The sequence below is a fragment of the Ictalurus furcatus genome, chromosome 16 (genome assembly GCF_023375685.1).
Source record: "Ictalurus furcatus strain D&B chromosome 16, Billie_1.0, whole genome shotgun sequence".
In the NCBI taxonomy this organism is placed as follows: Eukaryota; Metazoa; Chordata; class Actinopteri; order Siluriformes; family Ictaluridae; genus Ictalurus; species Ictalurus furcatus.
Window position 1 is genome coordinate 9,644,003 of NC_071270.1, and position 59,652 is coordinate 9,703,654.

General features: G+C 38.6%; 3 protein-coding genes across 6 annotated transcripts; all 3 read left to right on the top strand.

The window, feature by feature from the left end:
* Positions 1–6,216: 6,216 nt before the first annotated feature.
* On the top strand, positions 6,217–18,615 carry prr11 (proline rich 11). Of its 3 annotated transcripts, XM_053645261.1 has the most exons (10): positions 6,217–7,491; positions 7,712–7,821; positions 9,026–9,176; positions 9,273–9,395; positions 12,055–12,234; positions 12,384–12,470; positions 12,555–12,667; positions 14,005–14,064; positions 15,421–15,517; positions 15,614–18,615. In XM_053645261.1, the coding sequence occupies exons 1-10, from the start codon at positions 7,477–7,479 to the stop codon at positions 15,635–15,637; spliced, it is 960 nt and encodes a 319-aa protein (XP_053501236.1). In that variant the 5' UTR covers positions 6,217–7,476; the 3' UTR covers positions 15,638–18,615. The 3 variants fall into 3 exon arrangements, with proteins under 3 accessions (XP_053501236.1, XP_053501235.1, XP_053501237.1); XM_053645260.1 differs by having other exon boundaries at positions 15,421–18,615; XM_053645262.1 differs by lacking the exon at positions 12,384–12,470 and having other exon boundaries at positions 15,421–18,615.
* Positions 18,616–19,818: 1,203 nt separating this feature from the next.
* On the top strand, positions 19,819–28,259 carry smg8 (SMG8 nonsense mediated mRNA decay factor). The gene is made up of 4 exons (XM_053645243.1): positions 19,819–21,628; positions 25,675–25,820; positions 26,149–27,006; positions 27,842–28,259. Exons 1-4 carry the CDS (start codon positions 20,098–20,100, stop codon positions 28,052–28,054), a joined length of 2,748 nt encoding a protein of 915 aa, XP_053501218.1. The 5' UTR covers positions 19,819–20,097; the 3' UTR covers positions 28,055–28,259.
* A 98-nt stretch (positions 28,260–28,357) lies between these two features.
* On the top strand, positions 28,358–52,812 carry ypel2a (yippee-like 2a). Of its 2 annotated transcripts, XM_053645274.1 has the most exons (5): positions 28,358–28,906; positions 38,251–38,489; positions 49,222–49,265; positions 49,431–49,539; positions 52,154–52,812. In XM_053645274.1, the coding sequence occupies exons 2-5, from the start codon at positions 38,382–38,384 to the stop codon at positions 52,241–52,243; spliced, it is 351 nt and encodes a 116-aa protein (XP_053501249.1). In that variant the 5' UTR covers positions 28,358–28,906; positions 38,251–38,381; the 3' UTR covers positions 52,244–52,812. The 2 variants fall into 2 exon arrangements, with proteins under 2 accessions (XP_053501249.1, XP_053501250.1); XM_053645275.1 differs by lacking the exon at positions 28,358–28,906 and having other exon boundaries at positions 38,239–38,489.
* Positions 52,813–59,652: the final 6,840 nt, after the last annotated feature.

The following is a 59,652-nucleotide window of genomic DNA, read 5'->3' on the forward strand; positions in this document are numbered from 1 at the left end:
ATTATGAACGTCGTGTGAGAGTTTTCACTGCATTTTGCGACAGGACACGATCATACACGGCAGTTTTTCGTTTTACGGCAAACAAGAGAGTTCAGCTGCATCCCAAATCGGATACTTGCCTTCTATAGGCCTGTAGTGGGGAAAAATACATGTATCTCGGCTACTATTTAGATGGTAACTACGCGATTTAGGACGCAGCCCACGGCTTCAAGCAGTTTATTAGCACGTATAGCATGACAAATAATTAACTGCACTTAAAGCGTTTGTAAAAAAAATTTAATAAAAACACCCAAACTGTATATGGTACCATAACGAAGATGAACTGTACATTGATACGTGAAATTCTGGAAGGACGTCGGATGGCGTGGCGCGGTGACGTAATGACACGGCTGTTAATCTAATTATGTTCTAAAACATGTAAAACGGGAACATGACAGGAGTATTCTAAAAGCGACTCATGTAAACACCTTAATCACATTATTATCTTACTCAGATTAAGGTCAATAATTAGATTACTGCTGTCCATGTAAACGTAGTCATAGACAGTTCCCCATCCTGAACATTCACATCTGTCACGACTTGAGGGTTGAGACGGATGCAGGTGCAGAATTTAAGGTTTTATTAAATAAGCAAACAAAATACAAGAGGCAGGAAGGCAGAACTTGACTGTCTGTGTCAGCAGACTCAGGCACGATATCCCCGGCCTGGCTTGAATGCAGAGCGATGGCTACTGCATAGCCAGCGGGAGGAACAAGGCTCAAGGCGAAGCCTGAGAGGGAAGCGCCAAGATTTCCGCGAGGCCAGAGAGGGGAGCGAGGTTCTCCTCGAGGCCAGAGGGAGGGACAATGCTCTCCGTGAAGCAAAGAAAAGGAGCGACGTCTTCAGCGAAACATGGAGGCAGAGCGACATCCCCAGCGAAGCAGGATGGCACAGCAACGACCTCAGCCAAGCAGGAAAGCGGAGCGACGTCCTCAGCGGAGCCGGAAAGCGGAGCGAAGTCCTCAGCCGAGCAGGAAAGCGGAGCGACGTCCTCAGCGGAGCCGGAAAGTGGAGCAGGAAAACGGAGTGACGTCCTCAGCCGAGCAGGAAAGCGGAGCGACGTCCTCAGCGGAGCCGGAAAGTGGAGCAGGAAAACGGAGTGACGTCCTCAGCGGAGCAGGAAAGCGGAGCGACGTCCTCAGCGGAGTGAGAATAACTTAATTAAATGCGTGTTTGCAAGATAAAAAAAAAAATACTGATTTAATTAAACCTTTTAAGTTGCAAACATTATTAAATGAGAAATATAGAAAAAAGAAACACTCCCTCTCACAGAACTATGCACAAAGGCTGCTAATTTTCGTCAAACAGCAAATTGACTAAACGGAGCTAGAAGGCTATCTTTGTAAATGACAAAAGATTTTTAAAAATGTCTCAGTGCATGAAATTAGATTACACAATATAGTTGACGGGTACACGAAAAAGCCCTCGCTAGATGAGCAGATTTGTCAAATGAAACTTTATTATTCTCATCCACTGCTATGGTAAACTAAAGGGTAGATATTCAAATTACACTGCTAAATATGACTAGCATTAGCTACGTATAGTAGTACAACATAGTCCATCAACTGTATTAGCAGGTGTAGCCAAAACTTTACACGGGTCCACTATTGGTCATATCACAACTGAGAATATGCCCAAATGTATTGCTTTAGTAGAATATACTTGTAAATGAAATGATACTCACCTTGAAATGTCCTTTGTATAGTATTTGTTCCGTCTACAGGTCCTCTAACACAGTCTTAACTGTCTGAATTTGTCCAGGCATGTTAAGTTGGTAGGGGAGGGGACTTGCAATCCTGACCTCAAGTTGGAGAAAAATTAAGTTATCAAGCCAATTTCATTGTTACTACAACTTACAATTTGTTTTAATTCAATTAATGCATAAATTTCAGTTTAAATTACACACAAGTTTAAGTTGATGTAATTATCAACATTATTATGTCAACACAACCCATCAAAATAATGTTTGCAACTTAAAAGGTTTAATTAAATCAGGAATTTTTTTTTTATCTTGCAAACACGCATTTAATTAAGTTATTGTAATAGGTCCCCTGGATTACTTTTTAGAGTGTACCTCATCAGACAATGATTTATCAGACAATTTACCTGTGGCACAACAAAATTTTACTGGGGCTTGTGCAAAGGGTCTAACAACGCCCATGAACCAGACTCAATGTCTCACCTATCCCTCCATTCCTCCCTGTTCAGGATTGGATGCCATTTTAAATTTTCCCTTACATTCTCAGGGCTCTATAGTGCAACCATTTCACTCGCATTTGCGACTGAAAAGTACTTTGTGCGACAAATATATAGGAGCACCAGTGCGGGTGACCTGTTCGGAGATGTATAATACAATTGGAATACAAATTACAGGAAGTCCGAAATGCATATACACCTCACAACAGTTACTTTCACACTGCATTCATCACCTCAGTCGACTGAACAAGTGTGTAAATACTGCAAAAAAAAAAAAGCCATTATGATGACAAGAGTAACACTGTAATCATCTGCTTCTCTCAGCTCTCCGATCTCACAAAGTGCCATCTTTTATTGATCCAGCAAAATGCCCTGAACCTGCGACTGTGACCTGCTCGTGTAGCCACAGCGGCGTCAGGCGCCAGTAAATTAATAATAATTCTAATGCTATAAGGTGGGTGTAATTCAAACTTCTTAATTAAATAATTCCTCAGCAATCATAATCAAGAGTAGCAACTGTTTAATCTGTAAACATACAGCACGCTGCTGCTCTCCCTTCACTCTCTTCACCAACTCTAATAGCGCATTCACTTCATTTAAACTCAGGGTTGCCAGATATCACTAGGTAAGTCAACTCCAGTTTTCATGTTTTGATTTAATCCTCCAAAAAACACAATATTATCAGCAGACATGGCAACGCTGTACTGGGGGCCCCCATCTAAAATTGATAAACAAAAAAACGAATAAAATGTAAAGACAGAAAATGTGCTTAATTATAAATAAGTCATTTAATATAAAAAATAGATATTAAAATAAATTTATAAAATATAAATAAAATGTGAAATTAAATAATGTTTAATTACTATGGGTTGCATTTAATATCAATTTGACATTAAGCTTAGTAGGTAGAGATGCACCGATGTAAAGGATATTTTTCCCGCTAATAATTTCAGCCGATAATTTAAAAACATACAATGATCAGGGCCGATTATTTCCTGTCAATCAAAAGAGGGCAGGAAAACACATCGATTTCGTCCTGTGTGTAAAGACGATGTCTCTTGTGTGGAATGACAACAAAACACCAGAAGTGAGCAGTAGTGAATCAGTAGTGTTGAGTCTAATCCCCCCACCCCCACCCCCCACGCTATTCGCACGCTGCTCCCGCACTGCATTAATGCGCCAGTGAACCGTTCCAATGATTTAAATGAAGATGAGTGACAAAAAATAGTATATATTGCACAGAAAAATATTGGTAGAGTAGTATGTTTCATATGCAGTTAATGTTAATATGAGTTAATATCATCAAAAAAAGGTTTATATTAGGCCTATATATTACCAGTTTGATGTCAGTGATGAAGCAGGAATGCTTTTGTTTGTGGTGAGTGAATGTGAACCTAACAGGAGGTTTTTTAGAATTCAGTCAATGACTATGTTTACATGGACAGCGATAATCTAATCATTGACCTTATTCTGAATAAGACAGTATTGTGATTAAGGTGTTTACATGAGTCGCTTTTAGAATATTCCTTTCATGTTCAGGTTTTACATGTTATAGAACACAGATTGATTAACGGCACAAGTCATTACGTGTACATTAGTATCGGTGCGTCTCTATTAGAAGGCTATTTCCTTAGAAGGCTATTAGCCTTCTTTTTCCTAATATGGATCATGCTTATGTTAGTCTACTTTTAATTAGGACTCTTTATTGTTTAAGAGATTTAAAAATAAATATTTTATGCTTGTTTATTTATCAATTAACAAACAGTATTTCTCATTGCTATTATTTTAATTCAATTAACAGTGACCATGAGCAGAGAGCTTACATTTACAGTATCTCACAAAAGTGAGTACAACCCTCACATTTTTGTAAATATTTGATTATATCTTTTCATGTGACAACACTGAAGAAATGACACTTTGCTACAATGTAAAGTAGTGAGTGTACAGCTTGGGTAACAGTGTAAATTTGCTGTCCCCTCAAAATAACTCAACACACAGCCATTAATATCTAAATCGCTGGCAACAAAAGTGAGTACACCCCTAAGTGAAAATGTCCAAATTGGGCCCAATTAGCCATTTTCCCACCCTGGTGTCATGTGACTTGTTAGTGTTACAAGGTCTCAGGTGTGAATGGGGAGCAGGTGTGTTAAATTTGGTGTCATTACTCTCACACTCCCTCATACTGGTCACTGGATGTTCAACATGGCACCTCATGGCAAAGAACTCTCTGAGGATCTGAAAAAAAGAATTGTTGCTCTACATAAAGATGGCCTAGGCTATAAGAAGACTGCCAAGACCCTGACACTGAGCTGCAGCACGGTGGCCAAGACCATACAATGGCTTAACAGGACAGGTTCCACTCAGAACAGGCCTCGCCATGGTCGACCAAAGAAGTTGAGTGCACGTGCTCAGCGTTATATCCAGAGGTTGTCTTTGGGAAATATACGTACGAGTGCTGCCAGCATTGCTGCAGAGGTTGAAGGGGTAGGGTGTCAGTCTGTCAGTGCTCAGACCATACACCGCACAATGCATCAAATTGCTCTGCATGGCTGTCATCCCAGAAGGAAGCCTCTTCTAAAGATGATGCACAAGAAAGCTTGAAAACAGTTTGCTGGAGACAAGCAGACTCAGGACATGGATTACTGGAACCATGTCCTGTGGTCTGATGAGACCAAGATAAACTTATTTGGTTCAGATGGTGTCAAGCGTGTGTGGTGGCAACCAGGTGAGGAGTACAAAGACAAGTGTGCCTTGGCTACAGTCAAGCATGGTGGTGGGAGTGTCATGGTCTGGGGCTGCATGAGTGCTGCCGGCACTGGGGAGCTACAGTTCATTGAGGGAACCATGAATGCCAACATGTACTGTGACATAGTGAGGCAGAGCATGGCCGCAGGGCAGTATTCCAGCATGATAACGATCCCAAACACACCTCCAAGACGCCCACGCCTACTAAAGAAGCTGAGGGTGAAGGTGATGGACTGGTCAAGCATGTCTCCAGACCTAAACCCTATTGAGCATCTGTGGGGCATCCTCAAACGGAAGGTGGAGGAGCACAAGGTCTCTAACATCCACCAGCTCCGTGATGTCATCATGGAGGAGTGGAACAGGACTCCAGTGGCAACCTGTGAAGCTCTGGTGAACTCCATGCCCAAGAGGGTTAAGGCAGTGCTGGAAAATAATGGTGGCCACACAAAATATTGACACTTTGGGCCCAATTTGGACATTTTCACTTTGGGGTGTACTCACTTTTGTTGCCAGCGGTTTAGACATTAATGGCTGTGTGTTGAGTTGTTTTGAGGGGACAGCAAATTTACACTGTTATACAAGCTGTACACTCACTACTTTACATTGTAGCAAAGTGTCATTTCTTCAGTTTGTCACATGAAAAGATATAATCAAATATTTATAAAAATGTGAGGGGTGTACTCACTTTTGTGATATACTGTAACTGTTTACGATAGACCTCCTGATTAAAGCTTAAACAAAAAAAAAAGATTGGTATCTGGATCGGTTTCGGTCGGTCAAGATGACAAGATATCGGTATCGGCTGTAAAAATCCTGATCGGTGCATAAGTAATGAACACCATTAAACTAAAACGCTTTGCATCTGACAGGTAAACCCAATCACATCCAATATGAGATTATTCGGATATATACACAATATACGCAGAGTGGTTCGGGAACCGGCTCCAGTCCAGAACCATTACAGTGGAATATGTCTAATAGTGTAGCTTTAAATATATTTAAGAGGAGCAGACTTCAAAGACTGAACACTAGGTTTATTGTATTTGTTTACAAAGTGGAAAAGGTTAACAGTTGTTGCTTTTTGCATACAGCCTGTAAAATTAACTGAAAATATTAAATTTAGTTTATCAGAAGTTAAATTAATTTGCCATGGCTCACACTATGTTCTGTCATAACTGACAAACTCAGTTTTTCTCATGCCTACTTGTGCATTATATTGTGGCACATTAATGTTACCATATCTAAAAAACTAAAAAACTAAACTTCAACTGTACTCCAAAATTTTTGTAATTAGGAGCACAAGAAAGAAATTGTTACCATAGAGCCCTGATTCGACTTGAGTAATTGCTAATGCATATGACACTTTAATGTCAATAAAAAAAAAATAGTAAACTGGACAAAATCCGAGCAGACTGGATAAAGGAATTAGGGGTGCACATATTAGAAGAAACCTGGAATAGTGCACTAACTAGAGTAAATGGAACAACCACTTGTACTCACCTATGTATAATTCAGTGTACGGTCCTTAACAGACTCTACTACAGAAAGGCAAGGCTGTTCAAGATATAGTCACATGTGACTGATACATGTGACCAATGTCACTCTACAAAAGCAGACTTTGTCTGAGGCATTTAGTAAGGAAATCAGGCCTTGTTTTGAAATGTCTGTTTTTGGAGTACAAGAGTATTGTCATGTCCAAAATGTGTCAGGACACTTATGATTTTGCTGGTCTCTTGGTCCAAAAAAGAATACTACTTGAATTAAATATTCACCCAAAGGATCAAAGGATGCTTTTCATAGCAAGCCAGTCTGCCAGGAAATGCAACCTTAGTTACAAAAGGTTGAGAACCTCTGGTTTAGTACAGTACAATAACGAAAGTGTGCCATTTGAAAGGATACTACACAGCAAAATCGCCAGTGTTGATTTGGACTCTAATGACCACTCTGGGTGTTAATTCAACACTAGGGATTTTACTGTGTACCCTAAAATTCACACCCTAGACGACAGAGTGTATAGTGCATAGTTTAAGTAGTGTATAGTATATCATTTGGGACACACTAACTGTTTAACGCAGGTATAATGTAGGTGAGAACAGGAACTACTGGGTCTCTCGGACGTTCCACAACTTTAAACCTAACCGTAAAATGCGCGACGTGTCATTCATTAATAAAGTAAACACCCGACGGAGTTACCGTTAAACAGATATTTAGCGTTGATTTCTAAATATAGATTTAAGATTTATTTTTGTATTGGAGAGTGATAGCGGAATTTAATTTAGCTTCGTTTATCTACTAGCGAGAATCAGGCTTTAACTCTTTAACTGGTTTACTCTGTTGATGCGGTAACCAATAAAACGCCACTTGGTGGAGGAGAGCGAAACTTCACTAACCAATCAGAAGGTGCAGATCGCGGAGCTGTTTGTAAAGCGCTCTCTGGTTGGCTAAGAAGAATTCCGGAAGTATTTTTGAAAATCCAGCGGTGGACATCTGCTTAGAATGGCTGGTTTCGGGGTATGCTTACTGTATTATATATCGGTTTTGTGTAACCGGATTGAATCTATAGACTGTGATAGTCATATTTTTCCTTTAATAATGCAAATAGCTTTTATGTAAATTAACTCGTTTCTGCAACCTTTGCAATAATTTGCATAGCTTGCCTGTTTGCAACATCAGTAATAGTAATAACAGTATGTTAGTATAACTGTTTTCAGTATGTTTACTTCTTTCTTAGCGACTAAGCAGACACTTTCAGAAGCGTAGGAAAAAGAATGGCAGCAGCCGACTTCTGGCCATGAAGGCCAAGCAGTCATTAACTCCATCATGTGACAGTCAAGTAAACGTGTGAGTATCACTCTATCCGTTGTAACACTATCTGTTGTTACCCAGATGAGGATGGGTTCCCTTCTGAGTCTGGTTCCTCTCTTAACATCTCAGGGAGTTTTTCCTTGCCACCGTCGCCATCATCTTGCTCAACTGGGATTAATCCACACACTTAAATCTGTGTCCTGTGTTTATATATTTCTATAAAGCTGCTTTGAGACAATGACCGTTGTAAAAAGCACTATACAAATTAAATTGAATTGAATTGAAGTATACAGTAGAGGCGTCCGTATGAGTCCTAGAAGTAGTTAGTCAAGGCGACTGGACTTCTGGTATCATGTTGAAGACGTTTCGGTCAGATCACTCACCATAGTCATGTATAGGATAAATTATGATTTTAGTAAAAATGTAGATTTTAATAATGCACTGTCACTAACTGCTAGTCATGATGTTATTAAATAATAGGATTGGACTTTCAGCATCTCTTTCACCCTACAATTCCCTTCCATATGCTGTACCATGCTGATCAGCGCTCTCCCTCTGGAAAGAGTTATTTCATTGGTCATGATCCTTTGGTCAGGGGTAAACCCTTTGCTGTATAAATAAATCTCAGGAAGTCTGTCCTTTTCTCTTTTCCTTCCTGTCCTTTCCAAAGTCGTTGTGTCTTCTTTAAGTAAGGATAATTCTGTCTCTTTATGCTACATTTAATTACTCTTGGGCTAACATTTAAATGACGAACTTTTAATATATATCTATGTTTTGGGGGAGCAGTAAAGACACAAAACTACTTTTCATGCCTGGGGATTCTCCTGCCAATAGGTTTGTGTTATCAGGTGTGAGTGCAAATAATTAACATACAGGTAATTAACAGTGAATTCACCTATTTGATTGACCTTTTTTGTGTTCAATAGAGAAAATGAGCCAAACACATAACATTTCAAGTTGGGGGAAAAAAACATTTTAGTGCAGTTCCACTCTAAATAATTTTTTTATGGTCCATTTTGACCGAAATAATCCACAAAGGTTAAGTCCAGTTGCCTTGACTACTATACATTTAAAATGACATGGATACTTCACTGATACACAATAATCACAGATAAACTTCCATAGTTTTTAAATTCGTATAAGTATTTATTTTATAAGTATTGTGTTCTCTCATTTTTGTGCATGTATTCACTGTCATTCTCCTTTGTACTTTTTTTTTTGCTTATTTCTTTTGTTATAGTAAAAAGAATTCAGTTGACAGAACAAAGGTGGAGCTGGTTGTAAAGACCTGTAATAAGAACACTGAGAGACTATCCTTCTCTCCAAGAAGCGGAAGGTTGTTGAATGCAGTTTGGAAAGTTATGCAGCAATGTCAGCACAGAATCAGTCAGGTAAGTGTCAGTAATGAGTGCCAAGTCAGTGCTGACAAACATGCCTTCGACCACTGCATAGAGATGTCACCAATTTCCTAATTATTTCTTTTGAAGATCTGGACTGGATTTTGCAGTGTTTTATTTTTCTGGAGATTTCATGCCCAGAGAGTGGAAATTCTTCATCAGAAGGTGGAGGCGCTTCAGAAGGAATTACAGCTGCTGCGTACTAATGCTCTGGTTAGTAGAACCTATGGCTAATTTAATATACCAAGTACACAACTTTACTAACCCTTATGACAGCATTAAAATAAATTATTTTTAAACAAATTATATAAATACCAGTTCAAAAGCATGCATTTCCTAACAATGTGTAAGCAATTATGTAATATATTCTCTAATAATTTGTATGCCCAGTGTTTTCCCTAAAGTGCTTCCAAATTCTTTGCATATCATCTGAGCAGTTATTGGATCCACTTATTTGTAACCCACCATTCATGAAATGTCTTCAAGATGGTACATTTTCAACTTCTTGTAATGCCTTTTTCCCTTTTAGATATACTGTAATAGTGCTTTCATATCATGCTGGAATTACAATTTTTATGAGCTTCTGACTAGTAAAAAAAAACAGTGTTCAAGCTTTGTAATTACTCGTTGGGAAATCAGAATTTTCTAAACTCTCACTTGACAGTGTGTGACCTCAACTCAAAATTCCTACTCCAGAACTCAGGGTAGTTTTCTCAACTATAAGTTCTTCTGAATTCAGGGAATGATGTCAAATCAACATGGCTGTGCACAACATCAGAAATAAACAAAGTAGCACCTCATACTCATATTTGCTTTAAATCAATCAACATACAGACATATTTGCTTGTTTAATCAGTCCCTCCAACGCAAAATCAAGCAAACTCCACAATATTCAAAAGGAAATTTGCAATTTTTCAAAATTACCACAGATTTTTCACAGATTTGGACCAAGACGTATCAGAGAGGCTGAGACATATGCAATTGCAGTTAGACAGTCTTTTAATAGAGGATCAGCAGACAGTTCCAAAACAAAAGGCAAGTTCAGAGTCAAAAGCAGGCAGAGGGTCAGGAGATCAACAAACAGGATATCGTAGAACAAACCAGAATTAAAAAGAACAGAAACCAGAGTCAAAACCTGGATAACAATAATAAACTAATGGCTTGGTAAAGTCAGAGACAACAGCAACTGAATGTTTATTTCACAAGGTTTTTGTGAATGGGTGTCTCTATATAAAGGGTGTGTGTGTGTGTGTGTGTGTGTGTGTGTGTGTGTGTGTGTGTGAATTGGCAACAGCTGTGTGTGATTAGAGTTCTGGTGATCTTGAGCCGGTGTTGTGGACTGGGAAGTGTAGTCCATGTGCAGCCATGTTTGTAGGCTGCAGTGTATTCTGGATTGGAGTTCAATATTGAGGTTGACCTGACAGAGTACAGCTAAAATGTCTCATTTACACACACACACACAAAAAAAAAACAATTTCGTGCAATTGCAATTTTGACAAATTCACATAGTTTTCCACAAAAAACTCCACAAGTTGCATCTCAATGTTTGAAAAAAGCCACAACAAAATCAAGCATACAATGAACAACCACAAAAAAAATTATATGAAATCTTGTATGGACTGACTTATAACATGGACTATACAGTTTGCTGTTTTGAGGAGATAAATATATGACACTCATCACAGTTTTCTGGCTAACTGGTTGCTAACAAAAGACCAACCTGGAGTTGTCCATGTTTTTTCCCACTTTGTACCTAGAATGTACGAAGGTCAAAAATTATGTCATTCTGAGCTCTGACTTTCCAATTCCAAAGTAAGCGGAATGCAGCATTTGGCTAGATCTTCCACTCAATAATGCTGATCGAATGCATGGTATTACTCATGGTATTGTCTCCCAAACAAGTGTATACTCTACCCAATAACGTATTGACTGCATTAAAGAGCTTTTAAACAAACTCAAAAGCTAGAGCTTTAAAAAAGAGCATACTGTATACTGTCTGTAACAGCAGATGCAGAAGTACTAAGGCTGAGATTAATAACTCTGGTACAGACACTGATGGTTTCAATAGTGGTACTGGATGATGAAGCCGAGCATGTAATTCTACACGGCATGCAGTTCAATATAAAGAGCTGACCCAATCGGTTGCAAATCATATGCCGCACAAGTGAATGTAGGTTGTATTCCTAACATTGGGCACAGTTGTTCCTAGCTCCTAATGAGATGATGGCGATAACTGCAAGTGCAATGGCTACAGGCATCCTACAGGCAAAACTACAAACAATGTAAAACACCATAAACCTTCATCAAATTTTACAGACTGAATGTTGCTCTGTCACAACCCATGTGCTCTGCAGCAAGTTTGAGTGATCTTTACCCCCAGTGGAATACGGCATAAACAGTCTGAATTAAGAATTAAGAATCATTAAGAGTGATTCTTAGCCTCAGTCATGATTTTATTGATGCCTGTTATTTTCAAACAATCTGTGGCAACAGGAAGTTTTCCATAGTCCCACAGAATGCTGCCCTGGTGGTCCCAATAAAAGGAATAGAATGAAAGGATATTTATGTAACCATGGCTCTATGACTGATTGGTAGACCATTATGCTCATCTGGGTCATTCAGGATCACAAAAATGGCCAGAGGACAAGTGAGATGTTGTGGGGACCTTTTTTATAGGTTATACATATGAGATCATGATGTCTTTATTATTAGTTCTTGGCAAGGAAAAGGCAAATAGGAAACCACAGTGATTCAAAAGTTTGCACTCAAATATAATTGTTGGTTTTAAAATTACAATGATTATTGTAATATACCAGAGAACAGTTCAAAGCATTGTGTCTTTGCCTTTATTGTGTTCCATCTATGCATATAGTTATCTCCTGAGTCAAGATGCTCCGGCTGCCATGGTACAACTGTTGCACCACCTATTGCTCTTCTTCCCTCCCCACCACTTCCACCTCCTCCTCCACCTCCACTACCACCACCAGCTATTCAAGTGCCACAGAGACTGCCTTTAGTATCTAAAAGCAGGACCAGTCACTCATCATTGCAGGTACTAACCCATAAATTATAAAAAGTAATAGTTTGCCATTTCTGTTTGTGTCATTAAAAATATCACCCAGCAGTAGTTTACAAAGACAGTAAAAAGGGCCACAAATACTAGTATTGTTATTACTGATCTTGGTCACTTTATCCATTCAGGAGAAGGTTGATCGATGTGTTGCTGTAACTCTTAAGGATCTGCAGGCAGTGCAGCTAAGAAAAGTAACTGCTAATAATAAAGTTTTGGTGAGGAATCATGCCTTATTTTGTCACCTTGTTGTTGAACTTCATGTTTATAAGACATCTTGAGAATGAGAGTTTTTTTTGCAGATGTCACCGGATGGAAAAAGAGCCCCCATGGTCACTCTAGCAGACCTACAGAAGGTCAGTTTAAGACGTGTTCAGTGCAGCTTCCGCTCGACAAAGAGGCATAGCCCTGGCAGGTGAGTTCAGTATTACACTTCAGTATGACACTATTGACCAATATTAATGAGTCTGAGTCATCAAGATTTGTCCACTCTCAGTCGAGTCCAGGGCCTCAAGGCGAAGAGTTATGTTCTAGTCTTAATGCATTTTTCATTGATGCAGTGAGAGAGAGAGAGGTAAATGTTAGAAAGACAAAATGAAAATGAAAGTGAATATTATCAGTGGCAAGAATTTTAGTGTACCTTAATTTTTATTGTGCCTATTTCTGAAGAGTGCTAGAAATAATTCTGAATATATTTTCTGAATAATAGACCACACTAGTAGCCTGAATACAGAAGCAAACTAGCAAGTTACCATTGGAAGCTTAAAACAAGACAAAAAATACACTCTTTCCTGTATTAGCGGAAGATAGCAGAGAAACTGAGAAAACAACACCTAGAAAAGTTATTGTGTTAGCTACACTGTAATAGACTTTAAGAATGAACCATAACCTACCTCAATGTGCTGTGTTAAATAGCATGTCAGCACGCTAACTTGTATTGACAAACTTTCTTGGTCTTTATCTGATAGATGAAAATATATTTGATGTTCCCCATTTTGGTTATATTTCTGTACATTTAGGTAGCCATTCTCTTTTTATCTTGTATTTAAATGCCTTTGTACTCCAAGGAAACAACAGACCAACTGATGGAACAGTCATTGTTCATTTGGGATAGACAGGTGTCGGGTCTTCCAGCACAAGTGTTTGTGCACATTTTGTGTTCAATGATATTGGATGATGCGTAATGTCTGTAAAAGATAGGACTTTAAGATTGCATGAGGCAGAAGCCAATAGTAATTGTTAAGTCCTATCTTGTACAGACATTATGCTTCAAACCATTTCATTGAACACAAAATGTGCACAAACACTTGTGCTGGATGACCCGACACCTGTCTATCCCAAATGAACAATGACTGTTCCATCAGTTGGTCTGTTGTTATGACCTAAGTCACAATGCAGTAAATAAAATGTTGAGTCATAAGCGACTTCAGTGTATCTCAAGTCATTGGCTTGAGACTCAAAACCTCATCTCTGCACTCATGCATCCTTTTGTCAGGTTTAGACACATCCATGGAAAGGATACTTGCGCTAAACAATAACAAAATTAACATCAGTTGGCATTAAATATACGAAGAAAACAGGCTAGTAGAAAGCCAGAGCCACAGCCATGGCTCTCTTATGCTAATCAGAAGGGACTTGCACATCAAATATTGTTCAAATACTGTTTGAAAGTGATCAGCTATGGGGCAGCTATTTGATTAATTTGATTGTGTAATTTTTCTAAAACATGTTATTCCTTGTTTCTGATTATAGATCATCAAGCAAAAGCCCCATGAAACTACGCTTCCAACTTAGAAAAATCCCAATTGACCGGTAATTGAATCTGCATTTGTTATTAACTGTTCATTTGCTTTTTACGGCGGTTCCCACATGTAAAAATTAATCATGACCCCTTTCCCCCTGAAACATCGTCTTTGGTAATCACTCCCCGTTTTCGACAGTCACCCTCATGCCACAAGATTGGGTGAATTGATAATTGCATAAATAAACAGGAGTACATGTGTTTATGTAAAGTGTGATTTGGAATTGTTCTTTAGAATAATCGGCACGTGTTTTGACATGTTTTCATATGCAGTGAAATTCATACATAATCTACACAGATCAGCCGTAACATTAAAATCACCTGACTAATATTGTTTGGGTCCCCCTTGTGCGACCAAAACAGCTCTGACATGCTGAGGCATGGACTCCACAAGACCTCTGAAGGTGTGCTGTGGTATCTGGCACCAAGACACTAGCAACAGATCCTTTAAGCCCTGTAACATTCAAGGTGGGGCCTCCGTGGATTGGACTTGTTTGTCTAGAACATCCCACAGATGCTTGATTGGATCAAGATCTGGGGAATTTGGAGGCCAAGTTAACACCTAGAGCCCTTTGTCATGTTGCTCAAACCATTCCTGAACAATTTGTGAAGTGTGGCAGGGTGCATTATCCTGCTGAAAGAAGCCACAGCCATTAGGGAATACCACTGACATGAAGGGGTGTACTTCGTCTGCAAGAATGTTTAAGTAGGTGGTATGTGTCAAAGTAACATCCACATGAATGCCAGGACCCAGGGTTTCCCAGCAGAACACTGCTCAGAGCATCACACTGCCTCCCGCTTGCCGTGAAAACAGTGATTCCACAACAGTGGCTATATGAATTAGAGGCATGCAGCAGGTAATGATACAGCCCCCAGTGGCAGCATGCTTCAACTGCTATTCATTTAAAGGGACATGTATTATTAGTTTACTTACTTAAAAATGTCATAAGTACTTTATTTACTTTGAAATTTGTATGCCATTAAGTGAATATGTTTTCCAGAGATAGCCCTGACCTCAACCAACACTGAACACCTTTGAGATCAGGCCTTCTCGTCCAAAATAAGTGCCTGAGCCTGACGTCACAAATGTTCCTTTGACTGAATCGGAAACAATTCCCACAGACACACTCAAAAATCTTCTAGAAACAAGTGTATGGATTAGCCCAATGTAATTGTAATGGGAGTTTGAAGTTTTAGGAGTATGTGAAATGCAAATGAACTACTAGAATTCAAAACCCCAAACAATATTATGTCTTTAGTGCTGATCTAAAATTTAATCTGCATTGGACTGTAAGTTAACTGAGCACAAAAGATATGCACATTTTCAGATGGGCAATTTTCAGAAATACAATGTTTTATGTTTTCAGCGCTCCAAGTGATACACCACTGTGTAATAAAGAAAATGTTGAGAAGTATTCACACATTAGTGCACTAATTAACAATGTTTTGGAAAACAACTGCCAGGTAAGTAATTTTAAGCTACAACAAATACGTATATAATCAAAATGTGTTAGCATTCTTCAATTAGATCTTGTTTTATTCTTGTTATTACTTGTACAGGGTGCTTTTCCTGGAGGATCATAACCACTGTATGCCATCAGCTGAAAATGGGACATCAAGAAAGCAGACATTTCAATGATTTATTGTGCTCTCACTGAGTATTGTATAGTCCCCTTTGAAAGTATTGGAAGAGCAAGGCCAATTCTATTGTTTTTACTATACAATGAAGACATTTGAGTTTGAGATCAAAAGACAAATATAAAACAATAGATGAGAAATTAAGCTTTCATTTCCTGATATTTATCTAGATGTTAAACAACATGCACCAACATGGTACCTTTGTTAGCAGATCACCCAATTTTTAGGTAAGCAAAGGTTCTAGAACAGAAAGACTTAAAGTAAATAACACTTAATATTTGGTTACATATCACTTGCTTGCAATAACTGCATCAAGATGGTGATCCACTGACATCATCAAACTGTTTCTTTTTTTCCAGGCTTTTACTGCAGCTTCTATCAGTTGTTGTTTGTTTTGGGGCTTTCTCCCTTCAGGATGTGAAATGCATGCTCAATTTGTTTAAGGTCTGGAGATTGACTTGGCCAATCTAAAACCTTCCACTTGATGAAGTTCTTTGTTGAGTTGGCAGTCTGTTTTGGGTCATTGTCTTTTTGCATGATGAAGTTCCTCCCAATTAGACTGGTTGCATTTCTCTGTAAATTGGCAGACAGAATGTTTCTGTTGATTTCTGAATTCATTCTGCTGTTACCATCATGAGTTACATCATCAATAAAGATTAGTGAGCTCATTCCAGAAGCAGCCATGCAAGCCCAAGCCATGACACTACCTCCACCATGCTAGACCGATGAGCTTGTAGGTTTTGAATCATGAGCAGATCCTTTCTTTGTCCACACTTTGGCAAGTTCATCACTTTGGTAGCGGTTAATCCTAAATAATACCTAAATAAATAATACCTAAACTTTTGCGACTCATCTCTGTATTTCTTTGTGAATTCCAGTCTGGCCTTGCCGTTCTTACTGCTGATGTGTTCTTGAGGTTTTCTTCAAATAGTGGATCACCCTTGCCCTGTGAAGGCTGTTGGTGATATCAGTGACTGTTGTTTTGGGGGTTTTCTTCACAGCTCTCACAATGTTTGTCATCCAAACATAACAAAATTGTTTAATTGGCAGTACCCAATGTGTGTGCAATGGCTCTGATTGATTTCCCCTTTTTTCTCAGCTTCAAAAGGGCTTGATTTTCTCCCACAGACAGCTGAATGGTGTTCATGTTGGTTTATCCTTATTAATAACAAATTAATTCTTCACAGGTGAAACCCAGGGATCAATACAAGAGTAGATATTCAGTGCTATTAATTGTTTAAACAATCTATCATGGCACACCTGGGCAACAAGTAACACCTGTCAGTTACATGTTCCAATATATCTGATCACTTAAAAAACGTGTGAGTTCAAACAAAAGGTGTCATGTTCTAAATTGTTTAACAGATCTAGATATAAATATTAGGAAATGCAAGCTGAAATTCTGATCTATCATCTCATGTTCATCTTTTTATCTCAAACACAAATGTCTTCAGTGTGTAGCAAAAATAAAGAATTGGCCTTGCCAATCCAATATTTTCAGAGGGGGCTGTATGTTTATTCTGGTATATGGCTGAATGGTAAATGACCTATCGAGACATGGATTTACTGTACTGCTATATTATCCATTAATGCTAATAGTAATGTTTTTTGTTTTTTCTTGCTTAAAGTTCAAGTGATAAAATGTATATATTGGAACTGCACATGGAATACGGTTCATGCTAAAACATGTTTTAATGCCAGGATCTATATTGGGTGGCTATGCTGGCCCTCCCTCCTTATAGAATGCTACACCAACAATTTGGAAAGGAACACTTTTCACAACAACCCTCCCCAAGGTGGCCCAATTTTGGCAAAGTGTGTTGGCCTTGGTAGCACAGTGGACAAAATTACATCAGGCCGATGTTGCCCTCCTAAATAAAAGCTGCCTCGGTCTGACCAGCTACCAGCTAGCACACAGGCCACTCTGGTCAAGCTGGTAGATGGAAACGGTTACTAAGTTACAGCTAAAAATGTAAAGTCATAGACAACTTGTTTTAATGAAGATAAGACTGTAGTAAAGTGGAAAATCTCAAACATTTATTGATCATTTTAGACAAGTAATAAGGCAGCTGGAAAATATCTTACACGCTGACAAAAATGACCTACCAGTTTAACCAGCTCAGCCTGTGTTTTGGCAGCTGGTATCTGGTCAGACAAAACTAGATTTCTCAGCACGGTGGCACCCAACATCATTATGCTACCTAGGAATTGCAGGGCAATTCATTTCACAGGGCTGCTGATGCTGGGACTAACAGAAGCAACACTGGACAAGCTACTCTACTACTGGGCAAATCTTAAAGAAAGAGCATGATTTGCACAACTAAGTAATAATATTTGGCTACAAATATGTCATTTTTCAAAAAATTGCATGTAACAGCATACAAAATGTTGTTTGTAGTACTTTCCTGAGGCCTTTTCCTTGAAACCTTTTTATTTACATATGTGAATATGATTTTTACTATGTGTGTATATCATTCCCAAAGTAAATACATACTTAAATAAGTTTGGTCTATTTTTATAATTTCAAGTGAATTTCCATCAATGTATGTGAATGGGAGTTTTGGGCATGTTTGATCGTCCACTAAGGGAAACCCATAAGTCCAATCATCCATCCATCCATCCATCTTCTATACCGCTTATCCTTCCTTCAGGGTCACGGGGGAACCTGGAGCCTATCCCAGGGAGCATCGGGCACAAGGGTACACCCTGGACAGGGTGCCAATCCATCGCAGGGAACACTCACATACACATTCACACACCCATTCATACACTACGGACACTTTGGACATGCCAATCAGCCTACCATGCATGCCTTTGGACTGGGGGAGGAAACCGGAGTACCCGGAGGAAATCCCCGCAGCATGGGGAGAACATGCAAACTCTGCACGCAAAGCAGAGGCGGGAATGGAATGAAAAAGACTTTATGCACATTTCATGTAAATTAAATTATATTACATTATATTATATATATTATATTACATATGTGGACATCTCCACAATTATTAACAAAGAAAAATAAGCCAAATCTATGCTTGACAAGCATACGTTTTCAAAATTCCTTACGACAATGAGTAATTTTCCAAGTCCAACTACAGAGATTCTATGTAACTGGAGACAGAACTTTTTGTACTCCACGCAGATCATAAACCATTGAAATTGGTTGAGAAATGTAAACGTTACTGTGCTTTTTATCCAGAAAACTATTAGCTCCCCTGTTCATTTGTATTTGTTGATGTTGATACAGTACGTACTGATCAGTATTGGTAAGCATGAATACAATCCGGACGTACTACTCGCTCGAATTCTGACAGCTCTTCCGCGCCAGTCCCATTGAATTATGGGATAGCACAGTATCCACAGTGTGCTTATCAATGCTCAAATTGATGCTTCCTCGTTTCCTCCCTCCTCTGTCCTCCAGCACGTGACCTGGAAATCGATCGAAGTCAGCCATCTTGAAGGACATATCAGTTCTCTAATTGCACCGTGAGGAGGTGAGGAACGAGGACTGAGGAAGCTTCCAGAGGAGCTAGGAGCACACACAGGTGTATCCTTGTTTCTTAAGTGTTTCTTGTCAAAAAACCTGACACATATAAATTCCCTTCCTCCTTTACATTTGCCAGAATCTCAAACAAAAAGTCATTTGTTTATGTTATGGAATTTTGTGTGAAATATAATTAATTAATAGTATGCTTACAATGAGTACTGTAATTAATTGATCCTTGCATGTTTGGATATGCAAAGCTGCACAAAAGATGTGATAAATTATGTATTGTTCATTAATTCATTGTTGAATAACCCAGACATTTCACATACTATCAGTGCATTTTGCTTTATTAAGAATGTTGTTATTAACCAAACTCTAACAACATAACAGCAGATCCCTGAAATGCAGTGAGGTCATCCAGCTGAGCACAGTCATCATTAATTGACATTGCTTTGAAGTGACACTTGAGAGAGCGAGGATATTCCATTTGACTTGCTTCAGTTCCTCTCTCCTCGCTCTCATCCTTGCATCCTTCCCTCACATCCCGAGGGGGTGGAGCTAAGACGCGAGGAAATGAAATGAGGATGCACAAATAAGAAATGAGAAGCATCCCCAGTGTCCAGTGGTTCCATACTGTAGAATCCGGGCGGAAGCAGTAGGTCATCCGGGAATTTCCCACCTACTCTTTTATGAATACTGAGAATTCGGACATACTACTTCTTTGGCGTACTCTTTTTCGCCTACTGTGTAGTAGGGTAGTTTATTTACGAATGTTCCTTTCACTCAGCAACAAGTAGGCCTACATGTTTCTAGGAACTCAAAATCCAGCGCATAAAGTGTCTCATGTTTCCGCACGGTTACTTTGTGTTGATGATCACGGAAAGCCCGCCCACTCAAATGTTTCCGTCTGTGTCTAGCAGCAATGGCGCTACCTGTGAATATCAGCGTACTTCTACAGTCAGACGTAATAGAGGATTCCCTTTACAAAGATGAAGGCGTATGTATATTGGGAATATTTGGGAAAAGTGTTGTGCAAGCCGGATGTGCCAAGGAGTCTCTTATAAACATCTTGTCAGACAAACATGTCTTTTCCCTGTTTGGCACCGACGAGACGGACAGTCTGGATGAACGGAGCTCGATCAAAGCGTATTATAACCAGGAAAACCGTGTGTTGTATTTAGTGCTGACAACCATTTTCGACAATCGCCAGCTTCTCCGTGCATGTGAGTCTTTAACCTCGGGTCTAGGTCACACCGAAGCGCACGAATTTTGGAAAGGAGCTGATAAGGATCACTGCCTTAAACTGCTCTATCTCTTCTCATTATGCCACATTCTGCTGTTAGTTCATCCTACCTGCTCCTTCGATGTGACGTATGACAGGTTGTTCCGCGCCTTGGACGCACTGCGCCAGAAAACGTTACCTTTTCTCCGTGGTGCCATAAAGGATTGCCCCGTGTCAAAGGAATGGAAAATGAACTGCCGGCCCTGTCCTCCTCGCCTGCTGTTTGTGTTCCAGATGAATGGGGCACTGAGGATAAGTGCATCTGGACTTGCTGGAAATGGCAATGATGGCACAGGATTAGACAAGCCTAAGAAACACTCACCTAGGAGGCGTCTGCAACATGCATTAGAAGATCAGATCTACCGAATATTCCGTAAGAGCAGAGTCCTCACCAACCAGAGCAGCAACTGTCTGTTCACCGTGCCTGCAAACCAGGCTTTTGTCTACGTGGTTCCGGGACCAGAGGAAGATCCAATTGGATCTTTGCTTGGGCAGTTACGGGCAAACTGTGTGCTACGTGAGTGTGACCCTGGTACACCTGCCCCTGGGCAAAGGCGATACCAACAGATGCGCCACTCTAACAGGCATCCCTCGTTTAATATGGAGAACAGTGGTCTTTCTTCGTCCGGAGGTCAGTTAGTGGACTGTACTCTGAAGGAGTTTCTTTGGCAGCATGTAGAACTTGTGCTGAACAAGAAAGGCTTTGACGACAGCGTGGGCCGAAACCCGCAGCCGTCTCACTTTGAGTTACCCACTTACTCCAAGTGGACTCGCGTCGCCTCCAGGCTGTACCAAGTCATGATAGAGAACAGTGAAGAAGACACAGCAGAACTTTTCCTTAAAGTGCAGGGTCAACTCAAGGTTCTCGAAGGCTTCCTAGATGCAGATGCAAAATTCTCAGAAAACAGGTGTCAGAAAGCATTGCCGCTGGCTCACAGCACATATCAATCCAACCTGCCTCACAACTACACTACCACAGTGCATAAGAACCAGCTAGCTCAGGCGCTGCGGGTCTACAGTCAGCACGCCAGGGGAGTAGCCTTCCAGCGCTATGCCATACAACTTCATGAGGATTGCTACAAGTTCTGGAGCAATGGACACCAGCTGTGTGAGGAGCGCAGCCTCACAGATCAGCACTGTGTGCACAAGTTTCACCTGCTACCCAAACCAGGTAAACACCACTGTTGAGGTCACACAAAGGCTTAATACACTTTGAAGAATGGCTTGCACATAATATTTAGAGAACTATAATGCTCAACGTATGCCCAGAATATCCCCACTGCTATTAAAACAATAACTAATATATTTTTCATCAGTTTTATCTACAGTTGAGGCCAAAGGTTCACATACATCTAGGTCAGTGGTCACCAATCTTGAGATCTACTGTTATGCAGGTTTCCTCTCCAACCAAAATCTAATACATCTGTTTTAGTTGATTAAGAATTTCTTAAGGCAATGATTAGATGGTCAGAGCTAAAGTCTTCAGGAAGGTAGATCTCCAGGAACAGGGTTGGTGGCCACTTATCTAAGCTAAAGACATTACCATAAAGTTTCTGTTTTAAGTCAATTAGTAGATGCCTACTTTAGTTCCATAAGGTAATTTCGATTTAATTTCAAAATAACAGCTAAGAGATATTTATTTCAGCTTTTATTTACTATATCAGATTTTAGTGGGTCAAAAGTTTACATACAATTTTTAGTATTCGGAGGCATTGCCTTTCAATTGCTTAAACTGCAATCAAACAATCCCACAAGCTTCTCACAATACTTTCCAGAATTCTTGCCCATTCTTCCTGACAGAACTGGTGTGACTCAGTCATGTTTATGGGCCTCCTTGTTCAGTCATGCTCTTTCAGTTCAGTCCACAAATGTTCTATTATCGACGTGTATTACAGACATGTAAACACCTTAATCACACTATTAACGTCATATGAGAGCTGTCACAAAATGCGGTGAAAAGACACGATCACACATGGCAGTGCTCAACTGTTTTACAGCAAACAAGCGAGCACGGCTGCATCCGAAACCGCGTACTTACCTACTATAGGCCTATAGTAGGCGAAATACATGTATCTCGGCTACTATAGAGTAGGTAAGTACACGGTTTGGGACGCAGCCCACGGCTTCAAGCAGTTGTCTATTTGCACGTACAGCATGACAAATAATTAACCGCACTTGAAGCGTTCGTTAAAAAAAAAAAATTCAATAAAAACATCCAAAACTGTATACAGTATCATAACGACGATGAACTGTATGTTGATACGTGAAATTCTGGACAGGATGTCGGACGGCGTGGCACGGTGACATAATGACGTGTGCTGTTAATCGATCTATGTTCTATAACATGTAAAACGGGGACATTAAATGAATAATCTAAAAGCAACTCATGTAAACACCTTAATCACAATATTTTCTTATTTAGAATAAGGTCAATAATTTGATTACTGCTGTCCATGTAAACATAGTCAGTGATTGACTATATTCTCTATTGATCTACTATATAGCAGGTGAAATACATGTATCTCGGCTATTATATAGTAAGTACGCGGTTTCGGACGCAACCCATGGCTTCAAGCAGTCGTCTATTTGCACGTATAGCATGACAAATAATTAACTTCACTTGCAGCTTTTGTAAAATTAAAAATGAAACACCCAAAACTGTATACTTTACTGTATACACCATAATGAAGACAAACTATATGTCGATACATGAAATACTGGAGGGAACGTCGGACAGTGTGGCGCGGTGACGTAATGACGTGTGCTGTTAATCGATCTATGTTCTATAACATGTAAAACGGGGACATTAAATGAATAATCTAAAAGCAACTCATGTAAACACCTTAATCACAATATTGTCTTTTTCAGAATATGGTCAATAATTAGATTACTGCTGTCCATGTAAACGTAGTCTATGAGATTCAGGTCAAGGTTTGTGATAGCCACTCCAATACTTTCACTTTCTTGTCTTTAAGTCATTTTGTTACAACTTTGGAGGTATGATTAGGATGATTGTCCTGCTTGAAGACTTATTTGTGATCATGTTTTAACTTTCTCCTTGATGTTTTAAGGTGTTGCTTTAGTATTTCTGAATAATCCTCTTTCCTCATGATACCATCTATATTTTTAAGTACACCAGTCTGTTTTTTAGCAAAACACCTCCAAAGCATGATGCTGTCACCTCCATGCTTCACAGTTGGGATGTTCTTCAGATTAACAGCCTCACTCTTTTTACTCCATACATCCCAAGACAGCCTTTCAGACCATGGTGATGTAGGACTCTATTAATGGTGGATGTATATGTTCGGTACAAGATGACTCTCACTCCATCGCCAGTTCCTTTGTTGTTGTCTTGGGGTTTACTTGAACCTTTTGGACCAAAGTTTGTTCTTCCCTGGGTGGGATGTTAATTTGTGTGTCTTTGCTGAATGATTTGCATGTAGTTGTTAGTACAGATGCTTGTTGTAGCCTCAGTTGTTTGGAAATTGCTCATGTGGAGAAACCATACTTTCTGAGGTCTTGGCTGAGTTGTTTTGATTTTCCCATGGAATCAACGGCAAAAAAGGCACTCTTTCTCAAGGTAGGCTCCTTTACAGGCTTTACATAACTCCTAATTATGACAATTGGCCAATTTCAAGTTCTAAAATTATCATTACATCAATTTCTGGAATCTTTCAGACTGTTTAAAGAAACAGGCAACTTGAACTTTTGAACCACTGGGATTCTGAAATGACATCAGATGTAAACAAAGTAGGTGCCCTAATTGACTTGCCAAGAGAAATGTATGAAAACATGAAATATGTGGAGTTGTGAAAAGCCGAGATTGAATGTCTTTAGCCTGGGTGTATGTAAACATACGTATATGTATATGGTTTTGTGTTAGTACAGATTTAAAATAATCTGTGTTTATTTAATGCACAGTTTTGATTCGAACATTTCACTAGCTCCCAAAAACACCAATACTTCGTACATATTACATGGTTTTGTATAGTATAACTTCAAAGACATATTTAACCCATTATAATTTGTTACTCATAAATTAACCCTCTTACCCCTTAGTTCCCACAGAATTATGTCCCATAACCCTATATTCCCCAGAGAAACAGCACGCCAACCCTGAGTTCCCAGGCCAAAATTGGCCCCAAAATCAACATTTTAATTTTAACATTTTTAGGCCTTGAAACAACTTATAATAATGTATTTGTGTAATATTACTTTGAAAATGAAGCAGTTCAGTGTTTTTACTCCACTTAGAGCACAATTCTTAACTAGAGAAATGACGGAAAATGCTTGCTAAAATCCTTATACTCATTTAGAAGTACCATACGAGCATCAGCGTGGTCAATGCCTTTGAATAAATTCAAGTAAATAATAAATAAATGCATTTTAGCGCCAAAAGTTTCTGGTGATAATCAGACCAGCAGGTAGTGTTTTAATGAATGCACAGAAATGGTTCCGTTATGACTCCAGACCCCTGCAGTGTCAGTCGCACTGGTTGATGCTGAAGATGAATACGGATCAGGGTCTGAATCAGGAGAGTTTGCGTCTCTATCAGTTTCGGTTTCGGTTTCAACATCGCCTGAACTTTCACTGCTCTCACTATCTAGAATCCTCGCTCTCGCCTGTGTAACTGTGTATGTTTTCTTTTTTTTCAATGTTTTAGATGTACCTGTGTTCACTGTAGGTGTAACTTTAGCTGGAACACGATTAGCTTTTCGCTTTGGCATTTTTAGTTCACTTCTACTATTACACCAATATTCACGCTTGGATCTTCATCGTAATGCCGGCGTAATAATGTAATCACGTCGTGACGTCAGGACGTCATCAACCTTCCGGGTTAAAAAATAATAATTAAATAAGTAAGGAATCATAGCAGAGTAATGCCGGTACACCGGCCTTACGGGGATAACGTTTACACTGTAAAGCCGCTATATCGGCCTTACGGGTATTTGGCATAGACGACCAAGCCGGTATATCGTCCTTACGGGAATAGATCAAAGACGGGCAAGCCAGTTTTTCGGCCATACGGGGTAAGAGGGTTAATATGCATGTATTAATTGTCTGGTACTAAGTCATTTTAATGTCTTGTAGAAGTAAGTCATGGCAAATGCACATGAGTTAAAATCTGGATGAGAATTTGCCAATTACAATCTATGTAAAATTCCATGCCATATGTAATGTATATAAACTAGTGAAAATGCTATTGTCTTTGTGCAGGAGAGAAGCCTGAGGTGGATCACAACCCTCCTATTCTCTATCACAACAGCAGAGGGCGCTCAACAAGTTCCTGTAATTGCGGCAAGAAGCAAGCCCCTCGAGAAGACCCGTTTGACATCCAGACTGCCAACTACGACTTCTATTTAGTCTGTAGAAATTATTTAAAATATATTGAGCATAAACCTTTATGAAATATAATGGAAATGGTGCTATAAACATGCTTGCACCATAAAATGGTCTCATTTTTATTGTTTCTGTAGTAACAGGGAGTGTATGGTGGACTCCCTGTGGATTTCATTATTTTAATCATTGATATGTTGAAGCTTTTGGAGACATTTATTTAACATGCATGGAAGGAGTGTGAAGTGCCAGCACTTTGTAACAATCAGTGTTTTCTTCCAAGGGAAAGAAAGCTGAAACCCTTCGCTGATAATCCTTCTCTTTCTGCCTTTTTTTGTAATTCTCTTTACTCAGATGCTTGAGGAGAAGTGCTGTAGTAAACTGGAGAGGATAAACTTCCCCGTGTTCCAGGCCAGCACTTCCGACCCAGCACCTGCCTGTGACGATGCAGCCAGACCTCAAGAAGCACCAGCTTCTGATGCCGAACGTCTCAAAGAAAAAGAGAGTGTGACCCATACGCCTGGAGATAGCACAGGTCTAAGCCTCGCTCTCAGTCTTGGCCAATCCACTGACAGCCTGGGTGCTTACGCTGATGGAGCCGAGGGCCATGAGAAGAGGCAGAGTGTTGACAGACAGGCCTCCACTGTGGAGTATCTACCTGGCATGCTGCACTCTGGATGTCCTAAAGGGCTTCTTCCTAAATTCTCCAGCTGGTCACTGGTCAAGCTTGGGCCAGCTAAGTCTTATAACACCCTTGTGGGTTTGGAGCAGCCTGGCTTCCTGCCTGGCTCAGCATTTCTCCTGCCATGGGACTTGGTGATCCGAAGCCGCTCAGAGGATGATTCTAGCTCCACAGAGCTTGATGGTGGAGCATCATCATGGCCAGCTCCCAATAAAGTGCCTGCTGGGAAACGGAGCACTGTAGGGATCGGCCGCGGCCGAAGACGTGATGACGTCTCGCGTGTGTATGTGGGGTTTGAGTATGAGGACAGCAGGGGCCGCCGTTTCCTCAGCTCTGGTCCAGATAAAGTAGTGAAGGTACTTGGACAAGGTGGGCCCAAGGAGCCAGCCACTCGAGTCCTGAACTCGGACATGCCCCTGTACATTCCATCTCCTGCCCAGGGCAGAGGAATCAAGCCTCACTATGCTCAGCTGGCCCGCCTCTTTGTTGTGGTTCCTGATGGACCTATTGAGATTATGCTTAGCCCACAGGTAAACAGTAAATTTTGTGAATCCATGTATGTAATCACTGTATTGATATTGCCCAGCAACCAATTTCATTAATAGAATGAAATAAAATTTACTCAGATCCACTCAGTTAAATGAGTTCAGTGTATTGTACTAAACTTCTGTAATGGCTATATTTAATGTTTAGCTTCTCAGAGACTGTACTGCTCTGCAATGTTTGCAAGCTTTGCATTTGTTGAACATTACTTCCTGTATATATTTTAGTTACCTTACATCAGTGGTCTCAGTCTCAGCCTACGAAGACTCTAAATATTTTTCAACACCACGCGAGACCATAAAATCATTTCCATGAAGTACTTGTTCCTGTTAAAGTACAATATGTAAATGTCTAACACTGCATGTGGAGTTATATAGTGCCTATAAGTGACCAAGTTTATATATATATATATATATATATATATTTTATAGCACAAGTACAAGTTATACTTGGTTGCAGAAACTTGTATGAGCCTATGTCCTAAGGTATGTCCTGTGTACTTATACAAAATTTAATCAAAGTTGATAATTTATTTTATTTAATTCAAGAGAAATTTCATGTTGGGTTAGAAAGATACTACAACCAGTAAATTAACACATCCAAGCATCTAGTCTCGGTCTTGATATGTGGTGTTGGTCTCATCTTGGCCTTGCCCAGCTGTCATACCCTCTCTTGACTCAGATTCCATTGATTATGGTCTTGGTCTTGTCTCAATATTGAACCCAACACTATATGAAACAGAGCTGAATGATGACACAACCACTACTAATTTGTGCAGCATTTTATGCATTTTATGTATTATATTGTTTTTGTCCCAAACAGGTTCAGCCAGGGCCACCTCCTTGTCCCATTTTCCATCCTGAGCAGCCAGAGGTTGTGCTGCCCCCTGATGGACTGTGGGTGCTACGATTTCCCTATGCCTACCTGACAGACAGTGGACCATGCTATCCCCCAAAAGAGAATCAACCTCTGGCCAGCTTCCGGGTCCTGAAGGGCATTTTGCGTGCCAATACTGCTTGTTCTCCTGCACAGTGATACACAGTACTTCAATGACTTAAGAGATTGCTTTCTTAGCAAGCCTGAAAATCTTTCCCCTTTATGTTCTAACACTTTTTTTTAAACTGTGCTTATGACTTAATAAATAACTGTTTCATGATCACGAAAAGCAGTTTCACAGTTGTGTTTATGTAATGCCAACTGTTGAGAATAAAAGTTGAATTTGTAATGTTAAGTCCAGCAATTTTTTTTTAAAAAAAAGAGAAAGTTTTATTGATATTAACTATTTACTTTCACAGTGATGAAGCGAATTGTGGTTTGAATTGGGTGCAAGAACTTGGCAGATAGGGTAAAACAAGCAATGGTGGAGGTATTTTTACATTTCCTCCCTTAACTGCTAAAGGACAACAATATAACCATGTTATGAGGAGACGTCTAAGAGGACTCGGATCTGAAATAGGGCACTAAAGCTATGACCACTGGGTGGGGGTGGGGGACGGGGGCAAAAACTAATTTAAACAAACAGAAATCCAGATCCTGTCAATTAGCCTCGGTTTAATGAAGTATGAATCAGGACAAAAATGCAGATGTAAGCTTTTGTTTCCTTATTGTATTGGCTGTTTTATACTCTTGATTGACCAATCAGGATAGTGTTGCTAGGCCGCTGCTTTTTATCGGTTGGTTATCCTGCCTGTCATTCAAAATGAAGGCGGTATATTAAGCCAGTGCGCCACCGTGCTGTACGTATTTACAGTGTACATTTATAGCCATGCAGGAGTAAGGGCGATTTATTGAAAGTTTATGTAATACAAAGGTATAGCGACTTACTGTGCGTAAATTTGGACTTTAAGAAGAGCAGAGACTGCGACTGAAACAGTTTTCCATTCTGAGGTACGGTCAGTCAAATTAGTCTTCGGAATTCAGTAGCATTTTGTACATTATTGTGACGTCTTAAAGTTTGGTATAGTTTTAATGGAATAATGTTGTTGTTTGATAACTCACAGTTTGTGACAAAGTAGCGTTTATGAAAGTGGATGCGTAGATCACGAGTCGATATGGACGCAGGGTTCATTACGGATACCGAGGCTGTGCTTAAAATAGCATCTGCATCGATTGATAACGTAGAAGTAAAAGTATAAATAAATAAACAGGCTAAATAAATTGCATCCTTTATGTGGAAGCGCACTTGGGGATGACACCTTGCTGTAGAGCCCCAGCACCGTGGTCACGGTTAACTGCAGTAATACAGCGCCTTCATTTCTTACACTAATAAACTTTAAGTGCATATTTTGTTAGTTCTGATTTATGAATTCAGATTACACTTGCAGCCTTTATTCAAAAGTTGGCCACTCCGAGGAGTGAAGCCAGGCTAGCCAATCTGATTTGTAAACATTTTTAGTGTTGTTTTGGTTTTTAATATTTTTAACATATTCCACTGCTTACAAGACATGAACATGAATTACTTGTTTATTTACTAATCAGTAAAACACCGATGGCTATATTTTAAATTACAATTAGACCATTAGATTTAAAAAAATATATATTTTTAAGGAAAATATCTGGGAATTCGTGTGGACAACCTGTGATGATTCTTATTGTGTTAATATTCTGTAATAAGACATAAAAAAAAAAAAATTCACGTTGTCTTTAAGTTGTAGAAATTTCTCAGTGCTAGCAATTGTAATGAAATGAAACATGCATATTGCTGTTTAAAAATATAAATATAAAAGAGTGTGAAGTAAATGGTATTTACAGTTATATAGATGCCAGGGAGGGGCACGTTTGTCTCGCACCCCCGGGGTCGGGAGTTCGAATCCTGTGTCTGCCGTGTGTGCAGAGCTTGCATGTTCTCCCCGTGCTTCAGGGGTTTCATACTCTGGTTTCCCTCTCCAGTCCAAAGACATGCGTTGTATGCTGATTGGCATTTCTAAATTGTCCGTAGTGTAGGATAAGCTGGATGAATAAATACCAGAATTAGGTCCACTTAACAATCCATCCATCCATCCATCCATCCATCTTCTACCGCTTACTCCTTTTCAGGGTCACGGGGAACCTGGAGCCTATCCCAGGAAGCATCGGGCACAAGGCAGGGTACACTCTGGACAGGGTGCCAGTCCCAGTTAACAATATTAACGGTATATGATGATGTGTGCACAGTTAAATGGTCTGAGAGGAGGATTGTTGGCCAGAGGAAAGAAAGAGAGAATATTTCTGTCTTTTAGTGCTTCAGTAAACACTATGGATCTGAGACTGATCTAGGATTGAAAACAGTCGGTGCATTTTTTTTCTCTCACAGAATTGATGTTAATCCTGTTTTGTGCTTCCTTCTCAACAAGCTTAAATAACTTATCTGTATGATTCGTCCTGACATATAAAGATAGGAAAGCATACACTTCCTACAGTGTTCTGTCATTTTGTATGAACAGGCCACAATCAAACTGTCCTGTTGAAAATAGACAGTTTTTTTTTTTTTGTATTTTCCTGTCACCTTACAGGCTTTCAGTTAATTTTGTGTCAGTCTCAGCAGCAAATCTGACAAAACATAATGGCCTTGCTGGACTGCTTAAGTTAAGTTGGTTGGGATGGATGGCAGTGACCAAGGTGTCGAGTTATTTAAGCCAACCATCTTGCATAGGGTTGCATTCAAAAGAAAGTCTTGCCATTATGTGAGCACACTTCAGTCTGCGTGACACAAATCAGATAATGGGATAGACAAGGTGCAGCAGATGCTCATGGGGACTACTTCTGTTTGGGTAGCATTACAGCTTTTTATTCCGTCTCTCTCAAATGTTATGAAGGATATTAGTAAAACTGGATATCAGACTGGTGTGCTAAATTTATATATAATAAACAAAATCCAGTGAGAGAATGTACCCATCATCTTCTACATTTTAAAGTACAAGATGAATTAAGCTTTTACATTATCAAATATTTTGCCAAAGTTTTCACTTTGATCTAGAGTAATATATAAAGATGATTCAACCCCAATTCCAAAAATGTTAGGACAGTATGGAACAAGCTAATAAAAATAAAGAGGAGTGATTTGTAAATGTATTTTTACTTATATTTAAACAAAAAACTTACAAAGACAATGTATTTGATGTTTTACCTAATCAACTGCATAGTTTTTTTAAAATAAACATTTATTTAGAAATTGATGCTTGCAACATGTTCCAAAAAAAGTTTGGACAGGGGCAATTTAGGATTAATAACGATGTGGCAAGTTGAAATAAAAAGGTGTTGTGAAACGGGTGAGGCAATCATCTAATCATAGTATATAAGGAGCCTCCAAAAAGGGCCTAGTCCTTCAAGAGCAAGGATGGGTCCAGGCTCACCAATCTGCCAACAGATGCATCAGCCAATAATCCAACACTTTGGAAACAACCTTCCCCAAAGACAAATCGGTAGGATTTTGGGCATTTCACTTTCCACAGTGTACAATATAATTAAAAGATTCAAGGAATCCAGTCAAATCATGGTGTGTAAAGGGCAAGACCGATCTCCGATCCCTCAGACGTTGCTGTCTTAAAAACCATCATGATTCTGTAATGGATATCCTGATGTGGGCTCGGGAACACTTTGGTAAACCCTTGTCATCAGCACCATTCGCCACTGCATCCACAGATGCAAGTTAAGGCTTTACTATGCAAAGCAGAAGCCATACATCAACACTGTCCAGAAGCGCCACTGACTTCTCTGGGCTTAGTTTCATCTGAGATGGACAGTAGCACAGTGGAATTGTGTTTTGTGGTTCCGACAAGTCAACATTTCACATAGTTTTTGGACAAAACAGCTGTCGTGTTCTCTGGCCCAAAGAGGAAAAGGACCATCCAAGCTGTCATGGTATGGGGGTGTGTCAGTGCCCATGGCGTGGGTAACTTGCACATCTGTGAGGGCATCATTAATGCAGAAAGATATGTACACATTTTGGAGCAACATATGCTGCCAAACCATGAATTACAAGCGCATGGTTGCGTAAACAGAGAGTGTGGGTGCTAGCATGGCCTGCCTGCAGTCCTGACCTGTCTCCGATTGACAATGTGTGGCGCATTATGAAGTGCAAAATAAGGCAATGAAGGCCCTGTACAGTTGCACAGCTGAAGAAATATGTAAAGGATGAATGGGGGAAAATTCTGCTTGCTAAACTTAACCAACTGGTGTCTTCAGTGTCAACGCTTAATAAGTGTTGTTAAAAGAAATGGCGATGTTACACAGTAAACAGTCAACTGTCCAAACTTTTATGGAGTGTGTTGCAGTCATCAGATTTGAAATGAGTGTATATTTTCAACAATAATTAAATTCACAAAGTAAAACCACAAATAATGTGTTAATGTGTTTTCAATATAGTACAGGGTTAATTGAATTTTCAAATGACTTTTATTTACAGTATTTACATATTGTCCTAACTTTTTCGGAATTGGGGTTGTACTACCCAGATAAAGACAGTGTTGAGACTGTTGTATCCCTTCTGACTGCAAATGCTATTGCTGTACGTTTGGTTCTAATGTACGCCTCATATCACGTCTTTAATGTGTGCATATTCAAAGTATATTTCAACCTTCCCCGTGAAAGCACCATGTAACAAAAAGTTTCTTTTTAAATATGAGCTTGCCCTTTTGCAGCTGCATTAATTAGTTGAGCTCTAAATGACCAAATGGACACAATGATGGCTAATTATACTCAAGAGCCTAATTTCAACCAGCTGCTCAACCAAAGAGGCAAACACAAAAGCTGCTGTATGGAGTATTTTGTCTCCACTCCAGACCTTATGAATGCTTCTAATCAAAGGCATGGGTTAAGTTTACATCTGATATATCTGGACTCATCCATAGTCAAGTATAATCATACATAACTGTTTTTTCATAGTAATTATGTTTATGTAATGTGACATCATGGAGTTTGCTGAGCTCATCCATGTGTTTTGTTCTCATACTGATTGGATTAATAACATCAGCAGTGCTGTGCTGATAGCGTTAACACTTGTTGGACCACAGGACTGTTTGTTTGTTTGATAAGCCAGGCTACAGAGTCTAAAGAGAGATATTTTTTCGTGATGCAACATACTGTGGTCTTAATACAAGTTTTTGGTCTTTTACCAGTATACTAGAATTTAGAACAGGGATATACATACGTTTTTCCAACCATGGATGAAATTTTGAGACTTCTCAAGTATATTAAATATATTAAAAATGCATTTTATTTAATAAACTATTCTGAGAATTAAAACACCTTATTTTTCAATTTGGCATGAACACAGCTCAGAGAGAGGACAGTTAGAGAGTAGGGGGCAGAGCTGCAGCAAAAAACAAATGAGAGAGAAAAAAAACAGACTGAGCTGGTCTCCTTCCCTATTAATGCTTTGATGTTAATTACCCTATGAGTGTGACTGCTAGCTAGTAACTATAAATAGTAAAAAAGACAACAAACTGCTGCATTACCAGTCCACCAATTTACATTACCAATGTAAATTCAGTTAGGTGGTCACATGAGTTTCTAACATTAGCATGTCAGAAATGCAGTCACCACCTACAAAGTGGACAGACCACTTGAGTAAAGTGATGTTGCTCAATAGCAGTATCATGGACTGAGTTCCTGAACTGACAAAATACTAGGGACTATTTTCCGTTGCTAGATCGCATTTATTGAGAGCATACATGTCCTGTTCCATCATTCAGTAACTTGGAAGAATCTATTTAAATACACTCAGACAAGACATTTTCAGCCAATACTTTGAACACTCTTTCAGCTGCCTCACACTGCTGACTGTATACCAACTGCAGGCACACAATTTCATCTCCACTTCTTTTTTTAAAGAAGCTGAAACAGTGATTTAACACAGAAATTCTTCATATAAATGTTAATAAATGTCTTGAGAATTAAGTAAATAGCAAGTGTAAATTGGATATAGTCACAACAATAATTCTAAGGTGAATATTAATTATATATTACACATTACAGTTGTGGGCCGAACGGGTTGTGCAGTGGACAGCATTGCAGCCTTGCAGCTGAGCTTGAGTCTGAGCTCAGGTTAATCTCTGTGTGGTGTCTCACATGTTCCCCCCTTGTCCGTAAGTTTCCTTCATGTGGACAGACTTTACATGAAGGATTTTGATTGCCGTACATACACTCCATCGTCCACTTTATCAGGAACACCTGTACACCCACTCATTTATGTAGCTATCCAATCAGCCAATATGCACATACAGTTCATATTGGTTGTTGGTACCAGATCGGCTGGTTTGAGTATTTCAGAAACTGCTGATGTCTTGTGATTTTCACATACAGCAGTCTCTAGAATTTACACAGATTGGTACAAAAAACATCTTGTGAGCAGAGGGTCTGCAGGCTGAAACACCTCGTTGATGAGAGAGATGAGAGGAGAATAAACAGACTCGTTTGAGCTGACAGGAAGTCTATAGCAGAGGTGGGTAGTAACACGCTACTTTTACTTTGTTACATTTACTTGGGTAACTTTTTTTGGGGGGGGGGGTAAAAAAGTATGTTTAACTGGTCATGCTTATACTCTTACTAAAGTTAATTTTTAATCACAGAAATGTACTTTTACTTCGCTACATGCGGTGGTGTTAATGAATATATGTAGTTTTTATCGTTAGTTTATATCATGTATAATGAGGTCATGAGTCTCGCGATACACTGCAGTGGTCTGAATGCGGACGCAACAACCGCTCACTTTTTTTTTAGCAGAGGCAGGACACACATGCATGCTCACACACACACACAATCACTCACTCTCTCTACACACATACACTTTCTCTTCTGTTCTGATCCATAGTCTGTTCTTTTGTTTTCTGTTGTCTTGTTTAAATGCAGATGCTGACAAGTTTGTGTTGTTAACATGTGAAAATAAAGACAGTCAACTGTTGGGAAAATGTTTGTTATTTTGGGATGTGTGTGAGATTTTGTGTTGAAAATGATGGGTTATTGTACTAATCACATGACTGGGATATGCTGCTTCATCTCAAACCCAGGTTTTATATCATATATAATATGTCCAATTTAGGTGAGTCTGTGCCCATTATAGCCTCAGATTCCTGTTCTTGGCTAACAGGAGTAGAACCCAATGTGGTCTCCTGTTTTTAGCCCATCTACTTCAAGGTTTGATATTTGCTGAGATGCTTTTCTGCTCACCACAGTTGTACACAGTGATTATTTGAGTTACTATATCCTTCTTGGCAACTCAAACCAATATAGCCATTTTCCTTTGGCCTCTCTTATCAACAAGATGTTTCCACCGACAGAACTTTGCACACTTAATGTTTTTTTTTATTTATCTTTTGCAACATTCTGTGTAAATGCTAGAGATTGTTGTGTGTGAAATTTAAACATTTAACATTTAAACCAGCCCTTCTGGAACAAACATCCATTCCACACTCAAAGCCACACGCCTTTTCTTCATTATGATGTTCAATGTGAACATTAACTGGAGCTCTTGACCGGTATATGCATGATTTTTTTGCATTGTGCTGCCCCCACATGATTAGATCTAATCAGTTTAGGCTGATTAGATCACTGCATGAGTGTGCAGGTCTAAAGGTGTTCCTAATAAAGTGGACAATTAATGTATGTTTATATTAAAACTAACTAGTAAAGAGAGATTCATTTGTATAAGTGTTTCCTTTTATAATTCATTAATATAATATTATATAAATGAGTGTACTGATGGCAAACGTCTTCAGTGATGTCATTCTAAGTTTATTAATGTACAGGGGCTATTTACCGTAAAAGAAGAAATGTATCAAAATTGGGTGCCTTGACATTGTAGTGAAAACATGCAAATGAAATAAGAATCGCATAAGAATTTCTATGGCTTTTCTGGACCAACTGACCAGTGTCATTATCCACATTATTTACTGCCCTCCTTGGTAGACAAGGATGTTTCTTGTAGCATACAGAATGTTGCCTCTCAGTCTTGCTTATCATACTGTCGTAGAACACCATTGTCTGTGATAGAATATTGGCTGTCCTTGTATATCTCATTGCATAATGCCCATTATATTATTTGTCTTACTACCACTCAGTGTCCTCAGTTCAGCTTCAGTACAAAACATTGAGAGTAATTTTATTGGCTGTGTGTGTGCGCGCGCGCGTGTGTGTGTGTGTGTGTGTGTTTATGAATAAGCAGGGGTGAAAGTAAGTTAAAGCCACACAATCAATCTGCATATATGTGCAAGGGTTTCTTGTGAAAAACTATTCATAGCTCTTTTTTTTTGGCTTGTTCTTCATTGTACACTTTAAAAAAATCTAGTTGAATTTACTTGATTCAAATGCGTATATCAGTTCCATGTGATTGAATTGAGTTAACTTAACATAATTTGTTTTCGTGTATACAAAGTGATTTTATCATGTATTTTCAATGGCCTGAATAAAACTCCACACTCACACCTGAGCTGGGGATGTAATTAATTTATATACTTAATTTAAATAGTATAGGTATAGTAACTGTCAGTGCCAACATTACATTACAGCATTTGGCAGACACCAGAGCGACTTAGAATTATCCAGAGCGACTTAGAATTAACTCATTTATACAAGTGAGCAGTTGAGGGTTAAGGGCCTTGCTGAAGGGCCCAACAGTGACAGCTTGGCAGTGCTGGGATTTGAACTCATAACCTATCAGAAGTCTTAACCGCTGAGCTACCACTTCCCCACAAGATTTCATAATGTTTATGTTAATACCGTGTGAACTGATCACACTCACTTTACATAATTAAATCTCATTAATTAGAACATTGTTTTTTTTATTCTTATATTTTTATTTCAGCTCAAACAAACAATCTCCAGTTTCATTTCTATTGAACTTTTCTACTGAACATTTCTACTGAACATTTCTTCTGAACATTTCTACTGAACATTCCTGCTGAACATTCCTGCTGAACATTTCTACTGAACGTTCCTGCTGAACATTTCTATTGAACGTTTCTGCTGAACATTTCTATTGAACATTCCTGCTGAACATATCTTCTGAAGATATCTTCTGAACATATCTGCTGAACATTTCTGCTGAACATTTCTACTGAACATTTCTGCTGAACAATTCTGCTGAACATTTCTACTGAACATTTCTACTGAACATTTCTGCTGAACAATTCTGCTGAACATTTCTACTGAACATTTCAACTGAAAATTTCTGCTGAACAATTCTGCTGAATTAGAACATTGTTTAACTTAAGTTTAGCATAAGCAATGGAATCATGTTTTGATGAGAAGCATAATATTTTTATGTATGTATATTTTTTCTTAAATCCAACTACATATTCCATTTTTTTCAGTAAAGAGGATTAGGACTTGTTTATTAGTCTAGGCCTATTCTAAGGAGCTAATGACTAAGGTCTGGTTCACACGTACTCTGTTGCTCTGCACTTATATAGTGCTTTTTTAACCTTAGGGGTTCCAAAGCGCTTTACACTGGTTCTCATTCACCCATTCACTAACACACTCACACACAGATTGACACCAAAATGTAATTTCACCATAAATGCATATAATTAAAGTTAAAATTATACTACTGTTTTCACAGTCATCTTATTACTTTAAGTCCAGGGTAAAGCAAAGAAAACCACAACACTTACCAGGAGTTGCAAAAATATCTAATGCGGTCAAAATTATATCTAAATTATATATTTTAGATATATAAATATATATCTAAAATATAGGGGGGGGGCACTCACATCTCAGCAGAAAGCGTCAGGAATCACGTGACAGGCTGGTGTTCGGAGAAAGTTGTGTATGACCCGCAAGATTTCTTGTATAAAGATTTAAATACAAAAGAAAAGACATGGGAGGCAGTTCCCTCGGCTGTTTGTGTTGATGGTAAGTTTTCATTTAAAATGTTTGTGATATGACCTTTTCATTTTAGAGAAGTACCACGTTTAAATGTTTTGCCACTTGCTTGAGCAACGTAATATATAAATCTATATAGAAGTAACAAATGGAATCTTATGTTGTTTATATGTATTGTGTTTAAACATGAATACGCCTATGAAAGGTTGTATTACTGCATACGTACTGCAGACGGATCATGTGTGAAACAGGCGTAAGAGGGTCTAGCATGACTTTCTGGAGTCCTGAGAACCTTCTAGTCAATTGTTTAGAACCTTAAACTGCTGGGCTACAAGTGCCCTATCAACACACACACACACACATTCTCTCTCTCTTTCACTCAGGGTAGTTCATAATTATTAGCATGTCTTTTGTGTCCCCTTCCTCCAAAATAGGTGTGATCTCTCCTCTTTTGAGTAATCTCACGGCTCCCACCTCTGTGCTCCACTGCTTCCCCTGCAAGCCATCCTAGGCTGATCGGCCATTCCCACTGCACTCCCGTGTTGTCTCACCTGCCACTGCTGCCATGACACGCTCTAAGACCTTTCAGGCCTACTTACCCAACTGCCATCGCACATACAGCTGTATCCACTGCAGGGCTCATTTGGCCAACCACGACGAGCTCATCTCCAAGGTCGGTACCAGCCCTTTTATGTTGTTTTGTCCTTTTTATTTGTTGTTTTTTTGTGATTTAACTAAGCACATGTGTATACTAATTCAGATTATGGTAATAACCTTTAATTATGGTTTGAGATATTTCCTTATATTGTAATGAACAAAAACATGTCTAGACACATTGACAAGAAAGCAGTCAAATTGTCTCAGAGACTTCATTCATGGAGACAGTACTGTCTGCCTTGTTTTTCAAATGGAACAAACGTTCACCAAACTCTTATAGGGAGAACAGAAATGTGGGACTACCCTTTGCTGAGGTGTTTGACCACAGTTGCTGTTCAAAACCTGCTTCATTCTCAGACAACTCAGGGGGCACAGAGGTAGTGACAGCATATTTATAAACTCAGCAAAAAAAAGAAACGTCCGTTTTTCAGGAGACTGTATTTTAAAGATAATTTTGTAAAATCCAAATAAGCTTTACAGATCTTTATTGGAAAGGGTTTAAACAATGTTTGTTCAATGAATCATCCATGCATCCATTTTCTATACCGCTTATCCTACTGGGTCACGGGGAACCTGGAGCCTATCCTAGGGAGCATGGGGCACAAGGCGGGGTACACCCTGGACAGGGTGTCAGTCCATCGCAGGGCACAATCACACACACACTCCCATTCATACAATACAGACACTTTGGACATGCCAATCAGCCTAACATGCATGTCTTTGGACTGGGGGAGGAAACCGGAGTACCCTGAGGAAACCCCCGCATCATGGGGAAAACATGCTAACTCCGCACACACACAGGGCCACAGTGGGACTTGAACCCCCAACCCTGGAGGCATGAGGCAAACACGCTAACCACCAAGCCACCGTTCATCCCGGTTCAATGAACCATAAACATTTATTGCACATGTACCTGTGGAATAGACCTTAAGACCCTAAGAGTTTACAGGCGGTAGGCAATTAAGGTCACAGTTACAATAACTTAGGACACTAAAGAGACCTTTCTACTGACTCTGAAAACAAACAGAGGAAAGATGCCTGGGGGTCCTGCTCACCTGTGTGAACATGCCATAAGCCAGCTGCAGGGAGGCATGAGGACTGCAGATGTGTCCAGAGCAATAAACTGCAATGTCTGTAATGTAATGTTTACATGGACAGCAGTAATCTAATTATTGACCTTAATCTGAGTAAGATAATAATGTGATTAAAATGTTTACATGAGTCGCTTTTAGAATACTCCTGTCATGTACCCGTTTTACATGTTATAGGACATAATTAGATTATAGCACACGTCATTACGTCACTGCGCCACGCCGTCTGATGTCCCTCCAGAATTTCACGTATCATCATACACTTCGTCTTCGTTATGGTACCGTATACAGTTTTGGGTGTTTTTATTTAATTTTTTTTACGAACGCTTTAAGTGCAGTTAATTAATTGTCATGCTATACGTGCTAATAGACAACTGCTTGAAGCCGTGGGCTGCGTCCTAAACCGCATACTTACCTACTATATAGTAGCCGAGATACATGCATTTTTCCCCACTACAGACCTATAGTAGGCAAGTATGCGGTTTGAGACGCAGCCGAACTCTCTTGTTCGCCGTAAAACGTAAAACTGCCGTGTGTGATCGTGTCCTGTCGCAAAATGCGGTGAAAACTCTCACACGACGTTCATAATGTGATTAAGGTGTCTACATGTCTGTAATACACGTCCATAATGTGACTAAAACAGGAATACTCCAACTGTCTTAATTCAATTAGAGCTTAATTCGAGTATGACCTTAATTAGATTAAGGTAAGTAAAAATTGCTGTTTACATGGTAGTTTCTTAAAGTATGGTCTTAATCGGGTTAAGAGTGGATTATTGTTGTCCATGTAAACGCAGCTACTGACTGTTAATTTTAATAATGACACCCCCCCCCCAACTTGTTCAGCGACTCATTATTCCATTTCTGTTCATCAAATGTCTGTGAAATTTGTTCAGTTTATTTCTCAGTTGCTGAATCTTTTTATGTTAATAGAAATATTTACACATGTTAAGAAATTTCTGGAAATAAAAGCATTTGAACGTGAGAGGACGTTTCTTTTTTTTGCTGCGTTCATGCCAGCTGTTGTCACGTGTTATAGGAGGCTTTTCATCTCATATTTTTTTTTTTTACCTCTGGGCTCTTTGCATTTATTGCAAGGTCATTCCATCACAAGTGTTCCAATACCGGTTGCTAAGCTCTTTTTTGAGTGATTAATTCTTATGTATTAGAATTGCAAAACCACCATTTTTTTTTTTACTTGATTTAACCATTGTCCTTATGGACATTTTTGGTTTTTTCATTATTTATTTATTTTTTTAATCATTTTGTGTGTGTTAATGCAAACAGCATAAATTTTGAAAAAATTGTGTATTTTTATTGGAAATTGGAATAATATTTTACCCTCAGTTGCTTTCATAAATCTATGTCACGAATCGTGACGGTGCAGAGATAGGACGGATGCAAGTGCAGGATGAACAGTTGTTTATTTGAAAGAGAGACAGGCAGACAAATCCAAAACGTGATCCAAAACGTAATCCACAAACATGCAAGAGGTCAGGCGATTGGCAAACAGGTATACACGGGGCAAGGCAGGAATCTAGGTCGTGGTCACGGAAAACAGGGTCGATAAACAAAACAAGAAACGAACTATGACGAGGGACTGGAAGCGGATAATCCAGCGCGAACTAACTTTAAACATGGAACGTGACTATGACTACTATACGAATTAAACTAATTCTAAACATGGCCCGTGCCTATGACCACGATACGAACTTAAACTAACTCCAAGATAATCTTCCGCGTTGTGTGCTGGGAGGCGCGCGGTATATATGCGGATATGATCAGCGTCTAAACTGCTAGCAGCTGAGAGCAATACAGACACACGTGAATTCCCAGCCAATGACGGAACAGGGAGGAGACATGACAGAAACATAAACAAAACACACGTGTCCAGATGTCACTACGGTCAACAACGGAAAAGCAGGTGCTCGCGCATTCGCGCTTAGAGGGGGAATCGTGACAATTTTAAACTAGGTACACAAAATAGTTACACTCAGGACCTTAAGGACAAAAATGTCCCCATTGAAACTCATTCAAACTGCATTATTTAATCCTCGTGACGTTTAAGCACAAAATCATGCATTCTGTGATAATAGGCTTTTATTTTGTATCAAATCATGGAATTAAAAAAAAAAGGTTTAGCCTTTGGGGAAAATACATGCTTTTACTTTTTTTCTGATTCAGCTGTATTATAGAGCACTGCAGACCAACTGAATAAATGATACAGCTATAATTGTGTGTGTGTGTGTGAGTGTGTGTGTGGATATCAGAGTTGTGGTTTGTATGTGTGTACTGAAAAGTTTGCGTTCGTGTGTGTGTGTGAACAATTTGACAGAAAGAAATTATACTGTACTGGAAATCACAAATCCCACCCCATGTATATGAGTCAAAGAAGGTTACTGAGCTGAAGATTTTTGCATTATGTAAAGAAACCAGCATTTAAAGGGTTAAAATTCTGACAATGAATGTTTGTTAATTATGATCAGAATTGATGCTGGTAAAAAATCGGTCAGTGAAAGTGGAAAATATATATATATATATATATATATATATATATATATATATATATATATATATATATATATATATAATATTTCTATGACAGTTTTTTGACATGGACATTTTTGTCCTTTATAGACCTGGGTGGTGGGTTGTTGTGGTTGTTTTTTATCTGACACTGCATAAAAAATATAAATGCATCAAAATTAATGTTGTTGTTAATCACTGACATATCAAAGATTGTAATAATCAGAGAAAAAAAAATCTGCTCAGCATTTAGTATATGGAAAATAATATTTATTTATTGTTTTCATTAAAAAACATCATCTGTGTAATTATGTAAACAAGCCAGCATTTAAAGGGTTACAATTCTGAAAATGAATGAATGTTTAGTAATTATGATTAGAACTGATGCTGGTAAAAAAAAATTGACGTCCATGAAAGTGGAAAAAAATATGAATATATAATATTTTTATGTTTTCTTTGGATATGGACATTTTTGTCCTCTATGGACCTATGTGTAACATTGATGCACAAGGATTAACTACGACGGTCATCTTTGTGTCATGTCACACAACAAATTTTGGTTATACAGCTGTTTATGGAAACCTCAATATCTCAGCTCAGGATGGTTCTAGATCCTTGGAACAGAAACAGAACTCTAGCGCACATTACAAGGTACATGAAAATGTAGAAACATTTAGCATATTCTTGTTCCTTAGCCTTAGGATTTAGGTCCAAATGTAATGCTCAAGATTGCTCACAGTTCCACATTTAGTGTCAGTTTATAATGAGAAGGGTTTGAGTCTTATTATTATTATATTAGGGGGAACCTAGGTAAGTATAGTGTGCATGCAGAACAATTCAGATTTGACACTTCTCTTTTTTGTGGGGGTGAGAAAGTGCTTTTTTTAAAAAAAATTATTATTCATGATCTATCACATTGTTTAGCTCCAACATCCAAACTTACCTGCCTGTAATTTTCTAGTAATCCTGAAGACCTTGGTTAGCTTCTTCAGGTGTGTATGATTAGGGTTGGAGCTAAACTTTGCAGGACAGTGGACCTTGAGGGCCAGATTTGAAGAACCCTGATCTGTCATGTTGGTACAGTTGGCATGCATAAATAGATTTATCCAAATATGAAATTACACTGTTCAGTTGGGTGGTTTAAAAATGAACAGTGTCAAACAGAACTGTGGTGTTGTTTCTACTGTGATAAAAGAAGTAAGTGACCACAGCTCATAAGTAGAAGGAGAAACACAACCAACTGTTGAGTGGTGAGCTATCATAGCAATTGTAGTGCTAAGCCATCATAGCAAAACTGTACATAACAGTTGCATTTCAAAGCCATCTTCATGGTTTTTAAGTGGAACCATAGTAATATTATTGCTCTTTAGGCTGTCCATGTGGGGCCATCCTCATGCAACAGTGAGTGATTTCCAAATGATGAGAACTCCAACCAGAAGTAGGGCATCAGGATGGATCAGGCAGTTCCGGAGAGCAGAAGGGGTCAGGATCACTGGTATCTCAGGGGTGTCATGTGTAACTCAAAAGAGAGACAGACAGAGATCATTAAGTATGCTAATTGTAGCCTAATGACTAAGGACAATGTACTTTGTGTGCAGAGTGTAACCAGGGACTCTGGCAAGACAAGCTGTGACAGCATAACTGAAATGGAGAACCAGAAGGTAGCACAGACATGAGGGCACCCTGGGACATAAAGCAGCCAACCACTCCACTATCAACAAACCTTTGTGAATGTGTGAGATTGGTAGGCGAGAGGATCCAGACATCCCAGTTCACCACAACACTCTATGCCATTGATTGAACCCTCCAGAACTGCTGCTTTACCTAAAAAACTATTCACAAAAGGCTTAACTTAACAAATGTGTTATCACAGCCTAGACGTAAACACTGAGACTGTGTATTGGAATGCTGTTCCATAACTGTGGGTTTGTAAGAGAAAGATCTGCATTACAGTAATCCAACCTAGGGGTAACAAAAGCATGAACTGGTTCTTCTGCATCGTGTAGTGGCATTATATTTCTTATCTTAGCAATATGATCTGAGATGAAAGAAGGCTACCCTAGTAATATTATCTATCTATTATAAAAGAAGACCGCTTAGCATGCGTAACGCATTCACCATTCCATTCAAACAATACTGCGCGAAGTACACAGCAACACAAGGGGTTTAAATGACAACCACAATCAAACTAAAGCACCGACACCTGGAGTAAATCAAGACACACCCTCGAACATCAAACAGTGCTTAAACAGGGGGAGAACCAAAACAAACAAAGGTGCGTGTCCATATCCAAGAGTTTCCTGCACGCGCGCCCTCTAAAGCCGCTTGTGCATGTCGACGCCGCAGTGCCATCTGCTGGTGGGAGCGTAACACAGAAGCTTTTGATTCAGGAATTTTGACCCGCTGATATAGGAAATAAAAGCTGAAATAAATCTGTCTCTTAGCTATAATGTTGAAATTACCTCTTATGGAAATAAAGTATATACTCTGATTTAACACAATAAATGTATGGTAATATGAAATGTGTGGAGTTGTGAAATATTTGAGTGTTTTTAGCGTAGGTATGTGCAAACTGTTGGCCTCAGATATATGTTTTTAAACCATAATATTATGGCGTATATTATGGCATAATATTTTGGACAGTTTCACTTAGGGGTGTACTCAATTTTGTTGCCAGCAGTTTAGACATTAATGGCTGTGTGTTGAGTTATTTTGAGGGGACAGCAAATTTACACTGTTACACAAGCTGTACACTCACTACTTTACATTGTAGCAAAGTGTCATTTCTTCAGTGTTGTCACATGAAAAGATATAATCAAATATTCACAAAAATGTGAGGGGTGTACTCACTTTTGTGAGATACTGTACCTTTATATATATGGCCAGTTATTACTTAACTCACTATTTAAATTTAGGTCATTTACAGCTTTCTTGTTGCAACACTGGTTAGTTTATGTACTTAAAAACAAACTCTAGCTAGCTTTTAGCAAGCAGTTCCCAAATTTTTTCATGATTAAAAAATATTTTTACATTCAATGGAGTCTGGCACATAAGTAACATGGATGGATGATAAATTTTGACACAGTTTGTTTGTGTGTGTGTGTGTGTGTGTGTGTGTGCATCCCTGCACATGTGAGTCTGAGGGTGGTGAGCAGAATGTGGGTCAGTGTGGCACATTCAAACATTTGTAGCACATGAAGGCATTAGGGGAAGCTGACTGTTTCTCAGAGTTTTGTTGGCCCCAGCAGCAATGATTGGAAATTACTGCCAATTATAAACCAGTGTCAAGCAGAGCTTCAAGTCATAGGAATCCAAATTATCTGAGAAATGGTTTTTAATTTAGTTTAACATGTGTGTTCTACATTTACTTTTGGTTCAGTCTTTGCTTTGGCTTCAGACCAGGGGTGTGTCTGTCTGTCTGTCTGTCTATAGATAGATAGATAGACAGACAGACAGACAGACAGACAGACACTGCCTTGTCAAAAGAAAAAGGCTCGCTGTTTGGATTTCCATAAGCAAATACTTAAGAGGCTATGATTGGATCATTATTGCAGTGATTAATGTGTTTTAGCTGGCAACAGTACTTTTAACCCTAACTGATGCAGCATGTAGCTTCTCATTTCTTAAACAACCATGTCAGAAGACGTATCCCCTGGTCGTGGAAAAGATGTTCCTGTGTTTCAGAAGGAGCAAATTATTGCCTGCATCAAGAAAACAACTAAGGAGGTTAAATTATTAAAACCTGTAAGAATAGTGGTGAACTCTGAGGAAGAAATGTGGTTGTAAAAATGAATGTTCAAAATCCTGAATGATGGTGACCGTAGATCTTTAAAACGTTTGGTGAAGTCACATCGTAAAAAGCACAGTAGAACTCATGGCTGTGTTTAATAGTGAAAGTAAGAGCATTTCCACATGCACAATGCCAAGAGAACTTACAGGATTGGGACTAAACAGCTGTGTGGCCTAATCAGATAAAAATGACTTCAGTTTGTTAGGGAGTATAAAGATTGGACTGTGGAACAATGGAAAAGGGTCATGTGGTCTGATGAGTCCAGATTTACCCTATTACAAAGCGATCAGGGTAAGAAGTGAAGCACGTGAAGCGATGCACCCATCATGCATAGTGCCTACTGTACTGTGTTATGATCTGGGGTTGCTTCAGTTGGTCAGGTCTAGGCTCACCATTTTATCCCATCAATGGATTTTTTTTCCTTCCTTGATGGCACAGGCATATTCCAGGATGACAATGCCAATATTCATCAGGCTCAGATTGTGAAAGAGTGGTTCAAGGAGCATGAGGGATCATTTACACACATGAATTGGCCACCACAAAGTGCTGACCTTAACCACGCTGAAAGTCTTTGGGATGCTGGAGAAGTCTTTACAGGGTGGTTCGACTCAACCCGTCCTCAATACAAGATCTCAGCCAAAAATTAATGCAACTCTGAATGGAAATAAATATTGTCACATTGCACAAGGTTGTCAAAACAATGCCACAATGAATGCACACTGTAATCAAAGCTAAAGGTGGTACAACGAAATTTTAGTGTGCAACTTTTTTTTGGCCAGGCAGTGTATAATATCATTGCAAAATTCTTTAACCTGATTCTTTAATAGTACTGTAAGGATCCACTCACTGGTCCAACGACAGTATCCAATGACGTGGTAGAAGGATTTCCACGTGTTCTTGTCTTTTTGAAGCGATGTGAATATATTTAAATTTGTCATTCCAATTCTGCTTGACTCTCTCTTAAATTAAATCTGACTCCAACTGTAAAAACCTCAATGTTGTATTTATTTCTCAGTTATTCATATTTTGATACTTTTGATCTTCTATACTTGATTAATTCTAATTTATTCTATACTTTAAATTGTGCTCGTTCATTCGGATTCCGTGTCGAGTCTCGCGCCGGTCGCATGCGCGGATCTCATGGTCACAAACTCGCCAGTCTTGGTCATTAGCCAGAGGTAATTGATTAATACTATTTAGACGACCGCCCTGTGCTCGCCCTTTCCTAAATAGCACTTTATTAGTCCCCTTAGATAGTAACACTTAGTTATAGTTACGTTATCTCTAGTCAGAGGTCATGACCACTAAATCTACAGAGACAGACCAATAATATCTAAGTAAAATTGGCTTTATATAATCATGCCATAGTTTCCTATGTACACGTTAACTAGAGTAAGATTACAATAACCAGAGGTTTAGACTAACCCCCTATTTAGACTTGGTCGTTCAACTTTATGTTGTCCTAAACGGGTATTTCATATCGAGCCTGTACACTCTAAGTACCCTTAACTAGAGCCAAGTCATTAGCCTGGTCTCTTAGTTCCCTTAGTTAGTAACACTTAATTACAGTAATGTTATTTCTAGCCAGAGGTCATGACCACTAAATCTACAAAGATAGACCAATAATATCTGAGTAGAATTAGCTTTATATAATCATGCCATAGTTTTCTATGTACACGTTAGCTAGAGGAATATTACAGTAATCAGAGGTTTAGACTTCATCCTATTTAGACTTGGTCGATCAACTTTATGTTGTCCTAAACGGATATTTCCTATTGAGCCTGTACACTCTAACTACACTTAACTGAATGCCAAATTGTTAGCCTGTACTAACCTGGTCGCAGATTTGCTGTAACAAGGACTTACCACAATTTACTAGAGACAATAATTTCTGAATAATTCAGAATATAATCGAGTCTAATAATTTATTTAACCAGGTATGAAAACATCCAAATCCAATACTACTATTAATAAGAAAGAATTACATTCAACATTACATTCCAATCAAATTCAAAACATAATAACACAACATAAGAGTGACAATACTTACATACCTGGTAGAGAAAAACTACACACAGTGATCGTGTGGGAGATCTGTCTAGAGATTCCCCGAATCTTTGGCCAGCTCTCCCCTCAATACCCAGACGCTCTGTGCGTCCACCAAAAGGTGCTGTTTGTGATTATAATTTGATGTCTGTGGAAGGATGTACCTTATTTACATACATGAGGTAATTTGAGTAAGGGACCCTGGGAGGGTATGCCTTTAATGGCATGTAATATTTTTATTTGAACTGCTGTTGAGGGAATGAGACCATATTTTCCAATTGCACTGAGAACTTTTGTATAATATGGTGAACATGTATAGCTGACATCTTATTCACATTAAAACATGTTATGTAACGCATTTAGACCTTGGGTGTGTTTAAGGTGATCTCAATATAGAGAAAGAGAAGGGTGTGGGGAGAGAGGAAGTGAGGATCTTCCAGGCTGACTCTGATGGAGATGCTAATTTTTGAGGTGATCTCAATACAGAGAAAGAGAAGGGTGTGGGAGAGAGAGGAAGTGGGGATGTCCTATCTCAGGTGTGGATGCTAATTCTGTGAGAGAAAGATTGTGTGTTCGTTCTCGAAGTCGTCCTTTGTCCTCAGAGAGTAGTTCTCTCCAGGTTCAGACATCTTGGCACCAGCCTTACAACACAGATATTGACCTCCACTCCCCACACCTTCAACTCTCCGCTTGGCATGCAGAGTGAACTTTCGTGTCAATATCTGTAGCTCTAGTCAAGGTATAGACAGAGATTACATGGGCAAATGTATTCTGCAAATGCAGGCAGAGAAATGTTAAAACCAAGTAAAAACAGAGTAAAAACTGTATAATTAATTAAACAAAAATAATATTAAGGAAAAAAGAAAGGGAAATAGTTTATGGAAACACAGCTCAGATTTAAATGTAAAACCAATTAAAGTAACATCATAGAAATAGAAACAATCATTTTGGATACATAAAAGATATAATATGTGCGCAAGTGCTATACAGTAGCTTCTTACTCAATGCATAGCTGAGTCCGGCCAATAAAGCACCAATAAAGCTGGAATCTTTTGATAAACAGCCATATGGCCAGGGACCTTTTGGGTCACTAATCACTGGCTTCCCTGTAGTTTGCATCCTCCTAGGGAAACCCCATCTGCCAAAGCTTTCAGTATAGCCATGATACAATATTTTTCCTTCGTTTGTAGTGTTTTATTGTTATGAGTGTTCTGTTGTCAGTATGTTTGAAGCCATTTACTTCAATAAGACAAAGTTGTCCCAGGCAACTGAATCAATATTTTTTTTTTCTTGCAGTCTTTTCAAGGTAGTCAAGGCAGAGCCTATCTGTTCAACTCTGTGTAAGTGTCTGTCTCTGAGTAATTTTTGTAACTCAATACAATTAGAGCATTTTTGGAATGTAATTTAATTGTCCACATGTTTTAGTAGCTGAGGCAGTATTAGCTTCATCTTTGCTTCATATTTTTCTGTTTTTAATTTTCCCTCTTTCTCTCCCCCACATTCAGAGTAAATATTGGTTGTGGGCCAGCAGAGGAGAGGGTGCTGCTTACAGGTCTCCATGCTGTGGCTGACATCTACTGTGAAAATTGCAAAACCACACTGGGCTGGAAATATGTGAGTGCCTGATAATGTGCTTTCATTGAGCAATCATGCACACTACAAGTCCACTTACACACATTCATGCATGACACAACCTTGACACCGGACACAAACGCTTCAGATAGACACACTTGTTTGATGAGGTCTGTCTTCTCACTTATCTATGAACGGCTGCATTCATGCTGCACTTGTGAGGAATGCAGCTCAAGCTGGAGATTTGCTGAGACATCTCTAAGAGAGATACTTTATTTATGAGGCTTAACATCTTCAGATATAGAAAAGAAACCTTAACTGAAAGGGAAAATGTTATTATGTTGTCCAAAGAAACTCACTGCACCTAGCTGTACAGAAAGTACAGAAATCACCATCTTCTTATACTAGCTGCAATGTCTCTACTTATCCAATACACTGCCATTATTGTGTACCATTATAATCATGATTGTAAACTACTGCTTTCTAAGTTGAAAAGTGCCAGGAAAGCAAAAAATGCGTGTGAAAAATGTGTAAACTTTGAAAACTATACTTAGTGCATGCTGATGGTAACAGAACTGACAGAACACAAACGTGAATGTGTAAGGAATAAAACACAACAGGGAGAGCTGTTTTAAGAAAAGAACAGTGGTACCGGTAGGACTTCAGCCACAAATGTTTTTGGGCTGTAGTTTTAATGTAGTACACAGCACCATGGTGGAGGGAAGGGGGAATAATAAACTGCCACGCAATCAAAATTCATGGAAATGGTCCAATATTATACTTTTTAAAACTACAGTATGTCTGAATCTACAAATAAGTGAAGCTAATGTTACATATTAGAGTGAGAGAATGCATTCATATTGGCAAGATGTTAGATAGCACTGCACAGCTAGCTAGTCTAACTAAGCGCAGAATACTACCTTTCAGGCCAGGTGATGCGATATAAAAACCATAACAATATGCACAATACTTACACAAAACTTTAAATTCACACTTCCACACTGCATGTAGTTATAAACTAATACAAACAAAGATACTAAAATAGTTCATGCTAATCTCCTAGAATGGCCCCAGGAAAATAATCAACAATTGGGTGGCTTGATGTGGCCCAACACAAAGCGGAGTGTTCTACCCACCCTGAAGTTGATTATTTTCCAAAGACAGCACATCCTGAAGTCTTTTATTCCTCTTATACCCCAGCAAATTAGCAACCATTTTAATTTTTTTTTTTTACATTTCTTAATGACATACACATCATCTTTTAAACTATTTATAAGTTATTAGCAAATGTTGTGGCATGTCTGTGAGAGAAGTTAGTTAGTTAACTGCTACAGTTCTTCCCTCACCAGCCTCCTTACATAAATGTTAAGTATACATCTCCACAAAAAGCTTTATCATGTCAACAATTTCACTTCTTTTTTTTTGTGTTAAATAATAACACGTTTTTAATCTGTTAATTACTAGACTTAGATTTACATGTGGAGCATCCCTGTGATTTAGTTGATAGTATAGAAATGATAAGTATCAGAACATGCGCATTAATATAAACCCATGATTTGAATTACACTATGGGAAAGGGTTGAATTGTAATGTATGTCCAGTTTAATAGGAATAATTGTATACTTATTCATTTGAGCAGTTACACAGAGCTTTGTAGATATTATGGATTATTAAGATGTTCTAATGCAGTTTAAACTAGAGATGCACCAAAACTAAATTTCTCAGCCGATACTGATAACCAAATATTCAGAGTCATATTGGCTGATACCGATAGTTCTGCCTTTTATGCCTTCTTTTAAATTAATAATAATTAATTCCACAATTCTGAAGGAAATGCAAATAAAACTTTATTCTCTCCATTTCAACAAGTTGTTTCACAGTAACTGATCTCATAAACAGAAAACACATTACTCAAATTAACATTAACACATGAACTAAATTCTGAAGATTAAAGTAAGATTTCTTAACTTATTGAATGTTATTAATTCATATTAACAGACTTAATTGACTGAATTTTAAAAAACCTCCTGTTAGGCTTCACATTCACTCACCACAAACAAAAGCATTTCTACATCATCACTGACATCAAACTGGAAATATATAATATAAACTTTTTATATATTAACATTAACTAGATATGAAATATACTACTCTACAAATATATTTTTCTGTGCAATACTTTTTTGTCAACTCCTTTGCATTTAAATCTTTCAACAGTGTACTGCCACTTTAATTCAGCGCGAGCAGCTCGAGCACCGTGGCAAAAATTTTTTAGATTTCACTGCTGCAGCGTCCGGTGTTAAATTTTAGCAGTGCAGAGATTACAGAGCTTACAAACTGCAGTTTTGTCATCATTCCACACAAGAGATATCATCTTTACACACAGCAAGAAATCGATGTGTTTTCCCGCCCTCTTTTGATTGACAGGATATAATTGGCCCTGAACATCAGATGTTTTTAAACTATCGGCCGCTAGCGTGAAAAATTGCCTTTATTGGACAATACCGATTATCGGCTGATACATCGTGCATCTCTAATTTACATCTGTACAGGGTAAAGTAGCTTAACAGCAACCCATTATTTTTGGATTCATGGCATAGTTTGACCAGATATGACTTAGGATTATAGATGACTATCTCTCTCTCTTCCTTATTAGGAACATGCCTTTGAGAGCAGTCAGAAGTACAAGGAGGGTAAGTTCATCATTGAGCTCGCCCACATGATCAAGGACAATGGGTGGGACTGATGCCCTCAATACCCCTGTGGACCTGTGGCATGAATGCATAGCTTGTTCCTGGAAACTCACCCCACTGACCTACATCCTGAGGATGTGATATATATCATCAGTGCTGTGCCTCTCCTGTGTGCACATGTGTGCGCGCATGTGTTTGTCAGAATCACATTAAGAATTTGCATTCTGACAGAGTTATTGCTATAATCAAGTCAGCAAACCCAGTGCATCCTTATAGCACATCCATGCTTGCATAAAGACCAGTGAAACCAGGTGGAATAGGTTTCACAAAACCCACTTCAAATCCACTTGCAGGCTTACCCAATGGCTGGACCCATGGAGAAAATACATTTAGTGTAACAACTTACACAAGTGACTGCTGAACATTTTACTTGAGACACAAAAATACTTCAACTGTCCATCAAAAGAACAGTTGCTTCTTTCTTGCTCCCTTTTCTTTGATAGATGGCACACAGTTTATTTATACGCGTATTTATTGACTTTGATTTCTTGTGTTGATAATGATCTTTGTGTTGAACTTGTAGCAGCTTTTTTCAGTAGTAGCGTCTTTATATTTCCTTTCTTTTCAGAATGTTCAACCTTTTTTCACATGTGTACTGATTGTTATATATATGGGTCAGTTATACATGGGTTCACCCTCCCCTCAGTATTATGGATAATTGGTTAATATTTATGATTGGGCGTGTGCTCTGTCTCTCTCTTTCTCTCTCACTGCCATCATCATCATCATCATCAACAACAACAGCAACATAATAATAATAATAATAATAATAATAATAATAATAATAATAATGTGATTAACTCTGATTTTAGCACAGTCCTCCTGCCTAAATCAGATCAGACCAGTAAGATCACCAGACATCACAGAAAGTAATTTTAATAAGCTATTATAATAAGCCCCCATGCATAACCAAAGACTTCTCAATCAGCAGAATGCTGACTGAACTGTGAGTTCTGTGTCCAGCATATGTTTCATTATTGTGTGTAGATTTCTAAATGAGATCATATGGTAATGTTTATGTGTCATTTGGAGGTTGCTGTTTTTTTTTTCAAGTATTTGTTTTGAACAAATGCATTACGCAATTATGTATAAGCACATTCAGTGTATATTTATTATTCATTTATTAATTATGAATTATTTTAACACACAATCTTGTCAGGTCTGTGAGCTATGAACTGATCCCACTATGGGCCTGTGATAATTCCTCCTTATTACAGTTTATAATATATAATTTTAGCATTCATAACAAGGAAAAATTTATTGAGATTGAATCAGTATGTTTAAATCTGATATCAGTAAAGCTGAGTTTATGAATGAGTGTTTGATCTTCCATTTCCTTTCACTCTTCATACTGGAATAGCACAAAAACAGCTATAAATCACAAAATTGGGACTACAATCAAATAGGATATTTATTTTGCCTAACTGTTCATACACTTAAACATGCAGGTTACAACTGTAAAACTCTATGATAAGCTTGCTGAGGAGAACAAAACACACATAAGCAAAGCCCAAATAGTCATTCAGGGCATCGCCTATGTAACAGCAGTTCTAGAGACCTATCTGTTTGTGTCATTGCAAGTGTGTGTGTGTGTGCGTGTGTGTGTGTGTTTGTGGCTGTGGTTACCCTCTTCAAACCATGTGAATGACTAATAATGCCTGTTTTCCCTGTTTTCCAGATGTTAAGCGCGGCTTAACATCTGCCTTTGCATCTGTTTGGGTGGCACATTCACCACCCCACCCGTAGTTAACAGCAAAGGATTAGAGCAAGGGATCAGGTTCAGTCAAGATGAAAATGAAAATGATTGATAGTAATACTAAAAGCTAGAAACTGACATAGCTAGTAGTGCTCATTGTATATGGAAAGAAAGAATGACATTGCTATAAATGAGGCAGTGGGTGGAGGCCTCCTGGGCCCCTCCCCTTCTCTCGGCCAGCCAAATCCACAAGATCTAAAAATAAATGCAGGGAAATTGAGAGGGAACATTTCAAACCAAAGGCAAATTACATAAACACAGGCATAAGCATACAGAATAGTCCAGTGATATTAGTCCTGAGTGAGGTTTCTCTCAAGAATAACTTTCATCATAAAGGGGTTCTACTCTGAACCTTTGAACAGTTGTTAAAATACGAAACCCATTATGCTAGCTTGTTTGCAAACATAAACTAAATGTAGAACTCATCTTTGTAATTGTGTAGCCTTGATTTTGAGTGGCCTGTGGTGGAGTTTAATAAGGTAAAAAAAAAAAAAATCTGGTGCAAGGTCTCAACTTAAACATAATTTTCAGCACATACATATTCCATGTCATAAAATACATATAAATCATACTAAGACTCTTACTAGTGTCTAGAGTGTCCGTATTGTATGAATGGGTATGTGAGTGTGTATGTGATTGTGCCCTGCGATGGACTGGCACCCTGTCCAGGGTGTACCCCGCCTTGTGCCCGATGCTTCATGGGATAGGCTCCAGGTTCCCCCGCGACCCTCAAGAGGAGTAAGCGGTTGAAGATGGATTTATGGATGGAAGACTCTTACTAGCAATCTATCTCACCTACTTTTGCTAAAAGCCAAAAAATACCAACATAAAGCATAAAAGGTTTAACCATTTCACTGAATTCCCCAGAGCTAATCAGCAGTAAAAAATAATAATAATAATAATAATTCTTCTGCAAACTACACAGCTGAATAAGTCCTCATTTGCACCCTGAATGTGCAGCTGGTATAACTGAAATTAGCCAAAGTCCTGCCATAATCTGATCAGCCCCATCTAAATGCACTCATGCTGGGCAGTAGGAAACCTGGATCACAACTTGTGGGAAAACAATAACTATCACCAGAAATTATGATGACTTTACCCTATACTAAATATTTTTTTTCTTTACAATAAATTTCCTTTGAATTTGTATATCTTAGGGAGAGACAGAGGTTAAGGTAGAGGGGTTTGCTTAATCAGACAGTCTGGAGGTTGGAAGAAAGGTTGGAAGAATGTGGGGTATTTACTCTATCATTTCAGTGCCAGATGGAGAATGGGAGATCAGGGCTAGGGTAATTGATGCATCACTGCCACAGCCGGCATGATAAGGTGGGCAATCGACTGCACTCTTCCCTTTCTGTATCTACACACATTGTGTGTAGTACAAACAGGCAAAACTAGTTGTGCAATGAATTTAGCTGAGAAACCCAGAAGTTCCCTCCAAGCAAAAATTGTAAAGCGCCACTGCTTAACAAAAGTGCTTAAGGCTGATTGGTTGCAGAAAGTGCTAAACTGATCGGTTAATTAGCCATGGGAAATTTTCTGAAGTGAGAGAGATTGACGTTCGAGGAGAATACAAAAACAGATACAAATGGGAAGTACACTATTCTGTTTTTTTGGGGTTTTTTTTTTAAAAAGATCTCTTCCCAGAAAGCTTCACTTTGAAACTTTGTCAACTATAAATAACAGTTCCCTAGACATTGTTGTTTTGAAACAGTTAGTGTGCTTACTCAGACACAAAAAAAGTTATTTTTTGTAGTAGTTTTTTTCTCCCAATTTTGAGTTAACATCTCACAATTTTGACTTTATTTCTCACAATTACAAGTTTACATCGCAAAATTCTGGGAGGTTTTCTCGCAATTTAGATTTCCACTTTACATTTAGTGATTTACATAGAATGCACTGACAAAGCATCAATCATTCTCTATAAATAGGCTATATAAAAACAACACTCATCAGCTAGTCAAGACAAGGAAAACGAGACACTAGCATGCACTTGTTACCTGAAGTTATTCACCTTTCAAGTACTGCGACAAGAGGACGTCTAATTTGTGAGAAAATTGTGAAATGTAAACTCGTAATAAAGTCACAATTGTGAGATATAAAGTCACAATTAGGCTATCTTTCTCTGTGGTGGAAACCATATCATATCAATATATCATCCATCCATTTATCCATCTTCTATACTGCTTATCCTTCCTTCAGGGTCACGGGGAAACCTGGAGCCTCAGGGTCACAGGCAAATCCCAGGGAGCATCGGGCACAAGGCGGGGTACACCCTGGACAGGGTGCCAAATCAATATATCATATCATATCAGAAATAGTTTTGATAGAAGGTCGATCGAAGATAGCTTGCCAGAAATTTGGTTCAGGCGTTGTATAAACTTATGTTCTTCAAATTGCTGTTTGTTGTTATTAGAGCTATTTAGAGCTATCATATACCACTTTATCATTTTCAATAGTGATACCGATACTGAAACCTTGAATATCAGCCAATATATTTTTTTTCCTTTAAAACATTCTTTAAAACAAGATTTAAAATGATACATTTTTGGAAGCTGTTTCACTTACATAAATATAACAAAATACAAAGTATAAATATATTAAAATTCATCCTATAACAAAAATAATAACATTTCCAGTACTAAAAATTCTGTTCTACATCCAATTTCCATTTGTTACAGGATCGGACTGAATTTGTTCTTTTTTCTCTTATATCAGATCCACCGTTTTTGCTGATGCTGGCCCTATACAATTCTGGATTCGGATTGGTGACAACTATAGTTGTTATTGTTGTTGTTGAGAATGAAACATTACTTCTAATTTCAACAGCATTTTTCCCTCAGTGTTTCCAGCGTTTCAGAGGCAAGGTGGTTGGGCTGACATAAAAAACACAGATAGTTGTACAGATAGTGGCATTGTGTTACTTGACTAATTTACATTATGCGCAGTTGCTGCAGAAGCAGTCGTCCTCTAGTGGTGAATATGTAAGGAACTGACGCATGATAGAACGTGCAGTTATCCTAAATCATAATGCACATTGTTTTACTGAGAAACCTCTTTCCTGAAGCTGGGAAACTTGCAATGCACCATGACTGTTGCAGAGGGCTAGTAAGCTATTCAAAAAATATATATATAAATAGTTTACCCTCATTCTGCCATTGACATCCATTCAAAAAGACATCACATGTCACCTTTAAATACCTTATAGACTACTATAAGCAGGTATTATAATATATATTTGTGTAAACCAGTTAAAGATGTCCAGAGTAAATTTAAAATATTAGTCCACTAATTATTAATTAGTAGCCTCCATTGACACTTAATAATTATATTAATTGAGCCATTATCAGGCTGTGTTGCTAAAACTATGGATGGCGTTTGGTAGTTTATTTATTTATTTATTTTCAAAAATACAGCTTCCTCCGAAACTATTGGAACAGGAAGGCCAATTCATTTGTTTTTGCTGTAGACTGAAGACATTTTTGTGTTTGAGATCAAAAGATGAATTTGAGAAGAGAGTTTAGAATATTAGCTTTTATTTCCAGGCATTTATATGTAGATGTGTTAAACGACATAGAACATAGCGCATTTAGTATCAGACCACCCAATTTTTAGGTGACTAAAAATATTGGAACATGTGACTGATAGGTGTTTCTTGTTATCCAGGTGTGATTGATTGACATTTAAACAATAAATAGCTCTGAACATCTACTCTTGGTTTGAGCCCCGAGTTTTGCACCTGTAAAGACTGCATTTGTTGTGAAAAAGGATAAACCAACATGAAGACCAGAGAGCTGTCTATGGGAGAAAAGCAAACCATTTTGAAGCTGAGAAAAGCGGTAAAATTAATCAAAGCCATTGCACAGCCTTTGGGCATAGCCCAGTGGTCGGGAACCTATGGCTTGTGAGCCACATGTGGCTCTCTGACAAAAATCATGTGGCTTGCCAGGTGTCTCACCCTTTACCAACAGATGGTCGTTAAAAACTTAGACACATCACTAGACATCAGTTTCCTGCAGAACATGCAAAGACAATTACAATTCCTTTGTTGTACAGCCTACTAAAGTCAATGAAAAGTCAGTTTACAATAACATATTTCAAGTTGTTCCAGCCAGTGCAAGTATGCAGTGATGTGCGCAAGTGTCATGACACCAATCTATGGCAAACAACTTACGTTTCTATGGTAACCTCTCATGCTCAGATTCAAGCAGCTACCTAGCTAGTTTGTGGAGATGGCGAAAACAAAGAAAATTTCAAAGTGACTGGACTGAAACATGTGCTTTCATTGAAAGCTCTGGTGCTCTGCTGTGTCTGATTTGCATAGAACGTATTGACTCATTCAAAAAAAATGAAATGTTAAGACACATTTTGAAAACCACCATGTAACTTTTTCAGCAAAGTACCCAATGGATGAAAGCTAAAGAAAGGCATACACAGAGCTCCAAAGAAAACTGCAAACCAGACAGCAGCTGCAAGTGTGGAGTGCTGCCAATTTTGCTGGCTCATTGGAGATTGTAAGACAAGGAAAACCTTTTACTTACAGAGGATATGTAAAGTCACGCATGTTGAGTATGGCAACTGAACTGTCTGTGTATTTCCCGAACAAGGAGAAAATCATTCAGAAAATAAAAGACATGCCCCTGTCAGCCCGAACAGTACATGACCCTGCTGTCATGATGGCACGTGAGATGGAGAGGGAAAAGAGCACAGATATAACTTGGCAGATTTTTTTTTTCTTGCACTGCATTAATCTACAGACACTCACACACTCACACACACACTCAATCACTTGTGCGCACACACACACACAGAAGAGGTTTTATGCTGCTCAGGTGGAAACTCAACCTCAAAGTGAAAGGCCTATACAATTACAGTAATTACCTATTGTTTGTTGCATATTTGTTTGTTTTTGAGTTCTCTATGGACTAAATAAAGTTATTGTTATTGAAATGTTATTGAAAAACCAAATTTTTTAAATAGTAAAATATGAGTCTGTGCAATGGTTCTTTCGAGAAGCATTAACCAAAAAGGAAAAAATGGCTCCTTGGCGAAAAAAGGTTCCCGATCCCTGGCATAGCCAATACTGCAATTTGGAATGTCCTGAAAAAGAAAGGAAACAAATGGGTCGACCAAGGATTTAATATGTATATATATATATACAAGGATCTGTTTCAATCATTTATTCAACAGAAATATCAATAGATGTGATATTCTTCTGTGGAAAAAGTAAGTACATCCTTGGCGTCAGAAGCTAGTATTGCCCCCTTTTGCATAAATAACTTCTTGTAGGCGTTTTGCATATTTGTCCACCAGACTTGCTGGAATTTATGACCACTTTTCCTTGCAATATTCTTTCTTTTGCAAGATGTTTGAGGATTCTCTTGCATGTACTGCCTGTTTCAAATCCCCCACGACATTTCAGTGGGATTAAAATCAGCACTCTTGATATCATGAAACACACAAGCAAAAAAAAAAAAAATCTATCTGTCTGTCTGTCTGTCTGTCTGTCTATCTATCTGTCTATCTATCTATCTATCTATCAAAACAGATTATATATTAGGTTATATATAGATAGATTTTATATGGAATTGGTAAGCATTATACCTGTTCTCCTCCAATGGGGGGTGGGGGGTGGGGGGTGGCTTT

Excerpts from the sequence above, each read along its gene's own strand:
- prr11 (XM_053645260.1), top strand. Across the intron at positions 9,177-9,272 it reads GTCAGCACAGAATCAGTCAG|ATCTGGACTGGATTTTGCAG; the intron begins GTAAGTGTCAGT and ends TTTCTTTTGAAG. Across the intron at positions 12,668-14,004 it reads AAGAGGCATAGCCCTGGCAG|ATCATCAAGCAAAAGCCCCA; the intron begins GTGAGTTCAGTA and ends TTCTGATTATAG.
- smg8 (XM_053645243.1), top strand. The coding sequence starts at position 20,098 with ATGGCGCTACCTGTGAATATCAGCGTACTTCTACAGTCAGACGTAATA. Across the intron at positions 21,629-25,674 it reads TCACCTGCTACCCAAACCAG|GAGAGAAGCCTGAGGTGGAT; the intron begins GTAAACACCACT and ends GTCTTTGTGCAG. Across the intron at positions 27,007-27,841 it reads AGATTATGCTTAGCCCACAG|GTTCAGCCAGGGCCACCTCC; the intron begins GTAAACAGTAAA and ends TGTCCCAAACAG.
- ypel2a (XM_053645274.1), top strand. The coding sequence starts at position 38,382 with ATGACACGCTCTAAGACCTTTCAGGCCTACTTACCCAACTGCCATCGC. Across the intron at positions 38,490-49,221 it reads ACGACGAGCTCATCTCCAAG|TCTTTTCAAGGTAGTCAAGG; the intron begins GTCGGTACCAGC and ends TTTTTCTTGCAG. Across the intron at positions 49,540-52,153 it reads CCACACTGGGCTGGAAATAT|GAACATGCCTTTGAGAGCAG; the intron begins GTGAGTGCCTGA and ends CTTCCTTATTAG.